Source organism: Thermobia domestica, chromosome 5 (assembly GCF_964235325.1).
Source record: "Thermobia domestica chromosome 5, izTheDome1.hap1.1, whole genome shotgun sequence".
NCBI classification, from domain to species: domain Eukaryota; kingdom Metazoa; phylum Arthropoda; class Insecta; order Zygentoma; family Lepismatidae; genus Thermobia; species Thermobia domestica.
The window spans coordinates 295,742,063-295,814,151 of NC_137458.1; the positions used below are offsets into that span (position 1 = coordinate 295,742,063).

Sequence of the window (72,089 nt, forward strand, 5' to 3'; positions counted from 1 at the left end):
TCCAAATGAAACTATATACATTAATGGGTCATTTCAAAAAGTGGAGGGGCAACTGCCCCCCTTTGCCCCCCCTAATCGCCGCCCGTGCACTATAGCCCCAAGTTATCCTGAAGTTTTTGACCACTCTTGCTTTATTCCTGACTTTACCCGTGACTGTGGCTTCCGCTGAAAGATCATTCTCAGTCTTAATGAGGATGAAGGGCTATTGAAGGTGTTCAATGATACAGGAGAGAATAAGCGACTTGGGAATGTTGGTAATCAACCATGAAAGGCTTCAACAATTGAAAAGAGAGATCTTATACGGGAATTTACGGAGATGAAGCCGAGAGGGAAAAATTTCTTGTAAAACGTAAGTATTTGAATCTCTCTTCCGTAGCAAATAGAACACTAGGAATATTTCATTAAAATGTAAAAAAAAAAAAAGTATTGAATATAAAGGGGGGCTTTCAAATTTTCTTGCAGGGGGCCCGAGATTTCTAGATCCGGTACTGATTCCAAATCATCCGTCTTGGTTGTAAGTAATGTACGATGAACACAATATACTTCTACGCGAGAGGAAACCATGTTTATTAATGCGATACGTTCTGGAAAGCAAACTTTGAAACCCGCCAGATGTAGGATAAGCATATAACAGAAGTCAAAAGTCAAAGAACGACAAAACAAACAGCAATACCCTCCCAGCAATACCAGTTCTATACCCAGAAATGTTTGCTGGGAGGGGTACAAAGTATTTGAGGGGGTCCAATATATCTATGTAATATCGAACCTGTCAACCTGTCTTATTCTGCACCCGAAAAGACGATAACTAATTAATTACTGTCACCTATATTTTTAGAAAAAATGATAGAACGATTATTTTTATAAGAAAGAGTTGAGTTGAGTTGATTTTGGGTTTAACGTCTCGTTCAGCAGCGAGGCTATATGAGACGTGGACCTACTGATTAACATGGAATCCGAAACACATGAGCTCCCGCCGGGAATCGAACCCGGGTCTCCAACGCCAAAGGCGAAGAAAAGAAAGAGTACATGATGAGGCGTAAAATAAAATATTTAGCTTATATCAACCATTTCTCTATTAAACAACTATAGTTCGTTAAGAAAGTCTACAAATGTTAGTCGAGTTTCGAAATTTGTGGGAAGTCCGGACCTGGTGGACCCCCTTCCCCCCGTTGTGGCTGCACCCCTGAGTATTGCTAACTAGTCCCAAATTCAATGTGGCGCTTCCCGTCATACAGTTTTGTGTGGAAAGTTATCAAGAGTATAAAATACATTTGTTTTAGAAAACAAATATATATATATATACTACTATTCACAAAGGGGAGATTCTATATACTATATTGACTTATTAATATTTGGCTCACAAATTGCTATATAAGAAGCCTTCATTATCTATATAAGCTAAGAATTAACTTGTAAATGCATGTTTACTTTCATTTGATTTCTACTCTATTACATATTTTCTTTCTTATTTTGTAATTTTGCGATCACTTTTTTGTTTAATTGTCATTATATTGGTTTCCTTCAATATAGTCCCGTAACTTAAAAATATGAATGCATAAAAATAAATTCCATTTGTAATTGGTAGAGAAATAAAATCCAGAAATCTTATTTAGTGCGAACCGAAAAACCTTCTCGTTCACTGGAAACCATGCCGCGTTGTTGCAGAAGCACTCCAACGGCCAGAGCCTTTAACTTCTGAGATAGGAGAAAGGAAACTTAACATTCGCTCCAATTGCCGCGCTGTAAAATACTGATCGTTGTATGGTCGCTGCAACGCGATATAAATTAGAGACTCTGTGACGGATTGTTTTTAACTTTTTAAAACGGATTAATGGATTTTACAGTTATAGAAGTAAAAAATATGTTATTTAAAGTATATGGGAGTATTAGAAAGTATGTTTTTTCCTGTTCTTTACTACTACTGCTAATAACATTTTTTTCTTGAAATACTTTGGTCGTTGCGCAATGCTGCAACACTAAAGTTAGCCGTCACTGGGTGGTTCTGATCTCACGTTGTTGTGGGTCCACATCTCATCATGCTGAAAATTGTGCAGTCCAATCCAACCAATAATAATAATAATAATAATAATAATAATAATAATAATAATAATAATAATAATAATAATAATAATAATAATAATAATAATAATAATAATCAGTGGCGTATTTAGGGGGCTTCCGGGCTTAAGCCCCCCCCGAAATCTTACTTTCTATAGTAAATTATATGAAATATTTTGCAGAATTTTCACATTTTCAGGCAAAGCCCTCCCCGAAACAAAATCGTAAATACGCCACTGATGATAATAATAATAATATAATGTGGAATAATAACCAGCAGAATTTTCTTGAATTGAGTAGTATTAGGTTGAGTCATAAATAGTTTCAGTTTTTTTTTTTACCAGACATTTATCTTGCTTTCATTAAATAACAAAATTATATTAATTTATTATCTATTCACTTATGTATGACCTCTTCTCATCTTCCTGGCAGCTTATCAATTCCTTTATTGTAAAATGTGGTTGATCTAGACTGGAAGAAATTTTCGACACCCTGACTAATTTGAGGAACTGTGTCATGGAGGGGTGTGCTAGAGGGTATGATAGCAGGAAAAAGAGGGAGAGGACGAAGGAGGCTACAATTGATGAACGATATCAAAACAGGAAAATCGTACATGAAGACGAAGAAGTTAGCTGAAGACCGTGAAGTTTCTCAGTTGCGGCAGAATACCTGATGATAATGATAACGATGACTAATTTGGTCTTCAGAATTGAAGGTTTTTTCTTTCAAAAAGTTTTATAAGGAACAGAAATGGTGGTAGTTTGTCGTGGCAAGATCCAAGGAGTATGGTGGGTGTGGTAAAGCAGACTAATAAATTGTATTCTTAAGTCACCCTTGCTGTAAAAGAATGATGCTTTTACAATCGACGAGTACAGCATGCTTTTCATGGAGTTTCTCTTTCACTCTTTGCAGCTGCTGAACATATACTGTATATTCGCAGCAATCGTTAAATTTGACTTCAACAATTCGTGATGACTTATACCTCGACAATTCCACCAAACAAACACAAATCTTTTCTCCATGAATGTTTGCTCTCGGATCTGGTAAGGGTGGTTGATTCTTATCAAGCCACTGCCTTTGCGGACGATATTCTCATAGCTAGTCCATTTTTCATTGCCTGTTTTAATTCTGTTCAAAAAAGGCTCAATTTTTCCCGTGAGAGCAGACTTGCAGCGATTGACGTGAGATCTTCTTTATTCCGTTCGCTGAGTTTGTGAGGTATCCATCTCCTAACTTGCTTGCTGACTTTCCCTAATTTCTCCAGGTAGTGACAAACAGTTGAATGTGATGTATTTAATCTTTCTGCTATATTTCTTGTTGATTGACGTGGATTTTGCTCCAATTTGTCTTTAAAAGATAGTCGTCAAGGTCAGTAGGACGTCCTACATTCGGTTTGTCTTTTAAGGTCGTATCTCCCGAACGAAATTTGGAAAAGCAATTTCAAATTACCTGATCGGTTATTAGTCCTTCACCATAAACCTAAGTACACTAAATATTTTATCAACTGACACTTTCGAATTTTTGCCTTGTTTAAATTCTCAAACCATCACATGACGACTGTGAACTTTTTCACTCTCCATTTCAGGGGTTACGGACAACAATTTCATGTAACGTGCACCCCACAAACAGTATTCAGAAGTTTAATTGAACCCTCATCTATTTAATGAAAGCAAAAGCACGTTTGTCCTGGTGACTCATTGGGGGTAGATACGAACAATATATTTTACTTAGCTGCATCGGAAGTTATTTATGACTCGACCTAATATATGGGTCACTGTTAAAGAGTATAGGTACCACTGTTAGAAGTAAGTAATATACCGTCGTCCGCAAAAAGTTCGCATATACTGTAACTTCCACGTTTTCATTAATAATTCAGTTTTCTTCATACATTATTGATTCTTTGCTCTTTCCAGCTTTTTGATACGAACTTTTTGATATCTTCTCGCTAAGTTTTTGCGTAAATTTAATTGGCAATGCTTGTTCTGTTTATTAGTCAAAAACTCAAAATTTGGATGTTTTTGACCTATTATGTCATCTTTGATGAAGCTTTAAATTAAATCCTTGAGTTTTACGTCCCACGATTATGCCGTTAGGTTAAAGAAGACTATGATGATGAGAAATAGTGGTGGAATGAAGAAAGTGAGTGGAAACGGGAGAAACCCCGAGTGGAAACGGGAGAAACCCCCCACACACGGCGTTTGTCCACCACGAAGTTCACTTGGCGCGAGCTGGGGATCGAACCAGGGACACCATGCACTATAGGTGAATACTCTACCACTGAGCCACCGCGGTCCCTTGATGAAGCTTTAGTGCATTATATGCTTAATGATGAGTACAGGGATCAACTCTTTTATATTATATGAGCATTTTAATGCTTTCCTTTTAGATTTGGAAAGGGTACATTAGCACACCTCTTAAATTTTGGAATTATTTAAAAAATAAATACTGGAAAATATTCTCTAAAACTTTTTAAAATTTGATTGTTCTGTATATATTCTATTCTATAGATAGAAATTGTCGAAAATATAGCGTCAAAAGCAACACTTTATATTTGGAGGGAAAACGAATTAGCATAAGGTGTAAAGTTTAGATGTAGTGCTTAACGTTTACAAAGATAGATTGCAACCTAATCATTTGGATCAATACAAGTTCTCATTGTCTTTGATTGAACATGAGTACATTGAGACTAGGGGAAGTACATTCAATACACCCTTAAAATTTAGGAAGCCCCCCCCCAAACAGGGGCGGATCCAGGACCGACTTCTGGGGGGGCGGTGGGTTGCCATACTGCTACTTTTAAGGGCTTCAAACTTTGGGATGGGTTTTATTTATATATATAAAATAAGAAATTTTCCTCTTCTGGGGGGGGCGATCGCCCCGATCGCCCCCCTGGATCCGCCCCTGCCCCCAAATAAATCGTAATTGTTCTCTAGGACTCTGGTAAATTGGGATGATCAAACTTCTATCATTTCATGAGTAAAAAACTGTCAAAATTCAAACTTGGATATGTTGACCTAGAAAACTTGAGGAAGGGCTGTGAAGAATATGGGATTAAAATAAATGTCAGAAAGACAAAAGCAATGGTGATTGGAACGAAGCTGTCGATGTCAAATATAGAAATAGGAGGAGGGAAAACAGAACAAGTGACTAGCTTTCGATATTTGAGTAGTATTATTAGTGATTATATGACATGTGAACCTGAAATAAAAGCACAGGATAATGGCGAAAGAAGTCTTTACAAGGAAGAAGTCTGTTTTGAATAAAGACTTGAGAAAAAACTCATATAAAATGCTTCGTGTGGAGTGTTGTAGCATACGGGACAGAAATACGGACATTACGCAAAAATGGTGAACAACAACTGGAAGCTTTTAAAATGCAGGTGTGAAGAAGAATTGAAAGAATTAATTGGATAGAGCGGAGAACGCATGAGAGAGTGTTAGAAATGTGGGGGAGAAAAGGACAATTTTAGATTTTATTAAGAAGAGGAAGAGAAACTGGTTGGGACATTGGATCAGAAAGAAATGTATCATGAGGGACGTGCTAGATGGTATGGAGGCAGGAAAGAGAGGGAGAGGGCGAAGAAGACTACAATTAATGGATTATATCAAAGTAGAAAATCGTACGTGAAGACGAAGAGGTTAGCAGAAGACCGTGGAGCATGGAAGCTTCTCAGTTGAAGCAAGTGACCTGTAAATAATGGCAGAATATCTATGATGTTGATGACCTAATAGATATATGATATTATCACTTTGAAACTTAACGACAAATCATAGTCTAAGGTTATTGATGTAAAAGTTTTGGGACTTGAAACCTGATAGGTACAAGGTTTGAACTTTAGTCATAACTCATAGTATGTCATTGGTGAAAAGTTATTTTTAGTGAAATCTAATTGGATAATCTTTACTTCAAACTTCAAATTTTGAACACCAAATCTGATTGCTAACTATTGTAACCCATTAATATAAATAAAAACTTCACATTTTGAGCTTTAGGATTGTAACTAAAACTTATAATATAAGGTTATTTGTGTGAAAATTTTTGACACATGATTCCTGATTTGTAATTATTAAATTTAATTAATATGTAACAACAACCATTTCCCATTTTGAATTTTAGTCGCAACTCACTGCCTAAGATTATTAATGAAAAGTAATTCTTAGTGCACTCTGACTGATCACTGGAAAGTTATTCTTGATGTAACTTGATTGACTGATCACTCAAAACTTTGTTTAATTTTTAAAAAAGTTTCTAAACTTTTGCTTCGTTATAAAATTTTAGGATTGCAGTTACGACTCATAGTCCAAAGTCATTATTTCTGGTCCAAATCTGATTGGCTAATCAGTGGAAAGTTATTATTGATGCAGTTTGATTGGTTAATCACTTTCAAATCCTTGCTTAATATTAAAAAAAGAAAGTTTTACAAAGTTTTTAGTTTGGAAATTTTAGTTTAAATTTATTGTTTAATTTTTTTCTCTATTTGAACATCTTTGTTTAATTTTTCCAAGTTTGAAAACTTTTGCATCTCATTCAAAATTTTATTTCACCGTTATAATGCGATAGTACTTGTCAGAACAAGTTTATTCAACATCAACAGAATTGTATTACATTAATTTATATTTGGTTTGGATACCTTCTGGTTGTACATAAAATGAAAAACACAAATGAATTAAAATTATAATTTTATTTATAACACATACTCATTCGCTGGTTAAGCACGTACATCCATGTCAGGTAAGGGTTTCGGCTATTATTGATAGTTTATTTGGAACTTCTTGCACCAGTTTGTCTTTAATGTATAATTTAAATTCAAATTGAAGTCTCCTGAGGTTTGTAGAAACGTCTTCAGGAGCAATTAAATGTGACTTGAATAATAAGTTTGAAAGATTGTAAAAAAAATTAGTAAAAATTCGTTTTTTGTTCCGAGAAAACAATTTAACTAGATCTTAACTCTGGGATACTCATTCAGAGGCCTCTGTTAAGAATCTCTTTTCATTAGCTCCTACTTTTATTTTGAGAATGATTTTAAAAATTTTCTGCCTTTTTCCCGCATGGAAACAATTATTTATGTTTCCTATGAATGAACTTATTTAGGGAAGAGTATTTATACACATTTTCTTACTAATGCACAGTTTCGGGGATGGTATGTCCCTCGGTCCTGGTTTTTGTTGCGAAGATTTATTACTTTAAAAAAAAAACACAACAATGTATAACTTCAAATGTATAAAAATGTATAACTTCAGACAGAAACACTAATGTCAAAAGAATTTATTTTTGTGGGCGACCTAACTGTAGCTGAAGTAATATAGCAGAAACAACACATATAATGTCAGCCGCACTGTCAGAGAGCACCGCGTATGCATAGTAAGTCTAACACCGAAATGTACCGGTACTTCCCTTAAGGGACGTTACTCAGTACCAGCCTATGCAAAAAGTGCGGCGCATAATGCAACGCAAACCTTGCAATAATGAATTATAACTGCTATGCCTATTATCGCCAACGATTTTGCGGTGTTAACGGAAACAGATACAAATAAAGCCTAAGGTGTTTTAAGTGTCTTTCAATACTGTGTGCTTTTGCACTTTCTGCATCCTAACATTAATTTACTCTGCGTCTCTCGCCTAGCGTAGCTAGCTGAAATTCCTAAAAATCCAGATTTCCAATGGATTCCGAAACAAATATCATCGCCTAAGCATATCTAGGAAAATAGAAAAATGATAACTTGAGAGAGAGAATATAGTCGGACACGAATTAAAAAAAAAAAAAAAAAAAAACCTATAATTATTTGAAGCCATATGTATACTGAGTAAATTTAATTTGCACGCTCTTTTCAATTGTTTCTTAATAAAATGTTTCGAATACAGTTTTTTTCTTTTAAATCAAGTTAATAATTTTTAATTTCTCAAGTTTCAATTTTTCCGGTACCTTTTATCTATCGATGCAATCCGAAATCTGAGGGTGCACAGACTGTCGTGTACTTTGAATAATTAAGCAGAAGACAGACAGGTGGTAGCTAACAGGTGAAGTGTTTACGAAAATAGGAGAGAGAAAGAAAATTTAATTATGTTATTTTTAGCTTCTAAATAGGGATACACGCGTAAAATAATCAATATGAAGGTAAGTCTTTACTTACACTATAATATTATACTTAGAAGCTAATAAATATGTCCAAAAAGTCCATAAACATTATAACGTAGAGAAACATATGGAGGTGTGGAAATGTTTGTTTACGCAAAGCTTGAAGGAAAAAAACATATGTCTTTAAAGATCAGTATGAAAATATTAATTCTAGTACAAACACTGTTTTGTAATAAATACTTTTGGACTAATTGGTGCGGAAAATATAACAATTCCAGCATCTGGTAATTAAGAGACAGATTAAACGTGAATATAATTAGATACTAAGTGTAAAGTAAACAATTGGGAGAGAGCTAGATTTTTCTGTGGATTTTTTTTTTATGTCATTTGTACCCAACATGTATTCTTATGGTAATAGTATACATGAGAACCCCCTGTCTTCCGTGCGCGAGGATACTTCATATTATATATTTATACGTTACCAAATTAAATCACTGCGTTGTCTTCATTATATGTGCTTAACATTCTATTTTAACTTTCTAGAATAAATTTTGTTGATTTCGATTCGAAAAATGTTAAATATTTTAAAATTTAGGTCAATGTTCCGCTAAGGGGGTCCAGTGTCTTTGACACCACTTCTTTCTATTCATTTTCGTTTGATTACATAATATAACGTTATATTAGGTTCTGTTAGGTTAGGTTACGTTAGGTTAGATCAGGTCAGGTTAGGTTAGGTTAGGTTAGCTTAGCTTAAGGTGGTCCAGTGTAGCTTTGGACCCCCTTACGGAACATGGACCAAAATTTATATCATGATGCAGACCAAAATCCTTGTTGCATATAATGTAATGCGCTATAGCATATAAAGTACCAGGGCAAATAGGCACGTTCTTTTTTATTTTCGTATCAGTGGATAAGTAAATGAAAGTGGGTTTGTTACCCCCTTTCTAAGTTCGTAGATACTCAATGAATAATCCCTAAAAGTATGAGCGTCCAGCTTCTTCTGGAACTCAGACGGTCTTACGTATACTATATCCCGGACCCGTTGCCCAGCATAGGTATTTTACCTAGAATACAAATTCGAGCAGTGGTTCCAATTCTACTGTAGGTACAGATTATGAATACGGTACATTTTTAAAATTTAGTAGTTAAAATCTGTTAATTGACAAAGAAAGAATGGACTTTCAGAAATTTATCTGTGTAGGTGATTAACATGTAAGTCATCTGTTAACATAGGAACAGCGTTTATAAATTACTAATGTAATTGTAATTTAGAATTAGTTTGTAGTGACCACTTAAAACTGGTTGTTGGATGTTGTTTTTCATATTTGTCTTCTTTGTGGGACACCCATCATCTCTGACGTGCCTGCTGCTCCAAACATCCGTATGTGCTGCTGTTATACTGATACCCTAGCATTGGTTGGTGCGTGTTTTTCTCACGAGCAATTGTTTATATGGCATATGGATTTGCAGGCGTATCATAGACCTGTACGCAGTCGGTGAACAGACGCCAAAAGATAAAGGACTGGAAGGCATTAGGAGATAATTAATGAGAGAACTGTAATTTTTGAATAGTTATTTTCTGATTTCCTGTAGCACTCCTCAGCTTTACCTGTTCAAAGTGGAGTGTCACCCAACAAAAGATTGTAGAAGGCATGCGACTACTATTTCCACGAAGAAATGTGAGTTGTACAGTTCCATTAATTTGTTCTGTATTCGTAATCTTTATACTACTTTAAATAGTAGGTAGGTCTCGTGTGATATCGCCTTAGTACTGAAAATTAACCAACCGGCACACTTCCTGTGTGTATCCTGTTTTAATTCTTATCTGATGCTTGTTTAAGATATTTTTCTATAAAATAATACTATACAGATTTCATTTTCAAGCAACTCACACAAATAATGAAATAAAAGATTTTACCTTTACGTTGCGTTGATTGATTTGTCCAACTTATATTTCACCTGCGTTTGCAATTCACTTGTAATCAAAACAGTGTGGGTATATATTGTTGGGTGTTTATAAAAAGATGGTCCTACTGAAAAAATACAGCTTGTATGTCATTATTTTCCATTTTCTTGCTGCTAGCAAAGATCTTGCTGAAATGTTTAAATTTTGCAAGAAATAGAGAGAAAGAATGAAAGAAAAAGGAACAGGGAAAATGTTACACGTTACACATTGAAAAGCTTTCTTCGTATTTCAGTAACTCAGCGCGTGTAATTATCATCTGTTTGTCATTGTTGCACTGTTACTTTTTTTTAAGTTCTTTATTTATTTATTTATTTATTTATTTATCTATCTATCTATCTATCTATCTATCTATCTATCTATCTATGCGTAGTCGCCAACGCTCTCGCCTTCGGTGCGAGCGATCCCGGGTTCAATTCCCGGTGGAGTCACTCGGTCGAGAAAGTGTAACACGCTGTTTCAGGTCAGCCACCCTGAATGAGGTTTTCCTCATTCTCATCAGGCAAATGCCGGGTTGGTATATAGCTTATGAGTCCCAGGCCTCTTCCTTCCTTACCCAGTCCTTTCTTCCTTCCCTTTTCCCGGATTGTGTGCTCGTCGAGGGACGTCATCCTTCAAATCGTAAAGGGCTAAATGGTCTTAGATGCCGAAGCCCAGAATTCAAAATCCTAAATCCCGTAACCACTACCATGTGATTTGGTGAAGAAACTAAATAATACCCGCCGAAAGTACTGACATTTTTAATACTAATTTTTAAAAGAAATAAGTGTAACTCTTACTTTGTTAATTGTGTCTTTAAGATAAATTGTACAGAAAAAAATTAAGGCACAATTAGCAAGGTAAAAGTTATTTGTCTCCTTTAAAAATTAATTGAATGTCGTATTTATTTTATTTATTTATTTATTTTTTTAAGTAGACGTCAGTACATTTTACGCAGGCTGTATTCTAAGAAGTGAAGATATTAGTTCTCTGTTAGTATACGTAACGTTTCATTATTTTGTAGTCGTAATATAAATATTGGCAACTAACATGCCGTGTTACTACATGTATGTAAGTAACCTGTACAACGTCATATATAGTTGATTAGTGAACATTAGTGTACTTTTTGTTTGTTTAGTTCCAAGTGTGTCCAGATTTTCGGCATTGGTGCTGGATATTTATACAGTTTAAAAGCTTTTCAAGTTAAACAGTAATCAACTCCAGTTTAAAATCTAGAAAATAACTGCCACAAGAGAACGATGCACTGAATTATATATCATGTCCATAGAAAAGTCACATGTATCTGATAGTTGGCTGTTATAGAATATTAATTTTGTAAATGAAAAGAGAAGCATTGACGAGTTCTATCCCATTTTGTACTACCGCACATGTAATATTGTCTGCAGAATGATTAATAAATCAAAGCAATTAATATGTTCTCAGTAGGTTACGAACTTCATGCCTGCGTTTAAGGAATATTTTGAACTAATTGATGTGTAAGCATTTATATTTCCCTTTTTTTTTTTCTAGGTACATGATGCTTAAGTGGAAATAAGGAGCCTTGTGTCAGCGTAATGGAGTTAACCAAGAGCCCTTCCTCTCCCACAGAACGAACTGCTATCAAATCCCAGCCTTCTTTCAGTCAGGACTTATCAGAAGTTCCACCAGATTCATGGTACGGTCTGTTATATAGTCAATTGGGAATCCATTACTTGCAGTTTCAAAGCTTTATGCAGCAACAATACTTGTTATATCGTAATAGGGTATTGCATTGGTGTGTTGTAAAAATATAGAGATCAATGAAGCGTTTAGAGAGCTCCACTTGATTCAGATGATAATCAAATACTGAATGGGGGGGGGTGATATTACGAGGCGGGATCAGATGGGGTGATATTATGAGGGTGGATCAAAAACTAAGGTTACAACGCCAATATTTCTGGAGTTTCGTATGTTATAGAGGAATAAGAAGTGTGTGGTAATTTTAATACTTGGAGTTGGCAACTATGCGGAGTTTCAGCCACACGCCACGTATGGCACTAATTGTATTTAAACACAAATGGCGACTCGTTTCAAAAACTGGTCTTGCAAAGAAATCCGCTCAGTTATTCGATTTCTGTGGGCAAAACGTAAGCGTGGCTGAAATTCACCGGCAACTGATAGAGGTTTACGAAGAGACCGTAACATCTCGTCAACATATTGCATAATCGTGTCGAAAGTTTGCCCTTAGAGAAAGTATCACCGACGAGGAGCGCAGTGGCCGATCCAGCGCAGCATCAACAGATTTGAACACGGCTCGCGTGGATGAACCACCCTCCCTACAGCACGGATCTCGCTCCAAGCGTCTTTCACCTGTTCCTTCAGTTGAAAGAGCACTTAGGAGGCTGTCACTTCGCTTCAAACGAGGATGTGAAACAATTCGTGACAACGGCTGAACACGCAAGAACAGAATTTTTACCAGGAGAGAATCTTCAAACTCATTCCATGATGCATCAGCTGATATGGAGACTATGTCGAAAAATGACCAAATGTATGTAGTATCTGGTGGCTGTATTTGTTGTATGAATTAGGGATGTGCCGATATATTGATATCGGTGATAATCGCCACTTTTGAAAGTGTCGGTAGCGGCAAATGGACACCGATATTTACCGATACATTTTCGGAACTATTTTCAATGTCTTTCACATTCACATATTTTATCGATTTGTTTCAGACTTAAAGTTGTTCTAAATCATTATCAATTGTACGATCGATTTCTTTATGCATGTGTACGTATTCGATTTGCACTACGCGTACTCAATTGATATTTTTAGTTCCTTCATCCAAAATAACGGTGAACAAAAATCCAAAGGTCCTCAGTCAGGTTAGCAGACTTAAGAAATGGTGATCCTGTATCGCGGTGAAAACATCATGCAAATAGCTTTCCTTTACTTGTACAGCTTGTGGAGAAATATTCCGGTGCTCCCCCATCATCAGTTGAAAGTGAACGTCTCTTTAGTATCAGTGGACATATATACGTGAATTTAAGAAGTAGAATGAAACCAGAAATAGCTGAAGCACTTATGTTTCTTCATTGTGATTTGCGTTTACTGAATTTCAACTACTAGAAAATGGAGTTAGTGTAACAAGCAGTGGCGTAACTAAGTGCTTGAGAGCCACCCCGCAGACAACGTGGAATGAGTCCCCTTCTCTACGTCCTACATCACGATTTGGGGGCCCCAGCAATGCGGGGGCTGCGGGGCCCTTATTTACGCCTCTGGTAACAAGTGATGTCACAAATTACTAAATTGTCTTCAAATATTTCGAAACTACTACAAATGAATGGAACTTTTGAAATCGACTTTTTTAGTTTGCATATTTACTAACGTTCTACAAAATTTGAATAGAGTACAGAATTTACTTCTTCTTTTTTTTTAAGTTACTTTTTCAAAGTCATACGGTAACAATCAAGGGACTTGTAACACTTTGCATATATAATATTTTACAATAACACTAATTTCCGAATTGGAAGAAAGTTTTCATCAGGTTTTTCGTATGTCATTTTTTTAATGATATAGTTTTTATGCGAGACGGATGTGTTACAGGTTTCCTTGATGTGATGAACAATCCTTTTGTAAAAACTATGAATTCCGAAGAGCGAACTGGAGGTTAAGGATAAGTTCATAACAATGCATAAAACTGGAAAATAACCTGTAGAAAATTTTCACTGATTAAAAACAATTAATTCTAAAGTTAATAAATAGTTTTAGCGTTTTCGACTTCGCTTAAATAACCCTCTTATTTACTTTTTTAAAAAATGATATACACAGCAACACCTGATTCAGCATGCATAAGTTTGTAAGCACTAAAAATTTGTAACCATAATATCCGTTTGCATTATATATACTTGGGGCGTTCAGAAATGATTGGCACTACAATTAGATTGTTTTCACAGGAACCATTTATTGAACAAACGATTACAGTTTATTTTAGATGTATTCAACGGCAATGTCTATGCACCTTCTTTGCCACCGGTCTGGAAGCTTCCTTATTTGTGTAGCAAACCATTCTTTGGGGGTATCTCTCTGCCACTGGCGGACAAATGCGTGGAGTTCATAATTTGTGTTGACCTTTTTACCTCTTATGCTCTCTTTTATTGTGTCGAATAAAGCATAATCGCTATTAGCTAGATTCGGCGAATATGGAGGATGCATGAACACTAAACCATAGTTCGTGTACTGTGGCAATTGTCTGGCGACTGACAGGTGGCCATGCATTGTCGTGTTGGAGAAGAACGCCACGGCCCCATTTTTCTTGTCGATGTTGTTGGATGCGTCAGCGGAGTCTATGCAGTGAACTGCAGTAGCTCTCACTGTCGATGGACGTATTGGGAGGGAGCCATTCTACCAGCAGTATCCCTTCCTGATCCCAGAAAACGGATCCCATCCGTGCCTTCTTGGGACGAGGGCTTCCAGTATGCCTCCATTCCATGGACTGGCGTTTCTTTTCTGGAGTCTCGTAGAGGAAACAAGTTTCGTCGACGGTGACCAGACGCTCAAAGAACTTGGTCGGATTTTCACTGTACTGTTGCATCAACTGCTGGCAAATCTCCACACGCTTTTGTTTCTGTGCAACGGTGAGATCATGAGGCACCCATTGTGCACACACCTTGTGCAGCTTCAAATCCTCATGAATGATAGTGTAGAGGGAACCCCGTGATGACCTGTTTCTTTCTCTAGTTCATCAAACGTGATTGTCTTGTGCTCCATTATCAAATCATTCACTCGCGCGGCATTGCTTGGTCTGAGTGCAGTTGCAGGGCGCCCAGTGCTTTTGTTTTTTGCAGCACTGTCTTTGCCTTCTTTGAATTCGGATATCCAACGAAACACGGATCTGCGACTTGGTGCTGTGTCCACACATACGGCTAATAATCTGTTGTGGATGTCTGAAGTATTCAGTCCTTCCCTCCAGAGAAACCACACTGTCCACCTTTGCCCATGTGTGTCTACTTCCATGCTGTCTTTTCGCTATCCACCAGCGTCCTGGCAAGTTGGAACAATTGCTGCTACAATGTGCTACCTACGGAAACAAACAAAACCATTTAGTGGGGTTTGATAGTACTAGAGCCTATCTTCATGTATACATCAGCAGACATTTCAAACTGCTACTTGGCAACAGTTATAGGGGGGAGTGTCAATCATTATTGAACGAACTAAATAGAATTTATTCTTGTTCTTTTTTTATGTTCCTTTTTCAGTCATACAGTTACAATCAAGGGGCTTGTAACACTTTGCATATATAATATTTTACAATAACACTAATTTCAGAATTGGAAGAAAGTTTTCATCAGGTTTTTCGTATATCATTTAATGATATAGTTTTTATGCGAGACGGATGTGTACAGATTTCCTTGATGTGATGGACATTCCTTTTGTAAAAAAAAGACTATGAATTCCGAAAAGCGAACTAGAGGCTAAGAATAAGTTCATAACAATGTATAAAACTGGAAAATATCTTGTAGAAAATTTTCACTGATTAAAGACAATTAGTTCTTAAGTTAATAAATATTTTTTAGCGTTTTCGACTTCGCTTAAATAACCCTCTTATTTACTTGTTTTTTAAAATGATATACACAGCAACACCTGATTCAGCACGCATAAGTTTGTAAGCAATAAAAAATTGTAAACGTAATATCCGTTTGCATTATATATATAATAGAGATTAGTAAATACAATGTAACTGTCAAAAGTACATTATCGCTCTAAATGTCAATCACTGACTCTTAGAATTTAGTTTACACTATGTAAGAATTTGCTGATTTTAGCTCATTTTATGTGAGCTGGATTAAGTTTAGAGGAAACATTTTGTGTGTGTGTGTGTGTGTAAGGAACCTAATATGAACTTCTGCGTTTTGTCTTTGTATGTCAAATGGTGGCTTTATATGTAATATACGCTATTACAATGTTAATCATTTCAATATTCTGAAAATTTCCGATAATATATAAGAAATGTGTCTGAAAGTATCGGCATCGGTATCGGGTGTCGGTGAAAAAGTGGTATCGGTATATCCCTATATCCCTAGAAATGATATATACACGTTTCACTGCAGGCTTTGTAACCTTACTTTCTGATCACTCCCCGTACTTTTTTTTTCTATTTTTAATCCTTTTACTTTTTGCTGATCTTTTTTGGCTCACTTAAGAAAATTGTTCAAAAGTTTAAATCCCAGTATCATTAACACAGAATAACGGTTCTTATTTTATTTTGATTGTATTAAAATACCTTGAAATGCTGGTATATCCTTGTTGGTATAACGTTCTATTGGAAAAGAACTTTTCTTGAAGAAATACCTCGGTGGTAGAATGCTCACCTCTGGTGCGTGAGAATTGTCATTATTTCTTTTTGTCATGCCTGCGAATGCCTGGAAATATTCAAATAAAATTACCTCATAAATTCTTGAATATACGTTGCCTTTTACAAAATTAAGTTTTAGTATCTGTTAAATACTTTTCTAAGCTTAAGGAGATTTAAGAGCTATACGAAATCCATATTTTTGTGCAAATTTTTTTAATTTGTAGGACAGTTTTGGCCAAAATAGGAAGGACACTCAATTATTAGAATTGTTCGTATTATAGTTAACCTTCTCTTTATTGAATATTTAGTCTGCTTTGTTTTTCATTTCTCTCAAGTTAATAAAGGACAGAATCTAAAAGTTGTAACGCTCCAGTTTATGCAATAGCATTAGCTTGGTATTAGTCGCCTCCCTCACCTTACGCGCGCTCGCTCTTGATACAAAAGTTTTGCATTTTGTTTAATTTTAACTTCTATTGTTCTAGCCTTGTTTATTTATTTATTTATTCATTTATTTATTATTATTATTATTATTATTATTATTATTATTATTATTATTATTATTATTATTATTATTATTATTATTATTTAGTTTGCTTCGTGTTGAATATGTTTCCTGTTTTCAGCTGCATGTTACTGGGAAGGTAGAATCACAGCTGTTACATGAAGCGCAAAGATCTAATGAAATAAACAACATATCTACACAGAAGAACAAAAGGAACATTGCTTATAAGATATACTGCAAAATTTACTTACAGAAAGTGTGTGATTCTTAAAGCTACTTATTACTGTTTTTAGTGGGATATCATATATGCGAATTAAATATTTACACTCAAAAACATCTTGTTACTCCATAGAATACACATCTCTGGATAGCTAGTTCAGAACATGAGATATGTATTCTGTGGAGCAACAAGATTTTCTTTTAATTATTAGTGTATATATTGAATTTCTACGTATTGTATCTCCACTGAATGGGTCGGAAAAATGGACATTACACAAAAATGATAAAAAACAACTTGAAGCTTTCGAAATGTAGGTGTGGAGAAGAATGGAGACAATTAGCTGGGTCGAGCAGAGAACGCATGAGAGAGTGTTAGGAATGGTGGGGAAAAAAAGAATAATTTTAAATATTATTAAGAAGAGGAAGAGAAACTGGTTGAGACATTGGCTGAGAAGGAATTGTATCATGAGGGACGTGTTAGAGGGTATGGTGGCAGGAAAAAGAGGGAGGGGCGAAGGGAACTACAATTAATGGACGATATCAGAACAAGAAAAACGTACGTGAAGACGAAGAGGTTATTCAAAGACCGTTGAGCATGGAAGCTTTCCAATTGCAGCAAGTAACCTGCCAATAATGGCAGAATATCGATAATGATGATGATGATGATATCCCCACAAAATACCTTTCCTTACCTAACAAGTATAATTCTGAAAATTGTCAATGAAAATTTGTCGTTTAACATAATTTGTTAAACAATCTAGTAATTTTGAAGGAGCAAAGCTAGTACCTTTCGAGTTCACTCATCATTCGTTTCTTCATTCAATGCAATTCTAAGCACTATGTTTTATTTGTCTTTGTATCCTTATATAATCAATAAAAGGTCTTTTGTTTTTGGTGTTTACTTTCGAAATTTTATAACGTCTCTTTTTGCATTATTGTGTATTTCAGGGGTTGGAAAAAGCCAATGCCAAGACGATATGTCGTCGCTATCTTGGCTTTCCTTGGTTTCTGCAATGTGTATGCTTTACGTGTCAATTTAAGTGTGGCCATTGTGGCTATGACTAGTAACTACACGATAATAGAAAATGGAACTATTCAAACTGTAAGTACCTGCACATATTTATTATTCTATCTTTAATGCAGTAACACAGATTTTTCGGTGTTCACTCACTATTGTAAGACGATTGGGGATCTTAAGAGCTAGCGAACACTGGTCTAAAAACCCGAAAATGACAATTCTGAAAGTTAGCGTATTGATATGAACACACAACCCAGTTCAACATGATGCACATGGTCATCGAGAGGTGTAGCATGAGGTAGCTTACAGAGTTTCTCAACTTTGGAATCGCGACACGAATACGTGGGGCTTACGAAGGGAGGTGAAAAAAAAATAAATGTAATTAGTAGAGCCCGAATTTATAAGCATAATCAAATAATAAAATAAACATACAAATATACACGATAAATTGAAATAATAAGGAAAAACAAATTGATGAGAATCAAATGAAATATTTGTTTCGGTGATATTCTACCTTACTTGAGCGTGTTACAGTGTATAAGATCATCCTGATATTTTCTTGTGTAAAGCTTCTGTATCTGAAATTGAAAAATGATTTATACAGTGAAAATTTTAAATAACAATTTTATTTAGTTTGTATTAAACAAAATAGTTTTAACATACAGTTATTAAAATTAAACAACATTATTTAAAAAAGTAGTCCACAGGATACCAAAATAATATGATACTTAATCAAATGTAAGTAAGTTCGTTCTTCTAATCGCTGCCGTAACCTTAACTTTTGAGGAAGTTGTTATTCCGGCAGCACTGTAATTTCTATGGATGGCAACACTGAAAATTCTTCAGATTCACATTTTCTGTTGTAGAATAACATTATCTATGATTGTGGTAAGTTGCATTTCATTATCTCTTTTCACTTAGGAAAATCAAGCAAAAGAAAAATGGTAAATTTTGTATTATTTTTAGTATGTCGGGCTCTTAAGATTCATTGATATCCCGTACAGCTACTCGTTTCACAAAACGATGTCATACTAGGAATATAATCCTCCAATTGGAATTTTCAGAACACACAATAGGTAAGTATTGAGCTAACGAGTTTTATCTGCGTTAAAAAACTCTACCTTAGTAGTTTTTCACTAATCCTTTCACTGTACTTCCTAGTACACACTGTACTGTATATATCCTAGTAGAATTTATATGTGTACTACATTGAAGTTAAATATTTTTTCTTCTAGAGGCAAGAATTTCCCTGGAGTCCCAAAACACAGGGATTGGTACTTAGCTCCTTCTTCTATGGTTATATAATAACCCAAATACCAGGAGGCTGGTTAGCTACTCAAATTGGAGGGAAAAGAATGTTCGGTGTTGGAATAGCAGTGACGGCAATTTTTACCCTAATGACCCCACTGTTGGCCAAAGCTAACGTTTACCTCTTGATTGTAGCTCGAGTAATTGAAGGAATATTTGAGGTAAGGTACTGTGCTGATAAGTTTTTTTTTTCTTTCTTTAGATTTACCAAGCAATGCATTTTTTCTTTTGTTTAGGTTTACTGCACAATATAAATTCTATAATACACCTTAAAAAAAAAGAAAAAAACTTTAATATTACTTAGCTCTTAAGATGTCTCCGACTAGCATGTGTGATGATGTTTCACAGCTATACCAATAATAAATGAATGTAATTTTGTTTGTGATCGAATCACGGATGAAAGAGCTGAACAGATTAACATGAGTTTTAAACATAGGTACTATACCTATCTCGAATTGTTTTATACAGTGGACTCTTTTTAATTCGAAGTCCAAGGGGACACGAAAAAACTTCGAATTATCCAAAATTCGAATTATCCAACAACATTCATTTTCACATATATAACAACAAACAAACCAAAGTACTGTGCATCAAAAACATATTCATATGGAGTAGACTTTACCTTTTAAACAGCTTATTATTTGCGTGATCGAATACCGCAAACTAACAAACGACATTGACTCCACATAATTCAAACTACGTGTACAATGGAAAATATGTTTACGTACAACACTACAACATACATTGAATAGCCCAAACAATTAAACATCAGTAACAATTTGAATATTCTGTTCTCACTCTTAAGAAGTCGTAAACCTCATTTGCTTAAATTTGATTGTTTTTGCACGGTCAATAAATCCTGAATTTCATGTATTGCGTGGAATACGATATTAATAACATTTGGTTGACTTTATCAATAATTCATCTTAAAGTTTCAACCAATTCTGAAACAAGATTAGATTGGAACACATTCTCTATCTTTACTTCTTCCCCAACTCACCTTCATCTTTATCATTACACAGATTTTCTATTTATCTTTTGTATTACTCTTCTCTATGGCTGCATCTGGATAACTGAAAGCACGTTAAAACTGTATTTCTCTGTTTACATCTGTCCAATATTAAAAATTTTCAACTGTATTTACTTCGAATTATCCAAAACATAGGTTCAAAGTTCGATTTATCCACGATATTTTACTATTGTTTTCAATACAGTTTTCAAGGGGAATGGACTTCGGTTCGAATTATCCAATATTTCGAATTATCCAAGTTCGAATTATCGAGACTCCGCTGTAATTATTGTTATTTATCATGTCACGTTGATTAAAATTAGTACAGCAAAGGTGTAGCGGTGGTCCAAAATTTATGCCAAAATCAAAATAGCTCAGCAACAATGGATTCATTAACAGGGTTCCTACAACCTGGAAAGTCGGGGATGTATAACATTATTAATAAATAAATGAATATGTATAACATTAGTGATTAATCATCATATCAAAGGAAAATTTCCACGTTGGTGAGAAACGGTTGGTTGTAGGGAGAGGAGGAGACCGTTTCCATAGAAATTTCCTGTAGTCAAGGAATTTCTATGAAGAGTCATGGAAAGTCAGGGAAAAGTTGGAATTCTTTTGTTCAAAACCAGTAGGAACTCTGAGCATATTATACAATATTTTTCCATTGTTTCTAACGTAGATTTCCAACATAAATCACACATTACCAGCAAGGAATCGAACAAACTTAGAAACAAAAACGACGCATGCTATGTCTAGTAACAGAGTTAGAACAGCAGAGGAAGAGGAAATCACACAGAAGAGGTTAGACAACGAAAAAAACTTACAGCAATCAGGGAAGAAGAAACTACGGAAAAATATAGTACAATTACAACACTAATCATTTTCAGAATTACACCTTGATTAAAATGCGTATTTACGGGGGGCGACTTCACCGAATATACTAGCTGCACCAATTGAAAAGCATTTTTAAATTTGGGTTGAGATGGTTTTTTACCGTTCCATTACGATGGAATAAAAGGAAAGGAAACGGGAAAGGGGTTTAAAGTTTTCGTGAAGAATATCGGCTGCGCCATTTGAAAAGCATTTTTGAATACTAGGATTGTGCTGGGATTAGAGCGTTCCATTGCGATGAAATAAATGGAAAAGAATCCTATACATTTTTCAAATATTTCCCATAAACCTATTTCTCTCGTGCGAGTAACTGACGTTCAGCAGACTTAAATAATTCTGACCAAGGCAAACACTTATTATTTATTAGTTTGTGTGAAATTGTCTTCATTTGGCATATTATCTAACTAAAGGAAGAATAGGTGAAGTGTTCTAGCGTAGGATATTAGTTCAGAGTGAAAGAGGAAAAAAGAAGCAAGACAACTAGTGTTTTTGGAGGAACAGACTATTTTGGGATATAAAAAAAGAAGAAAGAAATCAAATAAGAAGGAAAGCGGTGGTAATAACCAAGCAATATATGAACACGAGAGTGAGCAATCTTAGGAAAAATAATGTGTCTGATAAGGTAAGCCAGATTGTCTACTGATCTGGGAAACCTGGAATGTCTGGGGAACCACTATAGAACTCCAAAACATTCATGATAAAAGTAAGGGATCGTAGTGCATCTACTGGAATATTGTTCTACATGTTTATCCGATTTCGATTTTTATGACTTTTTTTTTTTTTTTTTTTTTTTTCAGGGTGTTACCTATCCATCAATCCATGCAGTATGGAGTCGTTGGGCACCGCCGTTGGAAAGAAGCAAATTGGTCACCATAGCCTTCTCTGGGAGTTACTTTGGAACTGTTATTTCTCTTCCTATTTCTGGAGTACTCGCAGAATCGTGGGGATGGCCGTCTGTTTTTTATGTGTTTGGTAAGTGTAAATTGCAGTTCATCGGTATCAGTTCTTGTATTGTTGTAAATCCGACAACATAGACTGAATAATTTGAACTTATCTGCTGTTCATTAAGAAGTCAGTTTATCACATGAGTATAATCATCTTTAGATAAAATCCTTAAGATAATATGTTTGGATAGCAATTTGGGCAAAAATGTAAAGAAGAATTCATTTGTAGAAATATTGTGCCCCAGAATGAAGTACCGACTTCATTATATGAAGACAATTTGTTCCTTACTAAGATCACCGAGGTTGATTGAATTCATGAAATACGAATATAATCGATTTTTCTTGTTACAGAAGAGCTAAATTGAAATAATAAATCTTAGAAACATACTGTCATTCGGACCTATAAATACGAATAATTCGAATTTTACTACTTTGCCTTAAGTTATCCGGTATTTTCATCCTAGGGAAATGTTTGATCGTAACTGCGAAGAAATATCTGGCATATGTCTTTCGGCATAAGTTTGTCTTCTAGAGAATGGTGCCAGATGTGCCTAGCCTAGCCAGAACAATGTTTGAATCACAGCTGCAAAGAAATCTCTGGCATATGTCTTTCGCCATTAAGTTTGCCTTCGAGAGAATGGTGGCAGATATGGCCAGTCTAGCCAGAAAAATTAAGTCTAGAAATATTGTGTGTCTGAATTCCTTGTTCCAAAACTAAGGTATCATAAATCCAGAGAAATTTTCAGTAAACCGTTTCAAATTCAATGGACTGAGCGAAATGATTCAGTACTAACATATTCAGGAAATCTTGGCATTTGATTTCATTTAATCTGTCAGGTTCAGGCAAATGCTGGTTAGTGTATTGAATGAAAAGCAAATCTGTTTCTTTTTTATACTTTAACAAGTGGATGTTTAAAAGATGGATAAAGATGGTGGTCAGATACGAAAAAAAAAAAAAAAAAACAAAAAAAAAAAAAAAAAAAAAGCAGTTGAACCCTGCAAAGCCTACTTATAGACTAAACTGTTTTATTTTCAATATCAAGTACTGTAGTTGATTGACATTTGTTTCATTCGCTATAGAAAGAAGGTTGTAGTGTTAATCAAGGTATTTACCTCTGGAAACAGTAAAGAAAAATATCAGAGAATCAGGACGGGTTACCACACTCTTGGGCGTAGTCTATACTTTCGGAACTCATCCCTCTCCCTTCCAGAAGATTAATGAAATGTAATTTAAAATATACAGGGTGTATCAAAAAGAACTTTATAACTTTGAAAACTCATATTGATTTATTTATTTAGCTTACAGACGTGGTTTTAGTGTCATTTTGTAGCAAAATAATAATAATAATAATTAACTAACTCTACGGCCTATGGAACCCGGAGGTTCAATGCCGCGTTCACAAAAGCTCTCCACTGACTTCTATCCTTAGCTAACTGCATCCAGTTTCTACTTTGTATTCCTCTCTCTGCGAGATCCATCTTAATATTGTCCTCCCATCTGCGCCTAGGTCTTCCTAATGGTCGTTTTCCGATTGGTCTTCCAGTCAAGACTTTGAAAGCGTTTCTACTTTCTTCCATTCTAGCTACATGATCTGGCCACCTAAGCCTCCTAAAATAAATAAATAAATGAAGTTTTCTACCTTACACATAAAGATGTTGAATGTAGTTTCCCTTGGTGATGCGGCGCACACAACTCCAAAACATCCGTGCAATCCACACAAAATTCCTTAGGAAAAATGCTATCAGTGTCTTTTAATTCTTGCAGCATTTGTAGTTTATATGATTTGAGATGCAACCGTTTTCTTAACACACGCCAAACTGTCATGTGTTGGACGCCCAGCTGTCGAAAAGCACGCCGAGTTGATTTTGTAGGACTGTTGACAAAGCTTTGTCTTACTTTCTCAACAACGTCTTCAGATGTACGGGGACGACATGAAGATTTGTTGTGTCTTACCGAACATCCAGTTTCATAGAACACTTATGCTACTGATAAATAGTAGATCTACTGTGAGGATCTTTACCATATTTTGTACGAAAATTACGTTGTCGCAGACTTGGATTCTTCAAACCAAAACACACAGCTAGCACGCTCGGGATCTGTAAAGGCAGCCATCTTTGATGCAACTGCTGCTAGCGCTTGCGGTGGCTTGTTTCTTAACTAGTGTACTACGTGAGTCAAAGCTTGATGTATTTTGCTACAAAATGACACCAAAACCATGTCTGTAAGGTATATACATGAGTAAATCAGTATGAGTTTTCAAACTTGTAAAGTCCTTTTTAATACACCCTGTTATTATTTGTCTTCCTCTAACGGTGACATGTACTCCTAACAGTGACACATTACTCAGTGGCGGCGATTGGCCGTTAAAAGTGGGGGGGCAAGGCATGATTTGAATATTTGTATATCAGTGTTAGTTTACCTGGTTGATGCTAACACTTTGTTTGTCGAAAGGTTGTATAACTAATAGGATACTATATTTTTCATTGTATAATTAATATGATACTATATTTTTCAGTTAAAAAACTATATATTCTATTTCATATTTTATTAAGGAAATTGACAAGAGCAAGGGAAGTAGGTACTAGTTCTTTGTATTCTTAAACAACGAAAGTGTAAGAAGAGATTTGATTTCTTGCTCATGAACATCTTAAAATCCTGTCTGGAAAATTGTGTGATCAGATTATTTAATAACAAACTTGCAAAACAAACAAATAGAAAGGATAATACAGGGTTAACCTAAAAGAAATAGACAAGTTATACTATGTATAAATTTTTTTGAGCAAAAAGATTTTACCGGTGGTACATGCATACATAAGTTTTGCGGCTGACAGTTTTTCTTTTGTTTCAATGACGGGTGTGTGACGTAAGCAGCCCTGCCTTCGAACTTGACATTAACGTGGCTTGGAGGAATATGGCGAGTCAAGTTGAGAAGGCTGTGTTCTGGAATATGCCAAGACAAATTCAGTTACTGTAGTGCAACGTCATTTTAGGACAAAGTATGGGAAAGAACCACTCACACGACAGTCCATTTATGACTGGGTGCATAAATTTGAAAAAAACAGGTTGTCTGTATAAGAAGAAATCCACGGGAAGACCACCAGTGTCAAATGAAATAGTTGAGCGCGTTCGTGCGAGCTACGCTCGTAGTCCGAAGAAATCAATGACATGTGCAGAAAAAGAACTTGATATCCCTCAAAAGACTATCTGGAACATTCTATGCAAACGTCTCAAGTTCTATCCATAGCGACTGCAATTACTGCAAAGTCTCAATGAAAGTGACAAACAGCAACGTTCAGTTTTGCGTGTTCATACAAAATCTTTGTGAAGAAAAAGATGACCTCATTCAGCTGCTTACATTTGAGGACGAATCAACCTTTCACACTAGTGATATCGTAAACAGAGCAGATTAGGGACTCAGAAAGGTTAACGTGTTTTGTGCTGTATCGCCCAAAAAGGTGTATGGACCGTTCTTTTTCAAGAAGAAACTGTTAGTGGAAGAACGTACCTTGACATGTTGCAACTTTGGTTGATGCCGCAACTTGAAGAAGATAGTGACAATTTCATTTTTGTGCAGGATGGAATCCCACCTCACTGGCATACCGATGTAAGGGGCTATCTTGACGAAGTTCATCCTAGGCGGTGGATTTTCCGTTCAACTGATGAGAACATAGCTATGACTCAATGGCCACCATGAAGTCCAGAACTCATACCGTGTGATTACTTTCTGTGGGGTTTCAGAAAAGATAATGTGTATGTTCCCTCCTCTCCCTCAGTCTGACGGAACTGAAAGAATGAATCAGAGATGCTGTTGCATTGGTGGACAGTCAGACTTTGATGCCTGTTTGGGAAGAATTGGACTACAGACTAGATGTTTCCCGTGTAACCAAAGGATCACACATAGAACATCTGTAGTTGTATCACAACCACTTCCAAATGTACCCTAACAACTCATGTAAGTTACGTTACCATGTAATTAAAACTCTTCATTTGGGGGACCACTAAAGTTGTCTATTTCTTTTAGACTAATCCTGTTTTACTCAGTAATGAATAATGAGGCTTGTTTTGCAAAAGTTACATAGAAACTTTAATGAATTAGGGATTAATGAACAACTTACATTTTTAATTCCACACAAGGTATTAAATGTATGTTATTACTCTAGAAAGACAGTAAGCTTCCCGAAACATTTTCGTTGCCATTAGGTGCAGTTTTCACTTTCTTGGAATACATCTAAACTCAACAATACTTAGAATCAATCCACACTCCAGTTATACAAAATAATCCTGAAACCTAGCATTATGTTGAATTCAGTAAATTTAATTGTATATATCCTCGTACACCCCTAAACACACACTTCACTCGTATATTACACTGTAAAACAATGAAAAAGGTAGTAATTCTTGTTGCTCTGTTTTTAATCAATATTTCTTGCTGTTAGAAAATACATTTTAGACAATTTTTATGCAATTAAAGAATAACTTGTTAAAGAATAACTTTTTTTAAAGTGTTATCTCGATTAGTTTCAAAGCGTCTGACTAACAATGTAAGAAGAAATAAAGTACGCTGGAATCATTGTGCTCGAATACGTTAAATTTTGGACCATTTTCAGTGGCAATTAAAACGCAATTCCTGTAGCTTTCTTAACACAACGGGAAGAGAACTAACCAATACGTACTCACGCAACAGCAAATATATGGCATCATTGTTTTCTATGAACCAGTAATATATATGCAATAACTTTACATTTCCAAATGAAACTATATACATCAAGGGGTCACTTCAAAAAAATGGGGGGGCAACTGCCCCTCTTTGCCCCCCCTAATCGCCGCCCATGACATTACTGTATATGTTGCCAGTAAATTAGTGAACATTGGTCTCCTAGACAGAAAATGCAGGTGGTTTACAGGTGCCTGTGAAACATGCATAAACAGGCATATTTTTACAGGCATCTGTACATGCGCCTGAAAATAGAACACTTTTAAACGCATGAGACAGGTATCACCTGTCACCTGAGGACAATGTGCCTGTAATATTTTCTTTACATGTATTTTCGCCGAAACAGGCGCCTGTATAATGCCTGTCAAAATCTGACAGGCTTTTACAGGCAGTTTCATTTACAAAACATTACATGTTTCCTCAAAAATGTTCATAATAGCTATTTATAATGGTCCAATAAATTACAGGGTTCCTACTGGCCAGGGAAGTCAAGGAAAACTGATGGGAAATGGTACAGGTTAGGAAAGCTCAGGGAAAAAGACTGAAAATTCAGGGAAATTTTATAAAATACATTTTCTCTAGCATTAATTATACACCAATTTTAGCTTAATGATCATAGTATGGGTAGTTGCTCAGATTTTTATGAGAGGTAAGTGAAACGTACGTATGAGCAATTGATCACTATTTGTCTCTATAGAATAAATGTTCTCATATATAAATGCTGTATATGGAGCATTGGACTGTATGGTTCAGAGACTTGGACATTACGGAAGTTAGAGAAGAAATATTTAGGGAGCTTCGAAATGTGGTGTTGGAGATAGCTGAAGAAGGTAAAATAGACAGAGAGAGTAACAAACGAAGATGTTTAAAACAAACAGGAGAGAAGAGGACGCTTCTAGCCACCATCCTTCGTAGAAAGGCCAATTGGATTGGATACATCTTGCGAAGAAACTGTCTTCTTCATACCGCCATAGAAGGAAAGCGAAGAATAGGAAGAAGAAAAACATAATTGATCGATGATTCGAAAAATAGAAGAAAACATTATGAGTTAAAAGAGGAAGCGGAAAATCGAGAAACGTGAAAGAAACATTTCAGCCCAAACTGAAAATTAAGAAGAAGAAAAAAAACTCATTAGTCCCAGGACCTGCCAAAAGGAAGAGTACTTAATAATAATAATAATAATAATAATAATAATAATAATAATAATAATAATAATAATAATAATAATAATAATAATAATAATAATAATAATAGAAATATTTATTCCTTATTTATATGTCAACGTCATCTGACACTGACAAAGGTCTGTGAAAGTCGGGAAGAAGTCAGGAAAGTAGATTTCTTCAGATCAGTAGGAACCCTAAATTAGTAATGTAGCAAAAAACAGCAAGTCGAAAACTCGTCATACAGAGTAGATTAACGATATTTTTCATAGTAATTTTCTTATATTTCTAGGTGTGTTGGCACTGGTGTGGTGCGTTGTGTGGTGGCTAGTGGTAACTGAAACTCCTCAAGAAGATCGGTTGATTACAGATGAAGAACTGGATTATATCAGGTCTTCTATTGGACCAGCGGCGAATCATATTAAGGTGGTAATGTATCTCGTTTGGTTGAGGGATTACTAACTTACACTATTATTTGCTTCTACTAACATCATCTGGCTGATATATTTATTGATGTTTCTAGAACGGCGATGTACTTTAGCACATGCTATAATAAAAGTTACGCATGTCTTATGAAAATAATATTTGTGCTTTATATACGAGGATATTTCCAAAAATTTCCGACTTAATACTGAAATATCACGCAACTAGTAATAAGCCGTTCATGACATGTACTGCCATCTATGAAAGAAATAATGTATCTGTTTCCACTGTTAGCTGCATCAGTTCGTTAGAGGGAATCATTAATCAATCACTATACGTTGAACTTGCATACATGATATTGCTCCAGTATACTCGGTTGTTGTTGTTGTCAAGACTGCAGTGCTAAATCTGGGCTGGGTGCTGAATCTGCTTGAAGCAGCAGTCCTTCACTGCTCTGTTGGCAATAGCCCTGTGGGTGCATCATTATCATGCAGTATGCGAGCTCAACGCACAACGTCAGATGCAAATAACTACTTCCAACCAACTGACACAGTTAGACAGTTGAAACTAATACATTATTTCTTCCATAGATGGCACTATATGTTATGAACAGCTTATTATTAGTGGCATGATATCAGACAGTATCAGACTGAAATTTTTGGAAATATCCTCGTATTCACTACATATCTGATGAGTTATTGCACTTGTTTTGTAGAGTCACTGTTGTTGTGTTTACTTACTGTTATTGGTGAAGAGGATGTTGGGAAAGGAGACATGAGTTGTTTAACACATACTTTATAGGGTTGCCAGAATAATGAGCGGTAAAACGCATTTGACATAGTCAGTTTCCCGTTTCTTATTAATTAATTAAATAATTTTATTGCATACGATGAAAGTTCTGTTTTGGAAAGGAAAATGGAAACGTCAGGAAAAATAACCACACAAAGTAATTCAGTCCGATACTAGGAAACCTACATATAAAGTATTGAAACTGTAGAGAACAAAATATATAATTCAGATGAAACAAAATTCAAAATTGCACTTCAATAATAATTAACATTTTTTCCATGCATCAGTTTACTATTAAATTTGTACACCTTGAAAGTAGAAATAATTATCTCTCACCAGACTTCTAAATTACAAAATTTGCTTCCAAAAAGGGCTTATCAAATAATAATAATAATAATAATAGATAAAGGAAATAAGATTTATCAACATAAAATAAAAGATATATTTATTAATAGTTTAGCAACTTAATCATAGTACAGTACTTGGAACATTTCCACAGATACAAATATTCATAAATTACACACATTAAAATCATTCTCCAAAACTCAATTCTTTTAATTTCCCTGAATTAAAAAACAAAATGTTTATAAATATTAGTGTGAAAATGATCAATGTCTAAATTAAAAAAAAAAAAAAAGGTTATTGTTAACTACAATATCTCGCATACATTTCTCAACAATGTTATTCATAGATAACTCATAGCATAACCGCATTATAGTTATACCTAAGGCACTACTCGGATTTGTATTGCTTTATGCTCTTTCACATCACCGCGATTTGAAGAATGAGATTTACTACTTACGTGGACTTTGAATCACACCAGGACTTGAATCCAAAATACTTTGCAAGTGCACATACCACTGTGTTAGATCACTTCACTAGACCTTTCTTTACCAGATTATTTAGTAACTTCCAGGAAATCCCTTCGCACCGGGAGTTTGGCGCTTTACATAAGCTTTTTTTTTATATAATACATGTTTCTTCGTATATGGTTCGGATTCCACGTTAATCAGTAGGTCCACGTCTCATATAGCCTCGCTGCTGAAAGGGACGTTAAACTCAACTCAACTCAGAATATAAAAGCAGGTGTAGGGAGTGTTTCTTAAAATTGTAATTGAATTTCATATTGGGATCTTTTTATGTTGGTATTATAGTTAAATTGCATATATTCCTAGTGGTAGAGTTCACCTCCGGTGCTTGGGGTCCCTGGTTCGATCCCAGCTCGCGCCGTGTGGACTTTAGTGGTGGACAAACACCGTGCTCGTGGGTTTTCTCAGGGTTCTCCCGTTTCCTCCTACTTTCTTCATTCCACCATTTCACTCATTTCTCATTATCACCGCCTCATTTAGCCTAACCGGCATAACCGTGGGACGTTAAACTTAAAGATTTCATTTCATTTCATTTGCATATATTCCTTGATTTAGGAAATGTTGATTACTTAAAGCTCTTTATTTTTTGCTACTTAAACTGGTACTGAATTTATTGTAAACTCTGATCATCATACTTTTTGTTTTTCTTCCTTTCCTAGAATGTTGAGCCACCGTGGAAGAGGTTTGTGACGTCCCTTCCAGTGTGGGCCATCATGATCGCTCATTTCAGTGAAAATTGGGGTTTCTACACGTTGTTAACTGAGCTCCCAACATTTATGAGAGGTAAGCACATTACGTGAAACATTATGTGAAACAGTATTTTATTTATTTACTTTAATTTATTTAGATGTTTAACGAGCCTCGGTGGCTCAGTGGTAGGGTGCTTACTTCTGGTAGGTGAGGTCCCTAATTCGATGACAGCTCTCGCCAAGTGAACTGTTTCGTAACTTTAAAATAGAGAGAGTTGTTGTTGCTTATTGTTTATCCTTGGTTAAAAAAATACTACTTTAAATTCATCTTAATTATTATTAAAACAAGTTACATAGAAAAAGGTTACAAAATAATAAGTATAAAAATTAAAAATTTTAACAATTTACGCCTGTCATGGAGGAAGACCTCCTGCACAAACTTCTTATATGTTGCGTCTTAGCATAATTAATTAAGTACTTACAAAAAGGTTTAATGGTATAGGCTGAGGTCCTTGCCAAGGTTCCAATTTTAGTAATCAACTAACTATATTGTTCTAACAAACCAACTATCAAAATAACTAACCAAATAACTAACCCTTTATTTACCATCTGTTTAATTTAAATAGATCTGTTTTACCATGTTTTTTTTCTTTACACCTATAAATTCCTTATTTTGTTTTTGTATTTCAAACACTTTCATTTTTAGATTTCACTTCCTTAAAAATGTATTTACAAAACCTCAGCCGGTTTGTTTCTTTTATTTTTAATTTTAAAAGTTTTTAATATACATTAATAAGTTAAATTTACATTACGAACTTTGTGGTGGACAGAAACCGTATGAGAGGTTTTCACGGAATTCTCCCTTTTCCTTCCTCCGTCTTCATTCTGTTATTTCATTCATCCTCATTATTATCGTCTTTCCTTAGCCTCGGGGTATAATCGTGTTACGTTAAGCTAGAAAGTTGATTTAGGTGTTTAATAGTAACATGTTTTATTTCCACTAAATATATAGGTCAAATTCATTCCTTAAAACACGTCTATCATTTATTTGAATTCATATGTCATTGTACAAATGGATATCCATATTTATTTTTGAATACGAAATAGAATCAAATAAGTTTGAATTATTCTTAATTATTAGGTGCTTGAATTAATTCTCACTTTTTTTCCCCAATAAAAACTCATGTTTTTTTTTTTTTTTTTTTTTTTTTTTTTCAAAAGAACGGTACATTATATTTCACTGAAAGTATTGTTCTTCAGAAGCTACAACTTTTCCCATTTTTCGGTCAACATTGGTTATAGTAATTTCATATGTAATGAATCTTTTTTACACTAAAGAAATTCGTTCCTTTTGCAGATTGTTATGGGTGAGTAAATACAACTATAAAGCTTAGAATAATTGTTTCCATAGAAAAATACTATTTTCGTTTCTTTTTCTTTAGTAGTAGCTTTCAGCGGAGCCTTTAAACCTAAAAAAAAATTTCGTATTTGGGCCTTGTTTTAAGATAGTTGAATTTTATTTTTTGATTTTTTTAAATCCAGTATCCTGCCTAATGTATAATAGTGCCATGTTTAGAAAACTTGCTATTTTCTTTTTAATGAACATTTCTCTTTTTTTCTTTTTTTGTCTTGGGGGCAAATCAAAGTACTTAAAAAATCACAATTATATATACGGTGACTATTTAAGGGCAGAGAATGGTGGCTTGTGATTGGCTGAGAGAAATGCTGGCTTCTGATTGGATGAGGGATTGCTGGTTCCTAATTGGCTGTTGTTGTGGCCACGAGAAATTGCTTTTTTTTTTTCTGAAAAGGGCTGACCAGATAGGACTGAGTTGTAACTCATTGCTCTATTGAGACTGTTCCTTTCCCGTGAGATAGCTATGGCTTCCTTTGTTGTTTTGTCCCAAAAATTGCTGCACTTGGCAATGGTGGTAATTGTAAAATCAACTCTGTGTACAAGCTCTAGGCTATGCTCTGCTAATCCTGGCTTTATGTAGCTCTTGTGTTCTTTGCGTCGTTTTTCTATTGTACGTCCAATACGTCCCATGTATGCTCTGCCACATTCACATGCAGAGTGTCTATCGGTCACGAATGTCACGAAAAAGTCACGAAATCAGAAAACGGTCATGAAAGTCACGAAATTTAGCGTTTATATATATATATATAACTTACTGTGCAAATGTAAATACAGATTGAAAAATTTTGTTCTATAAAACGTCAAAATTCACACCTAAAATGTCTATGGCCGGCTTTAGACGCTACCAAATCGCAAGCAAAGTACGTTTCTATCACATGGATGAAAATTCGCACCCAAATTCGCTATTGAAAATGTTAGGAAATTTTATGATTTGGTAAAGAAAAGGTCACGAAAAAGTCACGACATTTCATTTTGGAATTTTAGTAGACACCCTGACATGGCATACATCACTGGTTTGAATAATGATCTGATGTTGGTTGGAGGTTTATGAATATGAGTTTGCCGGAGGTGCGGCCGATGAAAGGCAATACGGTAGTAGAGAGAATATCCTCACTCTTAACTTTTTAAATCATTTTGTGTTGCGAAGTAACGGCCCTTTTTTATGGCCATGTTGATATCTGGAAGACTGCAGCCTTCTCTTGTAGCGTTGAAAGAAGGTAGTTGAATTCCTCTTGTAAACATTTCCTCGTCACTTACGGAGACTGCTCTCTGGGTCCATGCGTTTAGCCAGGTTTGCCTGGTTTAAACCAACTTAAAAAAAAAAAAAAAAAAAAAAAGTTTGAAACAAAAAGAAAAAGAAAGAAAAATGCTTCAAATCGTATGAACTTCATGGTGAAGTTTCCACATACAGGGTGTCTATCGGTCACAAAATCAGAAAACGGTCATGAAAGTCAAGAAAAAGTCACGAAATTTAGCTTTTGGGTCACGATTTTTTTTTATCTGTACAAATATAAGTATAGACAGGAAAATTCACCACCAAAATTGTGTATGGTCGGCTTTAGACGCTACCAAATCGCAAACAAAGCACGCTTCTATCGCTTGCATGAAAATACTACCTAATTCGCACCTAAATTTATTCTTGAAAATGTTGTGAAATTTTATTTATTGGTAAAGAAAAGGTCACGAAAAAGTCACGAAATTTCATTTTGGAATTATAGTAGACACCCGGACATATCATATCACCTGCATTAGTATTCTCCTTTTCAGCTTTTAACCCTTTTAAATTCTGGCCTTTTTTGGTGTTTTTCTTGAGTCTCAGATAAGCAGCGACAGTATCATCCCTATTTACCCTAGGATCATGGTTCGTAGCTCGTTTTTTTCAGAATGGAACAGCCTTTCAAACAGTACCACTTACATGTCCCTATGATGTACCGGAGGGGAAATATTTGAGGGAAAATCGGGATTTAAAAAAAAATATATGTTTGGGGGCCCTCTGGGCCCCACATGGGTCTACGCACAAGACTTTTTTTTTTTTTTTTTTTTTTTTTTTTTTTGAAAAATACTACTTAGTGTACTAAACAACTGTACCAAATTTTGTTCTCATAGGTTGAATAGTAAGGGAGGGAATTTTTTTTACCTCTGTGGGAAAGCATCAAAAATGCACCCAAAATTGGCCTAAAAACACGAAATACAACTTTAAAATTTCTTGACACGTCCGTATTTACCCTAGGATCATGGTTAATAGCTTCAGAATAGAGCTGCCTTTTCAAACGTACTATTCAAATGTCCCTATGATGCACCTGAGGGAAAAAATTTGCAGAAATCCCTCAGTTTTTCTCTAAGAAATACCTCTTTTTAAATTTTGGGGCCCTCTGGAGCCGCCCCTGTATTAACGCAGACATCAGAAAAAATTCAGGAAATAGCAACTGGTATACTGAGTCCATGTACAAAATTTCAGGCTCCTATCTTGAAAAGTAAGGGAAGGATTTAAAAAAAAAAAAAATCCCCACAATGCCCCATTTCACCTTAAATGACCCGGATTAAATATAAAAATTTCCTGAGACGTCCCTAATTAATCAAGGACCATGGCTCATAGCTCGTTCTCTTCATAATAGACCTGCCTTTCCAAAAGTACTATTCAAATGTCCCTATGATGCACCTGATGGAAAAAATTTGCAGAAATCCCTCAGTTTTATATATTCAGAGGTCAGGAATATATATATATATATATAATATTCCTGACATAGGGTAACTCTGTTATTTTCAGAATTACAGCAAAATGTAAGAGAGAAAACTGTCTTCAAATATAATGTTTTCAATTTAAAGTGAAAGATTTTTTTTTTTTTTTTTTTTTTTTAATCGGACGAGCCATTCGGGCTGTACACTCTTTACGCGTCCAATGTTAAATGAAAATGCAACGTTGCCATTTACCTGGACCCATAACATAAGTGAATAAAGTTACTGTCTTTTACGCTAGCGTGTCGATGGTCAGCTCCATTTCAAACATGCCCAAATTCACCATATCCTAACAAAATTTATCCATCTCCCGGTAATTGGCAACGTTGCATTTTCATTTAACATTGGGTGCATAAAGAATGTACAGCCCAAACGGCTCGTTCGATTTTAAAAATTTTTTCACTTTAGATTGAAAAATATCACCTTTGGAGACGGTTTTCCCTCTTACATTTTGTTGTAACTCTGATAATAACACAGTTACCCAATGTGAGGGGGACTTTTGAGACATTCTGTATATATATATATATATATTTATTTGCGTTCACTATTATTAGATTTTACTAGACTGCAATAAAATAATTATTTCTTTTTCTATTATTTATTCTGTTTTTCAGATGTTTTACAGTTTGATTTGAAACATTCAGGCTTTATAGCTGCCCTTCCGTATCTAGTCATGGGTATAGTGGTCCAAGCAGGAGGTCAGTTTGCTGATTATCTCAGATCAACTGGATATCTCTCTACGACTCAGGTAAAATACCCAAAATTTCTTAACGTGTTATGACAAAATAATTGAAATTCAACACCTATTTTTCTGTCTATGCCTGAAAATTTTATTGTATGGATGAACTCTTTGCAACTAATTTCCACAACCGAGTGTAACAGTTATTACAATTTCAGTATTGTTCACCGTCGTCAGGCTTGAAAGCTCATATCAGTTATGATTTGAAATTAATTCTACAACTTACTACGTTTATTTATTGGTCTTTTAACTTTATAATTAATACAGATCTTACATGGCAGCATAGAAATATGATTATTTAATATAAATGTTAAACTCTTTTTATAATTTATTTTGGGTCTAGGTGAATTTTGAACTGAAGTGTGCATCTCTTTATATATATATATCATATAATAAATAAATAAAGATCTAGTGCTCTAATATAATTTTGTTTGTAGGTTAAAATTGAACAACATTGATGCACAAACAATCGTGACAAAGTTAGCAAATTTTCTTTTCTTTTGTGTTAAATAGATTGTTCTTGTACATATATTATATAAATCGTAATGAATTTTTATTCTATTTCGACATGTAGGTAAGGAAGATCTTTAATTGCGGAGCTTTCCTGTGTCAAACTATTTTCTTACTAGCTGCAGCTCACTCCACATCAGCTTCTGAAATTGTTGCATTTATCACAGTGGCCGTCGGATTTGGAGGCTTTGCCTGGGCTGGATTCAGGTGAGTAAGAAGAATTTTCAGGACAGGTTAAATGACTTAAGTTCTAAATAAACGGAATGATTTAATAACAGCGTTCTGTAACATAATGACAGCGCAATTTTCAGATAAAATAGAACACTTAATTAATTCAGAAGTGAGGAAATCACATTGAGGAAAAGCAGCTTTTTAACTGACCGTACGCTTAGTGTGAGTAGCAGTGAAGTGCAGTTAGACAGATTATACAGTCTAGATTAGATTAGACAGATTATACAGATTAGACAGATTATACAGATTAGACAAATTATACAGATTAGACAAATTATACAGATTAGACAGATTATACAGATTATACAGATTAGACAGACAGATTATGACAGATTAGACAGATTATACAGATACAGATTAGACAGATTATGACAGATTATACAGATTAGACAGATTATACAGATACAGATTAGACAGATTCAATACTTTAAAGCAGAGTTTCTCAACCTGGAGGTTGCGAAGATAAGCTGAAGATATAAATATAATTAGAATCTAATACCGGAAAATATTTGTAAATATTATTTTGAATATTGTTCTGTAGGCATATTTTTTATTTTTATACATACTGTTAAGAACAACAAAAAATAGGTCTACTAAACATTTTCAACTAGAGTTGTTTAAAAATCAATTTAAATGAAAGAGGTATGATATGAAACTAATGAGAACTGCATATTGAAATACCAGGAAAATACAAATGCAACAAAAACTGCATATTGAGATACAATTAAAATTGAACGCTAATGAGGTACCTAAGCATGGTATGATTTCACTAGTCCGGCAATGTCCGGTTCAGTTTTTATGATGCACATTATCGAATCATTTTTAACTGATAAGCGATTTCTTGTCTTTTATTTTAATGCTTATCACTTTCGCACGGCTACGATGTAGCAAATGGAATTAATACTTTTAAAGCAGCAGATACCAGACCAGGATATTCTTCTCTCCTCTTCAGCCAGAACTTGTCTAAGTCTTCGTTACAGAAAACCAGTTGCAAGGATTTGTCGGTTTTAATCCCTCGCTTTTAGGAAAGTTATTGTATTCACTATATACAAGAAATGGGCTCTACTATTATAGAAATAGATGGACATCGTGAGATCTCCGCAATAGGTATATTAAAAATCCCACACAAGCTTATTACAAACCAGAAATTATAAGGGGGTCGCTTGCAAAAGGATGTGATAGAATGGGGGGAGGTCGTGATAGGAATTAGGTTCAGAGCTACTGCTCTAGAGTATATATACCAATAGCTAAGTAAATGATCTTAATAGGTGTTCTGTGTTCTTTTAGTAATAGTGTTGGTTGGTGGGTTTAGGGTTTAGCGTTTCTTTCTGCAGCAAGGTTCTAGGAGACGTGAACCTACAGTTTAACGTGGTATCCAAACCAGATCAGCTCCCGCTGGGACCCGAACGCGAATCTACTGCGCCGAAGGCGCTTTACACTAACCATGTAGCCACGACAAAGCTCTTAGTAACATTGTTTCACTATAGTTAACTTATCTGTGTCTTCATGAACAATACTAGGGCAAAAAGATTAGAAGATTCATAAAGTTGACTGCATCATCTTAGAATCTAAGTAAATAAGAGGAGCATTCAAGGCATATTCGGCTTTTACTATCATTTACATAAAAAGAAACACGTTCGTGACGAGTCACTTACTGTTGTCAATGACAAATGTCCCCTATCATTGGTAAGTAGAGTGTATATCTCAAATCAATCAATAGCCGGTTTTTCAAAACTACTGAAACTGTGACCACATGTGAAGACCATGTGGTGAGATGAAGTTCCATTGGAAATGAAATGAAATCTTTTTGTCTAACGTCCCATGATTATGCCTGTTAGCTTAAGGGAGACGATGATTAAAGCAAGTGAATGATGATGTAAGACATGGTGGAATGAGAAAGTGGGAAGAAATGGGAAAAAATCTTTTGAGTTTTACGTCCCACGCTTATGCCGGTTAGGCTAAAGGAGACGGTGATGATGAGTAATGAATGAAAATGGTGGAATGAAGAAAGTGGGAGGAAACGGGAGAACCCCAAGAAAACCCATGCACACGGTGTTTGTCCACCACAAAGTTCACTTGGCGGGGGCTGGGATCGAACCCGGGACCCCAAACACCAGAGGTGAACGCTCTACCGCTGAGGCACCGCGGCCCCTAGGGAAGAAATGGAGTACCCTGAGAAAACCTACGAGCACGATGTTGTACATCTCTAACTTACTTAACCGGGGGTCGAACCAGGGACCCCACGCACCACGTGACGGGCTAACATGGCCGTAGATGCCGAAAGCCTAGAAACCTAATTCTTAATCCTAATTCAAATCCTAAAATTATAGCTTTGTGTTGAGTGCTTCTCTTATCGCTAGTATTTGACAGTTATTGAGGAGAAATACAATCTGAGATTGCAAAACCAACTATGTTCGTAATGTTGATTTGCTAGTAGTTGATCTTATTCAAAATAATGGAAAGTGTTTTTGATCCTATGATGAAGTACATAATGTATTGTATTTTTCAGCGTGAATCACTTAGACATTGCGCCTCAGTTCGCTAGTATTCTTATGGGCCTATCAAACACAATGGCTACCTTACCTGGAATGATCAGTCCTTTATTAACAGGTCATCTCGTGCAGCACAAAGTAAGATTTTTTTTCTATTCTGATTTTTCACTTTTATGCTTTGTGAATACAGGATTATCATAAATGATTGTTTCGATTTAGAACTATTGTCATATGTAATATACAAACGATGCGGAGACGGGATTTATATATATATATATATATATATATATCCGGTTGATATGACGCCTGCACTTGAAAATAATTCCAGAGAGAATTGGTATATTGTGTAGAATAATATATTAAACACGAGCGACAATTGGGGGTACAAGATAAGATTTTGAGTTTCGAACTTGATCGGTTTGCCCCTCATGAACATTTTTTGCAGAGTGTTTACTATAGTAACGAACCATCATTTCATATAGAGAAAATTCACTATGAAAATTTCCGAATTTCGGAAAGTCTTTCTAAATGGTTTCAAAAAAGTGTTCTCAAGTTTGTACATTTTATCAAATTTTTGAATTAACTTCAGGCGAAGGAATTTCTTCCTCTCTCTGAAACATTTGTTTGTCATAGCTTTATATATCAGCTACTGGCAATCCTACACCTGTTCCCAGTACGTATCTTCTTAAGGCAGACCATGATGCCCAGAAAGCAGTAAGATTCCTATAAATGCTTCTTAGCTCCTCTTTGCTTACAGAAAAACTTGGGCGATTCTTCTGATCAGCAAAAATTATACTCTAACTTGAAATTAGTTCCAACCCTTCCAACACTTCATCAGAAAGAAAGTTCTCAAAGGTATCTAGTATACCTTTCCCACATGGATAGTCTAACTCAGGGCGCAAAATTTCAAAGTCAGTCGCACTCGCCAATCCAAAAATAAAGGTCGCCAGTATCTGTCAACGTACAAGAGAAGGTCCCCCCCCCCCCCACGGCCTTTGGTTTGGCAAAGAAAGAGATTGCGTCAGGCCATAACATTTCAAAACCAATTAGATTCAGGATAATCAATTTTAAATTGGACAATTCATATACATATTTAAAAATGTCTTTTATCTTTCGATTTAGGGTGGGAATAGGAGGGGCGAATTACAACGTTGTGAAGACTTCTTTCCATGTCCGTTGTGAAAACTTCACATTTTGTATTTTCTCTCACTCAGTGACAATTATCTTCGTGCGAAACAAACTGCGCAGCCCTGTGAGTTTAGGCAGAAACTATTCCTACTGAACACTGATCGCCTGTTCTAAATTTCTAGTCGCCAATGGCGACCGGAAATTTTGCGCCCTGGTCTAATTTGCCATTTGTTTCAAAACTGGTATTCTTTACACATTGTATTGTGGTTAGCCTTTAATCTAGTTTGTGTTTACAACTGCAGTAGTTTCTGCTTATTTCTTCGACGAAGTTGGTTTTTCAGTATGATATTGTTTCCTTTTTTGAACCGACTTAAGGAAAAGGAGAATCTCAGTTTGACCTATATATGTCGGGTGTTCTAAAAATGGTGCCCACGAACAACAGAGCGCTATTCTTCAGGTCAAAATAAATCGAAAATGTTATATGATGATTTACCCGCCGTGGCCTCCTAATGGGCTAATGGGGACCCCCCCCCCAAAAAAAAATCACTCTGTGGCAACATCGTCTTTGAACCATTAGCATTGCTGTATAAACCCATCAAACAGTTAGATCAATTGTTACGATAATAGGTGGTGCTAGTGTCGACTTTAGCTGTCATCTGGGAAGAATCGATGGAATTATTTGATGAATTAATAGATCTTCTCTATGACTCTTTAACTACGACATTGCCACAGTACAATTCGATTCCTATAGGAGGGCCCGAAAGGTATACAATTATATATACTTTTTGCTATATTTTGACTTGTAGAGTAATGGTCTGTCATCCGCGGGCGCAAGTTTTAGAACACCCTATATATCCCTGCTTTAGTTAGACCCTTGACATAATACAACATAATGTTTTTTTTTTTTTTTTTTTTTTTTAAGTGAAATCTTCCAATTTAACGTCCAACCATTATGCCCGTTAGGTTAAGGGAGGCGATAATTAAAGCAAGTGAATGGTGATGGAAGAATTGGGGGAATGAGAATGTAAAAGGAAACGGGCGTATCCCGAGGAAACCCGCGGACTCTATGTGGTCCACCACAAACTAACTTGGTTGGGGATTGAACCAGGGACCCCACGCACCAGAGGTAAGCCCTCTGCCATAGAGGCGCCGTGTCTCCGTGTAATGTAATTGATTTCAAATATAAATAATAGTAATTATTAGTTGTGTACGTACAATATAAAAACTGAATTTATGATTGTGCTCTTTAGAAAATTGTCATAGAAATGAAAAGTAGGACGAAAATTCATAGAAATTTTAATATACGATCCATCTTTTTGAAATAAAAACAAGATAAAAATTCCAGTTGCAATTACATTATGCCAATGTTTCAAAAAAATGGAACGTTGCAGAAAATGTAACACTTATCCAAGATAAACGACACTGAAGATATTATATTTCACTCCTCTGTTGAACTATAAATGTTTATACTGACACAGAACCAATAAAATATATAACGCACAAAGAGTGAAAAGTGACCGACTGGACCGGGACTCGAACCTTGGGACTCCGGCATACCGTGCCGATGTGTTAATTACTACGCCACGCAGTACGCTTCTCAGAACAGCCAGCCACCCTCCCACTCTCGAGGTCGGTGCTCTCTATTCGGAGCACATGCGTTGTACCACAGAACCACTGCTATGTTTGAACAATCCCTGTGTGCGTATATTGAGCACCTATGACGGTTGTGATTTCATATAGACATTAATGAAAGATGAAACAACCGATTTTTTAAACATATCAGATACTTTGTACATATAAATTCTATAACCCACAAAGAGTGAAAAGGTGAATTCTGTGTTCGAATTCCGGTCCAGTAGGTCACTTTTTCACTCTTTGTGCGTTATAGGATTCACACCTACAGTGTACCTGATGTGTTAAAAAGATTGTTTCATCTTTTATTGATATGTATAATAAAACCCAGTTCCAAGTTCACGTTCTTCACTTGAAATGACAATTTCAAGAAGTAGTGGAAACATTTGGTACTAAATCAATTCTAAACCGTAAGAGCCTGACGGGCTAAAAAATACAAAATTTACCATTTTTCTTTTGCTTGTTTATTTATAAGTGAAAGAAGATAATGAAATGCAACTTACTACAATCATAGATAGTGTTATTCTACAACAAAAACTATGAACCTAAAGAATTTTCAGTGTTGCCAGAATAACAATTTCCCCAAAATCTAAATTAAGGCAGGGACTAGAGAAACGAACTAAACTGTATTTAATTACGTATCATGTTGTTTTGGTATCCTGTTAACTACTTTTTAAATAATAGTAATATTTAGTTTATAATAAACAATATTTATTTTATATTTAGGTTTTACATACAGTTATTAAAATTAAATAATAATGTTATTTAAATAGTAGTTCACAGGATATCAAAATAACATGATATGTAATCAAATGCAGTCTAGTTCGTTCCTCTACTCGCTGCCTTAACTTAGATTGTGGGGGAAATGTTATTCTAGCAACACGGAAATTTTTATGGATGACAACACTGAAAATTCTTCAAGTTCATATTTTCTATTGTAGAATAATATTATCAATGATTGTGGTAAGTTGCATTTCATTATCTCCTTTGACTTATAATAAACAAGCAAAAGGAAATAGAAAAAAATTGTATTACTTTTAGTATACAGGCTCTTAACAATGGTAACCAACTCTGGGCGCCAGCTCATTTAATTAAAATAATTATGAAGTAATATTCGAAATTAAATGATCCGGGGACCAACAAACCTCATAACAAGTGAAAATTTTCATCGTTGTCGGCCAAGGTAGCTAACAGCAGGAATACACTTCCTCGTTACTCACTCAAAAGCGCAGAAAAATCACATACAGGGAAAGTTAACAGCTAATGGCATGTGACTATTAACTAAGTGGATGATCAAAAACAACCGAATTAAAATTACAATATTTATTAGGCTGAGGGCCTCAATATTTAAATATACAATTTAAAAAGTATTTTATAGTGCGAAAATATTTAAAATATTCGTCCACTGTTCCTTCAATCTGTGATACTTATGATAGTTGTTCCGTCATGTAGCACGTGTTTTCCCCTTCTTCTTTCTTCAGTGGAAGTTCACTGCTTGCTCCTCTAACGCCGGATTCCAAGTTCCTGCCTGCTTCAGCCACCGTCAAGTTCGAAGTGGACGAATCTCTCCGCTGCTTGCCGAGTATAGGCCGCTTCGTAGGCTCGCCGACTGGACAACAGTGTTGCCAACTTTTGGAGTGACGTTCACCTGTAGAGTTTTGTGAGAGGGCATTACCACACAACTATGCTAAATAATTTTCCTTTGTATATCAACATCCAGTACTATCAACACAAAAATAATACATACACCAATTGTCATTAATCATGAAAATAAATAAAAAAAAAAATATATATATATAGACGCCCCTCCTCCCAAAAAAAGAAACAATGATAGAAAATAAAGTGCCATCCTCCGAGCTGTTACTTCTTCAGATTTCTCTATCGCAGGTTTCTTCTAATCTTGTATTCTTATTCCTATTGTTGTCTCTTTTCCCTTGAAATCCCATTCCAGTATTGGTCCTATTACTGCTTTTTTGTCGAAAGATTCAATATGATTGACAGTTACTAACAAACCAAACAGTCTTTGGTAATATTTTTATTTTCTTCAGTATTTCCACACATTAATTAGGAGACGTTCAGTTGTGAAAGCTAAATCCTGACATTTAGTCTGTCCATTAGTTTTCGTTAATAACTATTATGTAGGTATTTCTTACGAGGGCTGTCCAAAAAGTAATAGACGTTCTGAAATTAAAAAAAAAAAAAAGTAACAGAATGAACAAACCAAATTGTATTATATATATATTTGAAAGATATACTCTTAATCTATTTTTCCATATAATCGCCATGCAAATTAAGGCATTTATCATACCGTGGTACAAGTTTTTCAATACCATCGCGGTAGAAATCTACCGCCTGCGATTTCAACCACTGGCATGCAGGTCGGCGTCAGTATCAAAGCGTTGTGTAGCGAGTCATGTCTTCATCGCTGGGAAGATGTAGTAGTCGCTCGGCGCCAAATCTGGGCTGTATGGTGGGTGATCGAGCACCTCTCATCCAAAACCACTCAAGAGCTCTCGGGTACGCTTGGCCGTGTGTGGACGTGCGTTGTCGTGAAAAAACAATACCTTCGCGCTAAGTTTACCCCGGGACTTGTTTTGAATTTTCCAATCATAGAACGCACCTCAGAAGAGACGGGATTTTCTATTGCAGCGCACATTGTAACACGTCACAGAAAGCACAGTAAGAGCGTCACAGCCCACACGCTACCACAGCTGGATGCGTACTGAGTGTGGCAATATTCTGACACCAAGGTGGAAACTCTAGCCCTGCCCACTGCCGCGATAGGCCAAAACGTCTGGTACTTTGTGGACAGCCCTCTCGTATTTTGAGCCTTATATGCCTATATTGTGATTCCTGTGTTCTAATATCGTAATTTTAAATGACCAAAACTCAAAAATGATTAATATGGGAAAATACACTAAGAGATTTTTCTTTTCTTTTTTTAGTTTTATTAGAGTATTGACAAGCAATTTAAAAAAAAATGTTGAAGTATGAAAATCAGTGGGATGGACATATTGCTGCAGTAATTATCATTTTTCTTTTCAGAGCGCTGAGGAGTGGCAGGTAGTATTTTACATAGCAAGTGGTATATACATGGGCGGTGCAGTATTTTACGCCCTATTTGCTTCAGGGGAAAAGCAAAAATGGGCGGACATTCCAGACTCATACTCGTTATGTCAAGATAATCAGTCGAGAGCTTCGACAGAAGATATGCCTTTTGGTTCAGGCTCTTGCGAGTAGAGACATTGTTTATTGTAAACATGTCATCTTTTGTTCTTGGTAATTGTTTTTAAATAGTGTGATGTGTGTATGTTTTAATTGTTTCGTCTGTTGATATTTCAGAAGAAACATACTGCAAGATTGTTATTCATGAGAGACATAAGTGTCCTGTATAGGAGGTATGTTATGTTTTAGGAATTCCTGTTGCATTTATATATGTATGTATATATTTATATTGAATTTTTGTGTGTAAGTTAATTGTAGTATAACATGTTCGTGCTACTTTTGTACAGTCAGAAATAAGTTCTGATCCATTAATGAAAATAATTTCGAGTCTTATCCAAATAAGGCTTATCTGCTGATAACTGGGTATTCGGATATCCGGTTACTCGCTGTAAGCAACATTTTGTTCCGCTTTCAGCGAGATCATATACTTCTTGAAGAAATATGCTCTTTATTTTCTTCTCTAAACAATCTCAAATTGAGAATCACTTGTTGAACGGGAAAATGAGTGTTTGATGTAATACGTGTCGTGTGTCTATTGTGGGTGTAAAACTATATTTTATAAGCAGTACTTTATATATGTATTTTCAATATTTATATGGATTTTGTATATGATTGTACTTTGTAATTATATATTTAAATATGACCGTGGTGGTTATAAAATATATATCTTGAAATTTTGTTGGGAAAACTAAATTTGAAGCTTTAAAATATTGTGAGCTATATTTATATCTAATAAAGTAATTAATTATATGTGACAAATGTAACATTATCAACTAGTATTTAAGTAATATTATGCTAGTCGTAACCTTTGTCTATTATTGTTTGGACTTCAGAAAGTACTTAAACTTACGTGGTAAGTCTTTTCCAATATGATGTAAAGAAAGATTGCCTAATAGATAACACGTTTACAGTCGGCACCTTAAGTTCTACATTGTGACAACAATTTTTAGGATGTTTGTAGAGAGTTTCTTCAGAATTCATTTTTTTTTTTTCATTATTAATATAGGCTCATATACAGGGAGTATAATGTACTGCTTCTCCAAATTCTCAAATTTGAGCACACACTCACACACAAAAAAAAAAAAAAAAGAAAAAAAAAAGAAAGAAAGAAAGAAAGAAAGAAAAGAAAAATATTTAACCACTTCCGCTCATAATTGCCCGAAACGTTTGCCATTTTCAATGGAACTAGCTTAACCTGCTCTTTACACAGCGCATCATTCACATATGAGCATCAATCTCCTTGTCATTCCTCACACCATAAGTACATGACCCTTTACAAACACAAGTGAAATACGTCTTAAAATCGGCAAGGGGTACCATAAAGGGGAGATTTTTTTTCGATTATTTTTTCAATGTCTCCCACCGTTTGTAAGATTTGAGCCTACTTCCGGTTGGAGTTTCTAATCCATGTATGATCAGTGCTTGCTTTCTTCTTGCATTCAGTATGCAATAAGCAAATACATTACACACACAATTAATTATAATGTCAGCGATATATGATGTCCTTTGGGCAAAACACTCCAAACAATAAAGATTCATCTCTTAGACCGGAGAAATGGTTATCCTTCGTTTTTCATTATCATTTGACCATGAAACAAACGCCGCAAAGATATATTAATCACGCATACAAATGTGTGGTGTTGGAATGTGTAACTCGTAGGATATGATGCTTTGCTTTTTAAAATTTCATATTTTCCAGTGTGCCCCCGAGAAATGTAATAAAGAAGTAACAGCCATTTTTTAAACATTCAATTAGAACTGGACAATCTACGCAAAATTTGCAATCTATCAGTGAAAACGGCATCTTTCTAGAGCCTGTAGTTTCCGAGATCTCATTGTCGAAAGGATTGGCCACAAACATATAAATATCCTCAACTTATAGTTTAAAAGAACTCGGAAGATGGAAGCACAATTCACATGCATTGATTTTAGAGAAGGCTTATTAAAATACAAAGACTTTGAACAATAATTTTATGTCATAAATTTTATGAAAAAGATATAGTTAACTAATTTAGACTATTTAAAGTACAAATACTTAAAATGTTTGTCTCTGTTAAACGTAAAATCACACATAACCGTAAATGAAAGATTTGAAAGCCAAGGTTATAGGTTAAAAGCTCAGGCGCTTTTAATTAGAGATGGCCAGAACCGGTTCCTGGTGGAACCGGTTTTCGGGTCTGAACGGATCCGGTTCTAGAAGATCCGGTTCCAGAACCGTTTTTTCGGATCCAGGTTTGGAACCGGTTCTTCGGATCCAGATCTGGAACCGGTTCCCAAGATCCGGTTCTGGAACCGGGTTTTCGGATCCAGGTCTGGAACCGGTTCTGGAAACCAGATATCCAAGAACCGGTTCCTCGCGGAACCGGTTCCACTGGAACCGAAACTTTGTGACCATCCCTACGCTAAACCCGAGCTGCTGGCAGGCTGTGAACAGTGTGCTAGATGAAATGGTGGAAGCGACAGGCAGGCGCCCAGGAGGCGGCCGCTTGTCTCATTTGGCTAAATAAACAGGCAAACTGGCCAACTTATTTGGCTAAACAGTCACTGGTGGACCAAAATTTTTTTCTGGGGGCACAAGCGGGTCTGGGCGGAGAGGGCACAAGCGTATGGTCCTTTTTGCAGTGTTTTGAAGGTGAACTTTGTGCCTCCTTTACGGGTCTTTGGGGGCTTTCGGATCCAGGTCTGGAACCGGTTCCTAAGATCCGGTTCTGGAACCGGGTTTTCGGATCCAGGTCCAGAACCGCGGAACCGGAACTTTGTGGCCATCTCTACTTTTAATTGCTATTGTAGCATTTTAATAGATAGATAATGTACATGAACGATGCCGAAGTTCGACAAGAGCAAACCTTGATTACAACATAAAGAAAGTGCATATTTTTTTCTGATAATTTTTCAGCTTTTCAGGCAAATCAAGGTTATTTTTAAGTAAATAGATATCTTAAGAAAGAAAAATATATATATTGAACAGTTTGAAGTAAAATTAGTTCAAATTATTTTTTGAAATTATAAAATTAAACTACAATTCGAAATTTGAAAATTGATGCGCGAGTGAGCTCAAGTTTAAGCTGTATTACTGTTGTATTGACATTACTACTATGATGACAGTCATTCATAGGAAAGGTTGTATGTAAAGAAATAAAACACGCTAATAAACTTAGGTATACAGGTAGTATTTTATAAAATGTTCCTACAGTTAATGTAATTTTAATCACTGGACCTCTGTTGATGTGATGTAAATTAGTTTTTTCTCACCACCCTACTAGGAGTACATTTTTCTGAATACAATGCCGAGTAGTTTTGTAGTTCCGTGTATGATGATTTACGGTACTCGAAGGTTTATCGCCGCAAATTAAGATTTCTTTATTGTACTCTGTCGTATGAGTATTGCATTATTAGTTCGCACAACAAATATCTCTTAACCTATATTAATTTTAACTGAAAATATAAACCATTAGCAGTCGAGTATATCATTTGATTCTAATTTATATTGTGATCGTAGATTTTCCTCCAAATCGATACTTGCACTTTTAGGCCACAATCAGATCTTCGTTTATATGCTAAAAGTGACAGTAAATAATATCAAGTCATTCAGGAGATAGAGCAATTGTGTTACACCATAATTTTCGTTGTCACAAAAGGACTTTTGTTGTCGATTGTATTCAGGGCCGGCTTTAGGTATTGTAACACTGTAGGAGAAATATTTCGGCGTCTTCTATCCCTTCGGACCCTCTTTTACATAAACAAATAATATATTTTACGTAATCTGAACCTTAGTAAATCTGATTCCGATTTCGGTCAAGTATGCGGTGAAGCATACTAGCGTATATAATAGCTTTAATGTTTTTGCATTGCTTGTTAATAGTAGTGGTTTACCCGATTTTAAATGACAAACGTCGCACAGGAAAAAAAAAAAAAAAAAAAAAAAAAGCCTGCCGCGCTGCTTCTAAAATTTTCCGCCCTAGATAGCAGTTTAGTTCGCTTACATGAACGAATTGGTCCTGATTGTATTAATGCAGTTAACTTTCCAGTGAACAACATCTCTTAAACGCTTTGATAAAACAAATACACACACATTTCTATTTTAAAATTGTATTGTTTAAATACAAATATTAAATATTGTTCTTAGTTATTTGATTTCATTAATATTATTAATAGCAGACATGAAAATTAAGAAAAAAATTTTAAAACTTTAAATTATTACTTTTTTCGGAAATATTTTGTTTTCATGTTGTTATAAAATTCTGTCTGAGTAATACCATAATAAGCACATTAAATTTATTACTTTGTATTAGTATTTTGTTAATATATTTGTAGGATATATGCATATGGTTATGTTCGTATTGATCTGAGTTTAGCTCTTTACTCCATACTGTGACTTTATGTAGCATCTATACGGGTAATGGGTGAAAATTGTACCCTTCTTTCAGATAAATAATGAAAGCTTAATTGCGGAATATTGATTGACAAAATATAGATTACACTGGTAGTAAAAGGAAGGCGTGTAATGAATAATGAAGGCAATAGAGGTTATGTTCTTTTTAATTTACATCAAGTCCTATCATTTGAACATTAAAAAAAAAAAAAAAAAAAAAAGTTGTTAGGGCTCTGGTATTATATGGTTAGGAACATTAAACTTGACTCTTATTTTCTGTTTATATGGATGTTTTTATACAGAAAGAAGAGTAAATTTGGATAATAGTATTGCCATTCAAAGTTAAAAGTCTCTCAAGTATTTTAAATTACATTCGGACACGTGCAGAGAACTTAATCTACTATGAGAGAAATTACAATACGAGATATTAAGAAACCGGTCGCGTATAAATTATCGATTAACATTTATCTGCTTTCACTGGTCTCGGTGGTATACTTCCTATATGACGTCGACAAGAGAAAATAGGGAGTTTTGGAAATGTGAGTCGTATGGAAGGGGTAAAACCGTTTTCTTGAGTCGATAAAGTTCGAGACATAATATTCTAATTCTTCGTAATATAAATTCTTCATTATACACTGAATGCTCGATGAATTGCAACCACCTACCCAATATTTTGTTGGTCCACCTTTTGTTCAGAGGACAGTCTGGACACCGCGTGGCATGGATTCTAGTAATTGCTGATATGTTTCCACGGGGGATCTGACATCATATATTCTTGACGACATCCCACAATAAGCCCGATGTCGATGCAGGAGTCATGGTACGAAGAGCTCGTTCCACAACATCCCATAAATATTCTATAGGATTAAGATCCTGTGGGTTAGGGGGTCAATTCTCATATGCCGCATTTCGATGGAATGTTCCTTAAGCCAAGCAAGTTCAGTAGGTTGCATTGTAGGGTGTACGTGATTCTGTAACACCTGCAGGTACACAATGGATGTCTCACTGTGGGTCCATGCACACCAATGGTCCCAGTCAATGCCAAAAGAAGCATCCCCAAACCATACAACCGCCTCCACAGCCTGTACAGTACGCACTGTGCACGAGGGATCCATAGCTTCGTGCTGTTGGCGTCACATGCACATGCCTGTCCGAGAGGAGTAGCACAAATCGTGATTTATCAGAACAACACACTCTTTTCCAATCATCCACGGTTCAATTAGCGTGTTCCTGTGTCCAAGCGCGATGAAGTCATTGGTGACGGTGAGTCGTAAGGAGTGGGTCGTCTGCTGTGGAATTTCATGCTTGCTAGTGTACGCCGTATAGTTGCGTGGGATATAGGTGTTGTGCATCCTCCATTGTATTGGTCACGTAATTCCCGGACACTGATTGTTCGTTTGGCTGTCATGAGCTGTTCGACGTGACGTCCGCCCCATATTCTGAACTTCCGTACGCCGCTGCAATTCCGTCTCTTGGGGTCCGTTACCCCATTTTCTTCCCACTCCTTGTACACTTTCACTACACGGGAACGTGCGCATCCGACAAGTATCGCTGTGTGGGTTATTGACACACCTATTTCTCGGGTACCCACAATCATGCCCTATTGAAATGCGGATAAATCCTGCCCACCTTCGATTATATCAGTGTGTTGTTTGCCAACATATAGCCTCGAGTGTGTTCTTTCTCTACAATACTACCAGTCGAGGTGGTCATGTAGCCATCAAGGCTGCTGGCCACACTTTCTTGTGTTGAGGGGTGGTCGCAATTCAGTGAGCATTCAGTGTAAATAAGCAAACGCATTTTTTTTTTTTTTCAAAATTTAACCCCTAAGGGGATTTTTTTTTTAAAAAATCATTCCCTTACATGAATTCCATGTGGAGGTTATCCTTGCGTATATGTATTGCATGTATTACGTTTGAAAACTTATACTCTATTTTATTCGCATATGTTCAATTGAATATTTTAAAAAGATAAATGTGATGTTTCTAGTTGTTAACATAGTTAACATAAACATTATAGGGACTGAATCTCATATCATGAAGTCTGAAGTCTATTAAGTATTGTAAGAACTATTATAAGAAAAATTTGTTAGCGTATAAATTAGCTGGTTACCGATTTGCCTTTAATAAAACCTTAATTTTAAGTGTCTCCTAAATCTTGTACAGGTATTTGTAGAATGTACAGGTAACTATTACTTCTGTTGAAGTTGTACATTCCTTTCAAAACTTTTGAACCCTAAAGGAATGCGATGAGTGAGAAAAATGCATGAATTTATCAGTTTAACTGATTCAACACGTGAACATAATCAAAGGGAACAATTTATTAGAAAAAAAGTTGTCTGTCAAATTATGTGTTAATAAGTACATATTCCGTTCATATTATTTATTCTCTATATATTGTGCTTGAGTATTCTGTTTTCTATAATACGCGTCTTGGTCTGTGAACTTAATAAAGTTTATTATATATTGTGTTAGATGCGATTAGTGTATGCCCTATGCTTTTGTTCATTATGCTAATGGACACAATAAGAAGAGTGAATTATAACTAAGTGTGAAGAAATGTTAAGATACACGCGAAGTTGGCCTACCAGCCAAGACCACTTGGCTTAATCCAAATGCCAAGTTTTGTTTCTACATTGAAGGGCTGATTGAACTAAATAGCTTTAATGAGGTTACTGCGTATCTAACATAGAAAGTATGATACTCATTTATAAATACAAAAATTTTAAATTCAATTTAATTATTGTGAAAACTGAATCAAAAGGTTTTGAAACATCAATTAACTGAACAGTGAGATTTCCATTCTATGCATATTCATTTAAGTGACCATAACGGAAGAAATACGTAGAGAATACACAGTAATATTAAATTGTGACATTCAGATTTAAATAGTTTATTATTATATATGTAAATTTTGTGTTTACATGTTGATTGTTGAATGTTAAATGTTCGTTCCCATTTTGCAATCATATCACATATATAAATATACTATTTAATTAATCTGTGTACTATTAATTAATTGTGATTTCGAATTTGTCTTGTATGATATTCACCAGGTAAAGGATTTTCTTATAAATTACTAATCTCGTGTAGGTGGAATATTAAGATACTTTAGTTAACGGAATAAATAAAATATTACAAGAATATAATATGAACCTAATTTAAAAAGAGATCTTATTAAAGGCAGGAGTTTGTCTCATAGATTAGTTATCTTAATTATAAGAGCAGTGTAGCGTTATTGCATTGTTTATAGAAGGAATATCTTGGCCGTTTATCGCAAAAGATCTCCCAGTTGTGAAATCTTAAACTTCAACTATAACGCAACCAAATCGTATAGGACGGGGAGAATGTTTTTGATTTAATGATATATATTAGCGTTTTTATTAAGCAATATCACATCGCAATTTGCTACATAACACATGCGATGCATTTAAAAAGTTGCATAACGTGATAGTATGATGTGTGTATAGTTAAAATGTATTACTAAGATTTACTGTTGTTTTTTTCAAAAAAAGAAATTACTAGGAGTTATAAAGAGTACGATGAATGGAATTTTGTAGATCTGCTATTATAGTAAAAGTGTCTATCGTTGTCAAAATGTTGAAGAAAATTGATAAAATACTATGCAAGCTGAAATTTGTTCAACAGGTTGCTATTCAAAAATCAAAATGAAACAAATACGCTATTATATTTTCCACATGCTGGACAACGATCGTTGAATCTCATATTCTGTTTCTTTGTCCTGCACTCTTCTTCATTTAAACATACTACGATAAGACTTTTTCTTTCTTTCTCTTTAAATCAATTTAGTTTCGTCGTCTAAAATGTAATTTCAACTATCATTCCATTTCCGTAATAATTCGTTCTTCTTCGTATTTTCACTTCATTGCACGTTTCCTGATCTAATGCTGCTTGCAGCCTTGACTATCATTTTTTTTCCTAGTTGGACTTAACCAGGGTGTCTATCGGTCACGAAAGTCACGAATGTCACGAAATCAAAAAACGGTTATGAAAGTCAAGAAAAAGTCACGAAATCTAGCTTTTGGGTCACGATTTTTTTTTATCTGTACAAATAAGTACAGACTAGAAAATTTTGTTCTATAAAACATCAAATTCAGCACCAAAAATGTCTATGGTCGGCTGTAGACGCTACCAAATCGCTAGCAAAGCACGCTTCTATCATACGCACGAAAATTTGACCTAATTTACATCCAAATTTCCTCTTGAGAATGTTACTAAATTTTATGGTTTGGTAAAGAAAAGGTCACGAAAGAGTCACGAAATTTCATTTTGGAATTTTAGTAGACACCCTGTTAACGCTACTTATATAATGTCTACCATCATTCACGGCAGAAACATTGTAATCTAGTGATTATAACTTTGGACTCACGTCCGTGTGGTCTCGGGTTCAATTTCCGGACGGTGCTTCTCAATTTTCGGCGGCTAAACAGCGTAGTGAGGCAAACTAGGGGGGTCATGTGAATAAAAGATGTGCACGACTACTAGGTCTAGAAAGCTCCTGATAAGCCTGTTACAGACTGGGTGAAGCAGGGCGCTGAGGCGGGACGTAGTTCATCCGGTCTCTAACAGATAGCATTGGAGCGGCTCAGGCCCACAAAGGGCTGTCATGCCAAGTAATTTGGTTTGGTATCATTCATGGCAGATTTCTCATGTTATTTTTTTAATTTTTTCTTTTTTTTTAACCTGTCCTTATCTTTTTCTATAGCGAAGAGTGTGTAACTTTGCCGTGTTGATTATAGTAGGAGATCGTTATTTACAGTTTATATGGTTCAGCCACTATATCAGGATCAAACACTATGCATTTTTATTTGTTTGAAGTCAAACTATTTTTTTAAAAAAAAAAGTAAGATTGTTGCGCAAAAATATGTATATAAATTACATTAATTCATTCCTATTAAATGTTTTTGATTGTTGTGTAAATATAATGCAATGTGCAATAATACATAGTGAATTTTAGGTTTGGTACTGTAATATTTTGTAAAAAGCTTATTATCGTAGTACATTATATGATAATGATGTTGCCAGATAATTTATTTTAGTATTTGCGATCTTCTATTTATGTATGAAGTTGATTTTATAAACTGTTTGGTATCTGCGGATATTTTATAGTATTTTATTATGTTAATATATATATGTACAGGTATGTATGTATTCTTTTTTGTTTGTATTGAGTTTATGTACGAATTTAATGGACATTTTTACGTACAAAAATTTAAAACTTTTTTTTTTCCTGACCTTTATGAGTAATTAGAGAATACTGAGGGCGTGTTGTTCTTCGGTTATCCTGAACAGATTCAGTACTTTATCTCTTTTCTAGTATACAAGAAAATAAGTAGATAAAAAGATGTGTATTTATGAAAAAGCACTTTTTAATGTTTGTGCTTTGTTTATGTTTTGGTGTTCTTGTTTATGAAACTTAGTGTACATGGTCTCAGTATTTTCAGTGTGTATGTTATTCTGACTAGGTGCTGTTACATATCGTTAAAAATTATTTATTTGGGAAAATAAATCCTAAATTTTCAGTTTAATATTAAATGCGTTATTTTCTTTGAAGAAGAAAAAAGAAAAATGATGTACTTTTTTTTTTTATATATATATATAGAAATGTGATAATTCCGCATATCAAAATTTTCTAAATCTTTAATATAAATGTTTTAAATAAACTTGATAGGTACTCGTCTTGTATAAAGTCTTCTGCATTCACATATTCATTTATTGGTCCATGAGGTTGCATTAAAAATTGCATTAAAATGAGGTTGCATGTCATTTTCAAATATGTTGCAATATATAAATGATCACAATTTTAGTGAATAGATGTTCTCTCTTTAGTTTGCGGTACTTTCGAAACTAAAATGATAAGTGATTTATGTTTGGTACATGATGTTCAATAAATTTATTGATTAACTAAGTGGCGCCATAACCAGTAACAGGCTTCAGTAATGAGTTGGAACTTCGACTAGTTTAGATTATAGTACAGTGAAATTTCTGTTGATTCCGTGGAAAAGTGTTCTATTAATGTATAGAGGAGTAATTTTCCTACCATGGGAACTCCCTCGTGGCTAAGCGGTTACCCTACGTACCTTTGACGTCGGAGACTCGAGTTTGATTTCCGGTGGGAGCTCATGTGGTTCTGATTCCACGTTAAACTGTGGGTTTACGTCTCGTATACCCTCGCTGCTGAAAGGGACGCTAAACTCAAAATCAAATCAAATCAATTTCTTATCACGGCTATATATCTAAGTATGTTGTATTACTGTAAAATATTGATACGGCTAATATTTTCCTTTAAATGTATTCAGACGCTACTTGTTCTCGTTAGGAAACTGAAACAAAAAAAATCCATAGTCTATATCGCCTGATAGATTTGTAGAGAGTTCGCTTCCGACCATCAGATCTAGAATATCCCAGCACAAATCTCAGCACTTGATACTATCTCAAGAAAACAAGGATATTCCCTTTTGTTGCAAACACAATGTATAAAGTTGTTCAAATTGAGAAATTCCACTGTGCTTTGTATACCCTCTAGTAAATGTGCATATTCAATCCAAATATGTTGTTTTGTTAACGTACTGTTTTGAGTACAGTTTCTTTGATATAAAAATAACTAATTCCGTGGTAAATACGGAAAACTAAACTGAAACGAACAAATCCATTTCGAAGGTATTGATAGAAGAACTTATATGGGAGTGAGGAGGGGGTTGTGCATTTTTGCTTACAATCACGTAGGGTTCTTTTCTTTGCAAGACGAAGGAACAAAAGTGTGTGACAATATTATAGGAACAAATTTCTCACATCAAATTAAGAAAAAAGTTCATATGGCATCCTGGATCGGCATCGGCATCCTGTAACTACAAAACTATGCACTTCCGACCACAGGTTCATATAGACTTTGTTTTTTTTTTTTTTTTTTTTTACTTTGATGAGAGGAATCGATTCCCAAAATATTGTGACAAATTTTGTAACACCCTGTATATTATTTGAAGCATATACGAAAGTGAAGCTGCAAGGGTCCATAACATACTGAGTGGTTATATTAATTCTTACAATGACTGTTAGAAGTAAATTTTTTCTGATGAGTTTTTCAATATTGGAATAGATGGTCCAACTTCAGTATAGTTTCTCGTATCTTAAGGAGAAATGATCGATGTAAGGAAGAGAGAATAATTATCTAATCATAAATAATTAATATATTTAAAAAAAATTGAAAGGAAACAATTTTTAATAGCAACTGTATAAATTTAACAAAGTGAAACCACATTCAAAAATCGAATACAAGTGAATGCTAAGACTTGTTAGAGATAAAGGAGCCTTATACAGAGTCGTTTTGACATATGATTAGCGTCATACTAAAGGCCTGACTACTGCAGGAAACATATGTTAGTCGAAGTCTTTAGTATGGCACTAATCACACGTGAAAATAACTCTGCATAAGGCCCAATATGTTTTAAAATGTAACAAGTGTTTTTTTTTTCTTTGTTTCTTTTCAGTCGTAATTTACTGATTCAAATTCAGAGTTCTATTAAATGTGTTAATTGTTCTGTACAAGGAGATAATTATGCAATTGTATGGCTGAATATACAATGAGATTTGTATATCTATACTATGTTTAAAAAATGGAGATTTTGGATGTTCATGTTTTAAATTATATTTCTGATATTGGAAAAAAGACGTTGCAGAAACTCGTATTTTGTTTTATTTAACCTTGTTAAAACAGCAGTATCTGTAAACAGGGAACTTAAAAGAAAGAAAAAAAAAATCGCAAGAAACGAATTTATTTTAAAATAATAAGGAAAAGAATGATTAATTATTCTCGTAACTTGCGTAATGAGAATGTAATGCGTTCTATCAAGAACGTAACGCGTTCTGCAAAGGAAAGAAAAATTTTTAAAAAATAACGTGGAATGGAGTCTTCGTAAGAAACTGGTAGGAGGAGTGTTTAGTGAGGTGTCTGTCTATGTATGATTGAGTTGACCGCTGGGACAAGTCTTGTGGGCTCATTTCGTAATGACCTTCGCAAGATTAGAGAATCGTAACCCAATGTAAAGATTGGTTCGACAAAACTAATAACTGGTGTATTAAGTCCGATAAAGTTAACGCGTTTCTCATAGATAGAAAAAAAAAATCACAAAGAAATATCACTATCCGAGATCACAATACATTGTTTTCCAAAGTTAAAAATCCACTCAACGAGGTCATTAAGAAAGTAAACACTGCTCTCACAGAATCTTGGATCATTGACCAGACTATAGCTAAATTTCTTATAGTAGGACGCCCCATCATTACCGTTCATTTTGAGACTTTCAAGAATTTATAAAATAAACATTCTTTTCAGATTGATAATCTCAGGCTGAAATTCTTCTACTTACAGATTGATTAAGTAGATAACATTTTTCATTTCTGACAACATCACAAATTTCGAAAATTCCACCAAGAACAGTATAGAAGTCATTCCAGACATTAGGTCACTGGTTAATGTAGATGATTTACACTTAGCTTCGTTGGACGTAACAGATACGTTTAATTCAATATCGATCAATTTAGCCATAGTCTGGATTCAGAGGAAATAAGGTATCCGATCTTATCATCTACGAATTCACCAAACTCCTCAAATGCTGTCTTTACAATAGTTATTTCCAATTTGAAGAACATATCTAGAAGCCACCAAAAAAAAAAAAAAGTTTTGGAGCGGAATGGCACTAATTTTTTGAACATACACATTTACAGAAGCACAAATTTTGCACTTCGGTGTACAGAAAATAAATAGCTTTTTTGTTTGTTTGTTCACAACGTGATGACACGTTCGAAACCCATCAAAGCAAATATTTGGAAAAAATTCTTTCTAAACCATTACGGTATTCCACGGGAGAAACAGAACTTAATCAACACATCAAAATACCACTGTGTATTGCGAGCGATGACTATATTTTGAAATAAATAAAGTAAAAAGCTAGTACTCAACGCAAACCAAAGTATTCTTTTAAGTAGCGCTTTCGGAAATCATAGTTTCCATCATCAGCTTAAAACAGTTCGAAATGAATTTAAAGCATGTAAAAGAAATATGGATGGATGAAAAAGAATAAAAATAGGAAGCACAACTTCTTGACAAACAAAGATCAACACATGAAGTAGCGAAGAACATGTGCCATGATGCACACACTACGCACGCAAAGTTGGAACGATACTAGCGGCCTTTGGCTTTCTCTTGCTGTTTGAATCATTCGGATCGGTCGATTCTGTGAGCAGGGGTGAAAGTTTAAAATTGAACACATATAGATGGATCAACCTTCTGTATACATAGCAAAAATAATAATAATAATAAAAAAAAAGTGTTCTACTACTTAAGTCCTCAAATTCACCAAGTTTGAGGAGTGTTTTAAAATTGCTACTGAAATTAGTGTTCAGCCAAAAAGTAAATTGAGAGATAACCGTATTAGAGTTATAAACAGTGCTGCATTTAGAAGCTCGGCCCCCCTAGGCACTTTTGCTGTCGGCGCTGCTAAATAATTACGTGCTTCTCCACCCCTAACTTAAAAATGAAAATTAAATTATATTTAATTAATAATTTATTACAGTTAAATAGCACTCACTAGATGCTACAGCTACAATTACATAAAAAAAAAATAACAAATGGGAAATTTGTTCTGAATTATTTTTAGATCTCTTAGGCTATTACTTACAAGAAATGGATAAAAAGTAATGACACGACTGTTATAATTCACAAATGGCTGTATTAACGGTGAAAATATATGCTACATACCTTCAATGTACTCAACCCCCACGTCTCCAACCTCCTGCCGCACATATGGAAGGCGCCGTACTCAGTCGGCACTTTCTTCTCTGTTGATGTCTCGCAGTGACCGCCCTAGGGTATTGAGAATGGCTTGTCTGGTGTTGTATCGTTGTCCACAAAGTGGTTTCTTCATCTTGGCAAAAAGGTCGTAATCGCAGAGAGACATATCCGGCGAATACGGTGGATGTTACAGAATCTTCTATTGCTAGGCACGTAAAAGATTCGTCACAACATTGGGTGTGTGAGCGTGCATTGTCATGCAAGATAATGAGGGTCAGTACCAAAAGATCAAGGCGTTTTCTCCGGTGCGGGACGCAGATGGTGTTGCAAACAACTGCAGTAATATGGCGCATTCACAGTCTGCCCCTCTGATACAGTATGGTGCAGCATGGCGTCCAGAACGTTGGCGGTCTTCCACGTCCTCCTTGCCTTCACGAAACAATAACCAATCGCGCCACTGTGCAGTATGGCAACGCTGCATCAGCACAGGCTTCGCGCAGTCCCTGATAACATTCTCGTGCACTACGACCACGTGCCACTTCAATTTTGATCCACGAGCGCTGTTCCTCTTTAGTGAACATCGTTTAGAGCACGTCCAGTCGCGATACCAATTTTACGCCACTGACCTCGTTGACTGACTGACACTACAGCACAGCATTCCCACTCACCTCAGTTCCTCAACTGGTATCCCCTTCGCAGGCAGTCACCTCGCGGTTCTCCGTCACTTAGATGGCGCGTGCCGGCAGGGTTGCCACTACTTTTTATCCATTCTATGTATATATTACTGCATAGATTCGAAGTACATGACGCTTCTATCAAATGTAAAAATTTTATATTTGCTCTTGATATTTTTACTTTTTCACGTGAAAAAATCTTAAAAATAAGACTTAATTTTTAAATTTTGCGCTCTAGGCACGGGCCTAGTCGGCCTAATGGGAAATGCGGTACTGGTTAATAACCAAAAACGCATTGTGGAATTCCGAATAAATTATTAATTGAACAATATTTTTTTCTCTTTTTTTATATAAAAACATCGAATTCACTGTAAATACACTGATCATTAAGGGTAATCAAAAACCGAATTAAATATTCGGAATACATATAAACAAGAAAAAGATGCAAAAGTAAAGGCCGGGCCGGGTAAAAATGATGCCGAAGACGTTCCCAAAGAGCAAGGACGCCGATCCTAGTGGGCCCAGGCCCTCCCAAAGCTCATGTGGGCCCCCTATTCTATTTATGAATATACAATATTTGGCATAATTTGAATGCAATTTGTCTTAAAATCCTCATATATATATATCTTCTGCATCTGAATGCCCCCCCCCCCCAAATTTACAGAGAAATCGGCGCACTTGCCAAAGAGGGAAGAAAATATTCAATTAAAGTAATAAGCACAGAGGAGCAAGGTAAATAACTTTCCTAATGCCCCTTGTTAATACCACTTCATTTAATGATAAATCGGAACAGGTATACCATCAAAATCACTGGTTGCTACTGTTTAAACATGCACTTTCCTGAATGCAAAATTTCTTCTCATCGAAGGTGCAACTTAGAGGAAGGAAAGGGGGAGATATTAAAAAAAATGACCGATACTAGTGTCGAATTTACACTTTTCGGTGTCGCTGAGACGAACAATGACACTTCCAATGCCATTTAAATTTAAATTCACCTCTTCATATTCGAAATGAAACGTACGAAGAACGAGTATTCTGCTAGTAGTAAAATAAAACGGAAATAAAATATTTCGACCCGACATTAAGGCAGGCTCGAAACTAGGATTTTTGTCACCCGGGACAAACACGAAATTTAGCGTCCCCTCAATGTATGCATATCACCCTTTCAGAAATCCCACTAACCACGTGCTTCGGTTGCCTCTTTCCAGGTTTGCGGCCCTGCATTAAAGTGAGAGGGATACTTTTTTAAGGATTTAAATGTCTCATAGATGAAAGTGAAAAAGAACATTTAAAAAACAAAGAAAAGAAAAAGCACAGTTAATTTCGATAATTAAAATGCAAATGATGGCAAAATGCAGTGCAAACAGTTCGCTTTTTTTTTTTTTATGTTAACGGTCAGGAAATATGACAATCACCATTATTTGCCGACTTTCCTTCCTTGCTTTTGTTATTTTTTCACAGTCATAGCTGATTACTTTGCTCGCTGTACCTGGTAGCTCACGTTTAATTTTAAGGACAATGAATTCTTAACAGCCGCTGTAGTGCATAGCAATTATACGGAATCAGTCGATAACTACTTCAAAATTCTAGTTCAATTACTTTTAAACACACTTTTGTTCCTTGTCTTCACACCGGGTCCTATTTTCAAATTTCTTTAGGTCACGAAGTTTGGAGAGAGAGGTCCGGACCCAGTGGATTCCCTGATGGGGTCCTGACTGTAAATATACCATGCATGAGGGTATACAGCATTTCTAGCACGAGATGAGAAATTTGGCGATCGAAACCGATACACTGACCACGCGTCATGGACTAAAAAGTGGTACATATTGTCCGGCTATAGTCTTTCATGGCCTCATGCGACAAGAAATTTATATTTTATTTCAATAGCCTACACAGAGATAAGGCGATTTGCAGAGTAGATAGATAGGAAAGAAGTCATGTTATTTTACATGTTCCTTTAGTTACATGGTATCAGTGGCGTATTTACGATTTTGTTTCGGGAGGCTTTGCTAACTTTATTCCTGGAAATGTAAAAATTCTGCAAGATATTTCATTTACTTTAATATAGTAAATAAAATTTCGGGGGGCAAGTTTAAGCCCGGAAGCTCCCCCTTAAATACGCCACTGCATGGTATTGAAATTCTGTGACGCTACAGCTGAAGGGCCTGTGACCGGCCAGATGGTACAGGTTGAATGAAGGATTCGTGGTTATTGCCTTGGTTTCCAGGTGACGTAGACCTTCAATTGCCTCTTGGGTTACGTCAGTGGCGGACCTAGCCCGGTACCGGGAGATCTAGACCCCAGTTCTTGAGTGACAAAAATAATTTAAGCTATTATTTATATATTTTTGAAAGTTTATAGTAAACTCATGATATAATTGTCATAGACTGAGTTTTGGCTGCTCCTCCCCAGTTTTTATCTTCTAGATCCGCCACTGTCTTACGTCAACATAGAACAACTTTATGCTCCCACCGGAAATCGGACCAGCAAACACGCATACCGAAGCCGAACGCGTAACAATTCGGCTAAGCAGGAATTCGTAATATTTTTAAAAACATGAACATATATTTTTTAATAATCTCTATTCTCAGCTTCAGAAGGTAAATTTCGATAAATATGCTAATAAGAAAGAACTCAGAACATAAAGATTAGAGCATAAAGAACAATTCGGCTAAGTATATATATATATATATATATATATATATATATATATATATATATATATAGTGGCGGATCCAGGATATGATCAAGGGAGGGCTAAACGATACTTTGCCGCTTTATCCAGTGTAAAACAGGATTGAAGTCCATTTTATCCAGTGTATACCTGAGGGTCAAGGGGGGTTGTTATAGCCCCTATAGCCCCCCTTGGATCTGCCCTTATGTATATATATAGGGTGATTCAATAAGAACGTACCAGGCTTATATCGCAACTAATACTGCACGTACAGCCTTCAAACAAAAAAATACATTACCAAATCGTATGTGTAGAATGCAATAAAAATGCAATAAAATGCAGTGGCGTCTCGTGAATACCTCCAACGGGAGGCAACTTCAAAATTTGAAATGGAAAGTGATATAACTGTTGGAATCGTTCGAAAGGACATTAAATGTCATGCAACTTTTAGAGGACAAACTTTGTCATATCCTTTCACATTTTGCCACTAGAGACGTTGTTGCAGACTTGTATCAGGCCTTTATCTCAGCTAATAATGCACATAGAGCCGTCAAACAAACTATTGAACTACCAAATCGTATGTGTAGACGTCAATAAAAATAGTAGCGACACCAGTGGTGTATCGTGAATATCTCAACGGGGGTCATCTGCAAAATTTGAGATGGAAACAGGGCCTTCAGGGTTGGTTGTGTCTCCATTGAAACAAGCGCATAATGGGAGAAACATCGAGAGGAAACACGTTGGCATATTTCTTCCTCTGTAGCAGCAACACGGTCGCATTACGAGGTCAAAGTCAGATTATGCGAGGGTTTCTGCATGCGGAACCAAAGGGAAGGGTAAATACTGGTCTGAAACGATCGGGATGTACAATCGTACATACGCGGAATCACACCGTGTAAGTGGCGACAACAATGGCATCACCAAGAGACCACGACGGGGGAGGGTACATTCTGTAACAGTAAGCAGAGGTACATTTGCTGCTGTTGAATGAAGCTCTAAATACAAGCCAATGACATACGCAATATTTGAAGAGAGTGGTTTCCGTATGGCTGCGATAGAAGCGCAGTGGATGGGGAGAACTATGATGAGGGACAATGTACGATGCTATAACAAAACGGAAGAAGAAACTATTGGTTGCAACGAAGAAAGACGAACTGAATGTGCTTTGCCAAAGTATGGAACAAAACATGGGGACAGAAAGCTGAAGCGTTGCAATGAAGCCATTTTAGAAAGATGAGTAAAAAGCTAAAGAATCAGCTTACCTTCTGCGGAGTGTAGTCGATGCCCCCTGGCTTTCACAAATGTTCAAGGTGATGTCCCCGAACAGCAATACAGCGATTTATTCGCTGTACGAAATTGCGAGCAACAGCTTCCAACTCGGCCACGTTGATGGTCCGAAATGCGGTTGCAATGCGGTCTTGCATGTTGCGAATTGTAGTTGGTCGGTTGACATACACAAAATCCTTAATGCGACCCCAGAAACAATAGTCCATACAAGTAAGGTCGGGCGACCGCGGAGGAAATTGTGGATTGGAACCTCTCCCGATCCAGCGTTGCGGAAATAAAACATTTGGCTCTTCCCTACACATGGCAGCATTATGGGCTGGACAGCCATCTAATTGAAACCACAGTATCTGACGTATATGGAGCGGTACGTTTTCCAATAGCGGCTGTAGATGGTGTCGCAAGAAATCACGAAACATTGAACCTGTTAAATGACCAGCAAAAAACCATGGCCCAATGACCTGAGTCCCTACAATACCACCTCTCATATTAATGCGCCATCGGTGTTGCCAATTGACTTCTCTCATCCAGTAAGGGTACTCTGCTGCCCAGTAATGTGGATTGTAGTGTACGTTGCCATCACTCCAGAATGTAGCTTCATCGGTCCATAAAATGAAGTGATTGAAATTCGAATGTTCTCTCACGCGATTGACCACTCAGTTGCAGAACAGAAGCCGTAAATTACAGTCCGCATCACTTAGTTCTTGATGCAGAGAGAGGTGGTACGGGTGAAAATGTGATTTTCACAGAATATCTTCACTGATACCACGATCTCGTGCGATCTGCCGCGAAGATACATGAGGATTTACTGCAATAGCGGCAAGTGCATCAATCATGTCAAGCACGTCTTCATTTTGTACGACTCTTCTCCGGACACCATAGCGTCCACGCATGTTGCCTGTTTGCCACAATCGTGTTGCTAATCTCCGCAGTAGATTGTGGGAAATAGCTTGTCGCTGTGGATAGCGTTCAGCGTATAATCGAACTGCAGCCCTATAATTTTCTCGGCATTCTCCTAAAATCATGAGCATTTGGAATACCTCCAAATTCGTATACCGCATGAATGTTATTTACTGCCAACACTTCCTACTACAATCACTCAAACATCAACACAATCAAAGAGGTTTCACTGCTTGTGGAAGTTTCGTATTCGTCCCGTCACAAGCTTGTAATGCACATGGGTAGTAGAACTCAATGCACGACACCTTGTCCAGTACACGGACCACTTTAACTCACTGCAGAGGTTAATCACTCTCGGACTTTACACGCTTGTGTTACCTGTTTTGGCTACAGCATCGCTCCTTCTGCCCTCTGTCTGACATAGCAGCAATTGCCTGTTCGAAGCAGCATAGACTATGTCTTGAGCAAGGTCATGTACGTGTTAGCTACTGGATCTACAAGAGTACCACCACACAATCACTAGCAACGATAAATGAGTGTGCTGTTCGAAACAACGACAAACAAGCCCACAACACATGCTCCCGCATTTGGGAGATATTTATATTGTACGTACCCACACAAGATACATCGCACGTCTACGTCATTATGAGTCTGGGCTACCCTTGGCTTAGGCCCTGAATTAATCCTGCAAAGGCGTCGGCGGTTGTTTGCCAGGGCATGGTTTGCACGTACCCTCCCGGCATTCGCCTGGTGTGACTGGGAACACCCTCCCACCATCTGACTTTCACCTAGTAATGCGACCGTGTTGCTGCCAACGAGGAAGAAATATGACAACGTGTTTCCTCTCGACGTTTCTCCCAATGTGCGCTTGTTTCAATGGAGGCACAACCAACCCCTGTTTCCATCTCAAATTTTACAGATGACCCCCGTTGGAGACATTCACGATACGCCACTGGTGTCGCTACTACTTTTATTGACGTCTACACATACGATTTGGTAGTTCAATAGTTTGTTTGACGGCTCTTTGTGCATTATTAGCTGAGATAAAGGCCTACTACGGGTAGTCAGATACAAGTCTGCAACAACGTCTCTAGCGGCTAAATGGGAAAGGATATGACAAAGCGTGTCCTCTAAAAGTTGCATGACATTTAATGTTCTTTCGAACGATTCCAACAGTTATACCACTTTCCATTTCAAATTTTGAAGTTGCCCCCCGTTGGACATATTCACGAGACGCCACTGGTCTCGCTACTATATTATTATTGCATTCTACACATACGATTTGGTAATGCATTTTATTGTTTGAAGGCTCTACGTGCAGTATTAGCTGCGATATAGGCCTGGTACGTTCTTATTGAATCACCCTATATATATGGTAAATGGAAGAAAAGGGGCCGCGGTGGCTCAGTGGTAGAGCGTTCAACTCTGGTGCATGGGGTCCTGGGTTCTATCCCAGCTCGCGTCAAATGAACCTTGTGGTGGACAAACACCGTGTGAGTGGGTTTTCTCCCGCTTCCTTCCACTTTCTTCAATCCACCATTTCATTCATTTCTCATCACCGTCTCCTTTAGCCTAACCTGCATAAACGGCGGACGTAAAACTTAAAGATTTCATTTCAATATTGAAGAATATATACTTTTCTTCCACGAAAGAAGCTAAGATTTTTTACAAGAAGAAGTAGCTACAGAAAATAAGAGAAAAGTTGAGAGAAAGTGAGAAAGAAAGGTGTTATCACTCTTTCTTGAAGAAGAAGAAGAAGAAGGAAAGCACTTTCTTATCTCTTTTTATCATTTTTGTCTCTTTTCTTTTCTTTCCTTCCTCCTCCTCTTCCTCTTTTCCACGTTTTTTAAGGAAAGAAAAAATATCAATTAATTAGTAGAAGAAAAACTTCCCTTTTCTAATTGGTCTATCCCTTCCCCAAAATGAATAAATTAAGAAAAAATGAGGGAAAGAAGAAAGGCCTTTTCTCTCCCCAACAACTCCTTTTTTATTTCTCATTTTGTCGTAAAAAAAAGTATTTTTAAATATCAATTCGATCTTTTTTCTTATACGAGGAGTTTCCAAACAACACCGACAACGTTTGGGAGGTGGTTCCTGTGAGCGGAGGACTGTGAGTTTGCATAATCTGAATAAATTACCAAAATCATTAATATTCAAAAAATGCAAATGTGGGAGGAATCTTAATATTTAAACTGATATTTACTTTAAATTACTGTAACCTCCTGCCACAAAGTTAATTTAGTGAATTTAGTCAGTCGGTAGAGTCTTAGAATGAATAAAAGTTAAAATTTTGAAAAAAAATAAATAAGATTCCTGCTAAGCATGACACTCTAATTTACAGGTTAATATGGTTTTAACACCCATCCTGTATGCGAAAGATACCCACAACATGCTCATCGCAATTACGATCCATTGATAGACCCAGCTTCTGGCCTGAAAAGCAAACAAGAAAGACAAAAGGGTAACACATTACCTTGCGGCCAACTGCAACAATAAAAGAAGTCAACATTCCAGTGGTAATCCTGCTTTAATGCACCACTTCCGTAATTCCAGAGGCACACAGAAATTATATTTACAAAAGCACTCGCGCGCGCGGTCTCGCTAAGAGACCTGAGCAAAAGAAAGAGAAAAAAAAATATTTCTTTTAATATTTCTTTCTCACACTTTGAGCTCGCAATTATTACTGTTTGTGCACTTTTGTATTTATCACGTCGCGCTCTTCTTTCTTGAAGTGTCTCTAGTTTTACGATTGAATGCACTTCCGGGTCGAGTTTCTTCCAAAGTTGTGGACCATCCTCTTCCTAGGTTCTGCTAACCGTCAGGTTTCCTCTGCCATGGAATTTCAGTAAACACCAGAAGCGGTTCAACTGGGTAATCCTTGGTGTGATACAACTATAAAATACATTGGTTATTTGACGAAAGTTCTCATGACGTTCTCTTGCACAAAACCCGCCTACTTAATACAAGCAAAAATAGCTCAGTTCTTGTATTTAATGGGTTTTAATTAAACTATACTATACGATAGAATTGGAGATTTCCTACTGAACACGGCAATGCTTTTTCTTCACTAAGAATGTTACTCGCTTTCGATTTCACTGTTAGTAGCGTAAACAAGTGATATAGTGTGTGACGTAAACATGGCACAAAACTGATACTGGTGCGAAGCACTTTACGAAATATGATGTAAAGCTTTGTCTCTTCCCACTAGTAAATGGTGATATATGTCGCACTTTGTCTCATCTCACTTTTGTGAAAACACACTTTTATATATATATATAATCGGTATCTCCTACTCTCCCATTCCACCACGAGAATATTAGTCCGGAGAAAATGAGGAAATACTGAAAATAAACTAGCTATGATTGCCCATTCTACAGCACACACGCACAGAATATCAGTGTGTAACTAACGCACTATTCTTGTACACACATCTCTGAATGGTCAGAGTTCCAAATAGCTGACGGTCAACACGATTACGACTTGCAGTGCTTGATATGCACTGTCTCGCGATTTAGCAATAACTAACTCTTTGGTTGTCCCGAGTACTGTTATATTCCTTTGCAGTTTCATTGTTTCTTTCAACTGCTGGGTTGGGCCGAACCAAAGTAGCCCGCTCCACTGGAATAGGGGTGAAGGTGCATCCCTCACCTGCGAGTTTCCAGTGACCTAGATAACTTAAAAAAAAACACACTTGTTCATGTTCTTTACCACTTTGTCTATCACTTCAATGGCATCGTTGTCTGTCACTATGTTTGTTAACTTGCTTAATAATCAAGCTTCAATTTAGTATCTGTTACACACACACACTGTGCCGTAATCACGAGAAATATTAACACAAACACCAACATTATTTAAACTCTGTCACTTGACATGTTTACTTAAACACCTTTGTCAGGTGACACCACCTATCGGCGACACCAGGAACTGCTTGAACAAGTGACATTGAATATGATGAATTACAGAAACGGATGCATTGAAGGATTTGGTTTCTGAACAAATTAATGATGTTAATTAAACAAATTAAATGAACTATGCAAATTGCAAACAAATTAAAATGACTCTAGATAAGGCTGAAGTAGCCTGACACATGATAAACAACATAATATTCCTGATTGGAAGGTCGCTTTTCCTTTGTAACAGTATTACCTTCTCAGTTATATTTAAAAAAAACAAAGGTATGTGTTAGTCTCCCTGCATACCTTCCACAGCCACAAACTCGGCCCAAACTGGTATTAGTACAAGCCAATTTGACAAAACAAAATATATATATCGAACTACATATGTCTAATACTACGGGAACACCCAGAAAGTTTATTTACATAACATAACACATATTATCATTCAAATCATATCGGCGGAGCAGACGATAACTATATTTTTACAGAGACATCTAGCGGATGTCATGGAACCATTACAAACAACGTTCTAGACAGCTTCCCCTCTAGTTCAAGTGGACTCGTCAATAATTTTAAAATAGTCAACTTCTCTTTCTCTGAGAATGTTCCGTTGGCAAGACGACGCTTCAAAAGTCGAACACGCTAAAATTGGGCGTGTTTAAAAAAAATAACACCTCTTTGTATTCGGATTTCTCTCATAGACATGCTAAAAATTTTATGATTTTTTCAAGTATTGTCTCCGTAGGATTTGTGTCTCGGTAGTGATAGTGTATGCTACTTCCTATAACAACACTAAGAAATTCAACTAGCAATACTTCTAAGCAAAATCTGAATCTCATAGGTTTTCTATCCTTATTCAGATGGTTATATTGATTTCAAAAATCTTCTCAACTTGGGTGTCCAACGCTCCGTTAAGCACACCTGCTTTCTTTGAGTTTTTTTTTTCTCTGGGAAGCTTTCTCTGCCTCTATCCATGCAAACTAGCATATCAAAATACAAAATTCGCTATCTTCTTAGACGTTAATATTAATTAATATCAAATTCTCATTGCTTCTCGCTTAAGTCCTGCCCTGTTGTTCATTACTATTCATTTACATAACACAATAAACCATAAATATACATAGAAATATTAATAAAAGTTATATGCTCCCGCTGGTAATTATTTAAATCTCAAAATTCTTTATATGCAAATTCCTAATTAAATTGAAATATTATTCATAATATCACGAAAAATTTAAATATGCAAATCATCTTATAACACAGATCATGTGACGTTCACATTTATTCCCCTCCTAAGGAAATGCAACCGTTAATCGCTTAATCGTTGCATTTTCTCAGAAGAGTTACTAATATATTTTACATAAATCACATACATATCCCGTATATCTTAACTTTACACAAGAAATTTCCCAAAATACATCAATATGTCCTAACAATCATAAGATAATAAACTAAACACTAATAACACATAAAAATAATCCCTAACCTATCATAATCACTTTATCATCATAATTCTATACAAAATTCATCTCTCTTGTAATATCCTGATTCAGCTGTTGTATTACACTCCGCGCAACTACTCTCTTGAAGGCCAGACGTAAAGAGGTGCGTCTGGGAGTGTTTCTTTCTTCTTCAGCTCTCCATCCTGTATGACGTGTCGTGTTTATTTCCTGCCTTTCCTACGTCATCAGGTCAGCTGTGTCCTGAGGAGGCGTGGCTTCACGCTGAACGTATTTTTTCAGGTGGAACACGTTTCTCTTCATTAATACTTCCTTAGTCTTAGGATCACCGAGCGTGCAGACATTATTCTGCGCAGTGGAGAGTGTCACATAAGGTCCTGTGTAAAGGAGCATCATCTTCTTGGTAATGCCAGAGAAAGCGTCAGATTTGGGAAAAGCTCTCACCAGTACCAAATCTCCAACCTCGAAACGCGCTGGTTCGCGACGTTTATCGAAGGCCTTCTTTCTTCGCTGTGCCGACTTCTTCAGATTACTTGCTGCTAGCTCAACGTAATATTTCAACGATTTGTGTCTCTCTACTTCTGGGATCTCAAATAATCTCGCCAGTTCTTTCGACGGTGATTCTCCCAGGTGCACTTGAAATGGACTTAGACCAGTCGACAGATGTACGCTTGAGTTGAGACACTTTTCAATTTTCTCAAGATGTTTGGGCCATTCCCTCTGCTTGTCATGGCACAATTTTCGTAACATTCTCACTGTCGATTTTACACCCACCTCAGCCATATTTCCTTGGGGATAGTACGGAGTACTATAGATGGGCTTAAGGTTTAAGTCCGAGAGTTCCTTCTTCCACTTGGCACTTGAAAACTGTGTCCCATTGTCTGTCAAGATGACCTCAGCAGACGGACACAGTTTCAGGAACTCCTTCAGCTTCTTTAACGCTGTGTCTGTGGTGGCCCTTCTGCACGCATAGAGTCCAATCAACTTGGAGAAAGCATCCACGCATACAAGGATGTATGACACGTTGCCTACCCCCACAGGTAGAGGCCCCAACCAGTCCAGGCAAACCATGTACCCAGGGCGACGCACTAAAACAGGGTTCAGTGGTCCCGAACGATACATGTGAGGGGGGGATGCTTTCTGGCACAGACCACAGGAAGCTGAGAATTTCTGTATGGCATTCCTCATCTTCGGCCAAACAAAATATTCAGTTAACATTGGCACAAGCTTGCTAGCAGACAGATGTCCTCGCTCATTGTGGTAATATTCCAACAATGGCTGCACAAGCACTTCCGGTATGCAAATCCGTAGACCGGAACGGTCACGTTTACATAGCCGTCCATTTGAGAGCAAGTACTGGTGGTTCTCGTTGGCTGTTTTCCCTGAGTTTTCCTGGTTCTGCAGCTTTCTCTTGACGTCGCCAAATACAGGGTCAGAAGTTTGCAGCTCTGGCAACACTGCAATAAGTTCCCTTAACTGACTCGGAATGTGGGTCAGTATTGTCATCAGAGATTCATTCAACACTAATTTCTTCGCTTTGTCGAATTGAACTCCTGTATTTGGTGGGTACCTGGAATGGTAGTCGCTTAAATTGTCCTTAGACTTTACATACTCAAATTCGAATGTCAACATATTCAAAGTTAGTACCCAACGCATCAGACGCTGTGACGTAAGTCTACATAACAGCAGAAAACGTATCGATTGATGGTCGCTGCGAATTTTGAAGAAATTGCCTACCAAATAGTGTTTAAACTTACACACGCCATCAATTACACCAGCCATCTCTTTCTCTGAAATTCCATAGTTACGTTCTGCTGCATTAAAGATGCGTGACGTCATTCCTATTACACGGACCTCGCCATTGTCGTCCAGTTGATAAAGATGCGACGAACAACTTACATCGGAAGCGTCACATTCCAAAATAAGTTGTTTGTCAGGGAGCGGCTTCTTCAGCACTACT

General features: G+C 36.0%; 1 protein-coding gene across 2 annotated transcripts; it reads left to right on the top strand.

The window, feature by feature from the left end:
- Nucleotides 1-7,976: 7,976 nt before the first annotated feature.
- On the top strand, nucleotides 7,977-57,132 carry LOC145686720 (vesicular glutamate transporter 2-like). 2 transcript variants are annotated; one of them, XM_081760323.1, is made up of 11 exons: nucleotides 7,977-8,173; nucleotides 11,607-11,751; nucleotides 18,077-18,230; nucleotides 19,382-19,615; nucleotides 22,155-22,329; nucleotides 28,472-28,608; nucleotides 30,920-31,043; nucleotides 35,717-35,850; nucleotides 36,416-36,558; nucleotides 39,092-39,212; nucleotides 44,880-57,132. In XM_081760323.1, exons 2-11 carry the CDS (start codon nucleotides 11,651-11,653, stop codon nucleotides 45,072-45,074), a joined length of 1,518 nt encoding a protein of 505 aa, XP_081616449.1. In that variant the 5' UTR covers nucleotides 7,977-8,173; nucleotides 11,607-11,650; the 3' UTR covers nucleotides 45,075-57,132. The 2 variants fall into 2 exon arrangements, with proteins under 2 accessions (XP_081616449.1, XP_081616450.1); XM_081760324.1 differs by having other exon boundaries at nucleotides 7,978-8,173; nucleotides 28,472-28,605.
- The last annotated feature ends 14,957 nt before the right edge of the window (nucleotides 57,133-72,089 follow it).

Coding starts and splice junctions, on each gene's coding strand:
- LOC145686720 (XM_081760323.1), top strand. CDS start 11,651: ATGGAGTTAACCAAGAGCCCTTCCTCTCCCACAGAACGAACTGCTATC. Junction 11,752..18,076: donor GAAGTTCCACCAGATTCATG/GTACGGTCTGTT, acceptor TGTGTATTTCAG/GGGTTGGAAAAAGCCAATGC. Junction 19,616..22,154: donor TAATTGAAGGAATATTTGAG/GTAAGGTACTGT, acceptor TTTTTTTTTCAG/GGTGTTACCTATCCATCAAT.